Source organism: Nylanderia fulva, unplaced genomic scaffold (assembly GCF_048542155.1).
Source record: "Nylanderia fulva isolate GAGA-0341 unplaced genomic scaffold, ASM4854215v1 Scaffold347, whole genome shotgun sequence".
NCBI lineage: Eukaryota > Metazoa > Arthropoda > Insecta > Hymenoptera > Formicidae > Nylanderia > Nylanderia fulva.
This window is the reverse complement of record NW_028190419.1, coordinates 1-72,089: the sequence shown is the minus strand read 5'-3', so window position 1 is coordinate 72,089 and position 72,089 is coordinate 1. Positions and strand designations below refer to the sequence as shown.

The 72,089-nt window shown below is 33.9% G+C and overlaps 7 protein-coding genes, 1 long non-coding RNA gene and 1 pseudogene across 8 annotated transcripts in view; 5 read left to right on the top strand and 4 right to left on the bottom strand.

Moving 5' to 3' along the window:
- LOC146722225 (uncharacterized) overlaps window positions 1-2,561 on the bottom strand; it is a 5,037-nt gene extending 2,476 nt beyond the window's left edge. Inside the window, exons 1-5 of the mRNA XM_085485171.1 lie at window positions 2,259-2,561; window positions 1,488-2,042; window positions 1,113-1,388; window positions 496-769; window positions 73-321 (exon numbers count right to left, since the gene is read on the bottom strand). Of these exons, the coding sequence (XP_085341297.1) occupies window positions 73-321; window positions 496-769; window positions 1,113-1,388; window positions 1,488-2,042; window positions 2,259-2,561 (1,657 nt within the window). The remainder of the gene's footprint in view (window positions 1-72; window positions 322-495; window positions 770-1,112; window positions 1,389-1,487; window positions 2,043-2,258) is intronic.
- LOC114940764 (acyl-CoA Delta-9 desaturase-like) overlaps window positions 1-23,899 on the top strand; it is a 29,645-nt gene extending 5,746 nt beyond the window's left edge. The window contains exons 2-6 of the mRNA XM_085485163.1: window positions 20,645-20,850; window positions 20,970-21,100; window positions 21,229-21,432; window positions 21,531-21,715; window positions 23,448-23,899. Coding sequence (XP_085341289.1) covers window positions 20,661-20,850; window positions 20,970-21,100; window positions 21,229-21,432; window positions 21,531-21,715; window positions 23,448-23,691 — 954 coding nt within the window. The 5' untranslated portion in view covers window positions 20,645-20,660 and the 3' untranslated portion in view covers window positions 23,692-23,899. The remainder of the gene's footprint in view (window positions 1-20,644; window positions 20,851-20,969; window positions 21,101-21,228; window positions 21,433-21,530; window positions 21,716-23,447) is intronic.
- Window positions 23,900-30,753: 6,854 nt separating this feature from the next.
- Window positions 30,754-31,677, bottom strand: LOC114940766 (uncharacterized). The gene is made up of 3 exons (XR_003821535.2): window positions 31,615-31,677; window positions 31,353-31,461; window positions 30,754-30,924 (listed from the first exon to the last, which is right to left on the bottom strand). It is a non-coding gene; the product is annotated as an uncharacterized LOC114940766 (long non-coding RNA).
- A 1,940-nt stretch (window positions 31,678-33,617) lies between these two features.
- LOC114940765 (uncharacterized) lies at window positions 33,618-34,644 on the bottom strand. Its single transcript, XM_085485170.1, has 4 exons — window positions 34,443-34,644; window positions 34,046-34,348; window positions 33,728-33,963; window positions 33,618-33,659 (listed from the first exon to the last, which is right to left on the bottom strand). Exons 1-4 carry the CDS (start codon window positions 34,642-34,644, stop codon window positions 33,618-33,620), a joined length of 783 nt encoding a protein of 260 aa, XP_085341296.1.
- Window positions 34,645-45,211: 10,567 nt separating this feature from the next.
- Window positions 45,212-46,328, top strand: LOC146722224 (uncharacterized). Its single transcript, XM_085485164.1, is given in 2 exon segments — window positions 45,212-45,820; window positions 45,822-46,328. Coding segments are annotated over 2 exon segments (1,116 nt in total).
- A 2,044-nt stretch (window positions 46,329-48,372) lies between these two features.
- On the top strand, window positions 48,373-48,980 carry LOC146722223 (uncharacterized). Its single transcript, XM_085485166.1, has one exon. It carries the CDS (start codon window positions 48,378-48,380, stop codon window positions 48,951-48,953), a length of 576 nt encoding a protein of 191 aa, XP_085341292.1. The 5' UTR covers window positions 48,373-48,377; the 3' UTR covers window positions 48,954-48,980.
- A 2,227-nt stretch (window positions 48,981-51,207) lies between these two features.
- Window positions 51,208-52,283, bottom strand: LOC146722222 (uncharacterized). Its single transcript, XM_085485168.1, has 2 exons — window positions 52,048-52,283; window positions 51,208-51,811 (listed from the first exon to the last, which is right to left on the bottom strand). Exons 1-2 carry the CDS (start codon window positions 52,281-52,283, stop codon window positions 51,208-51,210), a joined length of 840 nt encoding a protein of 279 aa, XP_085341294.1.
- Window positions 52,284-57,270: 4,987 nt separating this feature from the next.
- LOC146722221 (uncharacterized) lies at window positions 57,271-58,040 on the top strand. Its single transcript, XM_085485165.1, has 2 exons — window positions 57,271-57,326; window positions 57,444-58,040. The coding sequence occupies exons 1-2, from the start codon at window positions 57,274-57,276 to the stop codon at window positions 58,009-58,011; spliced, it is 621 nt and encodes a 206-aa protein (XP_085341291.1). The 5' UTR covers window positions 57,271-57,273; the 3' UTR covers window positions 58,012-58,040.
- Window positions 58,041-69,984: 11,944 nt separating this feature from the next.
- Window positions 69,985-71,249, top strand: LOC146722220 (uncharacterized; annotated as a pseudogene).
- Window positions 71,250-72,089: the final 840 nt, after the last annotated feature.

Sequence of the window (72,089 nt, the reverse complement as noted above, 5' to 3'; positions counted from 1 at the left end):
GATCGAAGTCATGAACCAGAATTTGTCTATACATTTTATGTAAATCAGCTGTTATCACTATCGGCTGCTCACAAAATCGTAATACGATATTGAATAATGGATCTTGCAATGTCGCGCCTACCATCAAGGTATCATTTAACGATATGCCCGAATCTGTCTTAGACAAAGCATCGAAGACAACTCGAAGCCTCGTGCTAACAGCTGACTCACGCATCACTCCGTGGTGAGGTAAATAAATAGCTTGAGTATTTGTTGTCGCGGTCGCAGGAATGCTTGTCATATGGTTCAATTGTATATATTCTCGCATGAATTCCGTGTACGCTTTTCGAAATGATTCGTTACTTCTAAACTTTTGCTCCAAACACATCAGCCGCTTCTCCGCGATTGATCGCGACTCGCCGAGCTCGTGTTTATTATTTCAAAAGGGCAGACGAACAACGAATCTACCTTCCTTATTTCGAGTATGTGTTTCCGCAAACATTTTTTCGCACGCACATTCCTCGCTCGACATTGCTATGCTCCCGCGTCCCGAACAATCTTCGATTTCCCAAAATTTCTCTAATGATTTTTGCAAAGATATCTGTGTAGCCATGCACGCAACATAATTGACGTTTTCCTTCCTGACATATTGAGCGGGAATTGGTCCCGAAATGACCCATCCATATTTCGTGTTTTGCAATGTAGGTAATTCCGTTCCGAGTTCGATTTTTGCGGGTTCTAATAGCTTCATGAAAAACTTGCTGCCTATTAGCATATCAATTTGACTAGGCTGAAAATATTGAGGATCAGCCCAATTTCACTGTATCTGTGACCGAAAATGATTTAGCACTAATTGCAGCCGCAGGCAGCTCCCGTGTAATTTTTGGAACGACTAATTGTAAGCAAAACGCCGATACTTGATAACTCGTTACTCTCAATCTAATTGTGACTCGACAACCTCTCGTAATTGCACAAATTGTATTGTTTATTCCCGAAACCGCCTCATGAATATCGTCTGTCTTAATATTTAATCTGGCACACACGGTCTTTGTTATAAAATTCGCTTCGCTTGCACTGTCAAGAAGAACGCAAATCGGCTGTTCAAATCCTCGGGAATCCCTAATATATATCACCGCAGTTGCCATTAAAACTTGACCAAAATTTGCGCGTTTGACTACATGGTGCACGGATAAATTGATGCTATTGCTCTTTTCCGAATTTCCATCTACCGTTTTGCGATTTGATGTGATAACCTTTTGCGCGTGACCTTTTTCGTGATCTGTATGACACAGCGTATTGTGTCTTCCCGAGCATCGTCGACATGAACTCGCCTTACATGCGCTTACGAAATGATCGTTCTTCAAACAATTAAAACAAAGTCTCAACCGCTTGACTTTCTCGATTCGCTCCTGCTCGGAAAGATTTATGAATTTCTCGCACAAATATATTCGATGCGCTCCGCTACACACGAAACAGCGCCCAGCAACCGTTGACGTGGCCAAACTTACGGGTGTATTTCTTTGATTGCTCCCAGATGCTCTGGACTCGCCTTTTCTTAACGATCTCGAACTCTCGATAGCGTTGACCCTTCCAGACTTCGGTCCGGGTCCCTTTGATATAGACCTTTCCTCGCTAATTGAATTGCCCAATCGATTGAGCATCCAAACGCGTCGCTGCAAAAATTCAAATAGTAAATTGACTGACACCTCTTCTCTACCTTCTATACTCTCTTCCCAGCGACGGCGAGTGGACCCATCCAGCTTCTTCTCGATCATGAAGAGCATCAAGGATTCTGCCCAAGACTCGCTCTTGGATTCCATTGATTTCAAAATGCGCAAATGATTTTGGAAATGGTTGACCAGCTCCTCGATTTCGACTGCTGACTCTCGACCGACCTTGGGTGCTTCAAACAAACAATGAATATGTCGCCGCTTCAATGCCTTTGGATCTTCGTAACGGTTCTTCAAAAGATTCCAAGCTATTTCATAGTTTTGCACCGAAATCTCAATAAACTCGATGATTTTTGCCGCACTGCCCGTTACTGCACCGACTAGATATTGGTGCTTTTGAACAGCCGATAATTCACTGTTGTGAATTAATGTAACGAAATTGTCGGAGAATCATTTCCAATCTTCGATTTCTCCCGAGAACGTTGGCAACTTAATTGTCGGCAGCTTTACCTTGTTCTCATTGTGCGCACTTGCACTCAACGCTCGGATTACCTCTGTCTATTGTTCCAACACGTGCGCGAGCGACTCGTTGCTGCCACTCGCACTCACAGCAGGCTTGAGCGCAGCCTTCCATTTCGATAGCGTCGCCTTCAATTCTATATATCGATCCTCGAAAGTATCGTCCTCCTTCTGATCATCGTCTTGTAGATCTTCTTCTTCAATTGTGCATACTAGCTTTCGTTGTAACTCGTTAAAATCGTTGTACGCCTGTTCTAGCTTCTCCAGGTGTACAGTAATTGTCTTAATGTTCGCTGCTATTCTCTTATTAACGACATTCTCGACGTATTTCCATGTCTTTGTCACCTTGGCCTTGACATATCCTCGTTGTCGACGCAACTCCTGTGCACTCATTGTACTAGATTGATTGCTCACAAATCCGGCTCGAAGGACCAATGTACGGGTTTGTAATGGATAATTGAATCGTTTGCTCCAACAATACTTTAATAATCACAAATAATACATTGCTTTCGTTCTTCTTCGTCGTTTGAGTACGACGGCTGTCGCCTAACTATATATGTCTGTTCAAAAGACGATAGACAAATTGACTCTACATCTAATCGCTACGACGGTTACTAAAAAAACTCTTTCTACATCGTCTCGGTACGAACGCTAAACTGTGTCTGCCCGTGAGTCCCCAAATTTAGCATACGTTCCATGACCTCTCGCTTGGTCACGTTGTTGTCATGGCTGGCTCACGTGCTTTCTTATTGTGAGCCTCGACAATAGAATTGATTACAAAACAAAACAGTCAATACAATAATGCACTGAAAGTTTATTTAGATGCACAACGAAAACTTGAGATAATACAAGTAAAAGATAGAGAAAATCATGATAACGACTGAAAGCGCGATATTACTCGTACGAATGTTGATCGAAGACAAAGATTTTTAAACAAACACGATAAAGTCGAATTTATTCGGTACACACAGTAGGTCGACGATTTAAGTCAGATGATTTTCGCTATGAAGGTAGAGTAAGAAGCGCATGCGGTAAGACGCGTGAGACAAGAAAAACCGCTTAAATACAGCAAAAAGATACATCGGCGATGCGGTGATTTCGAATGAATGCTATATATAGAATACAATACCGAGAACATAAGAAAGATTACAATAAAAAACTTAGCGAAATGAGATAATAATTTTATCACTTAAAAGATTATATATGTATAATATTAAAGGAAATAATGAGAATCAAAAAAATAAAATTAAGAAATTGAAATTGAATTATTAACAAACAGAACTTTTTACATATATTTTTTTAGAATTATAATTATTATATATAACATCTTCATCTCCATCTCGGCCAATAGAGCCAAACGCGATGTTATTGTGAAAATTTAAGAAACTTAGGAATTCATATCTTATGGTTGAGATCTCAAAGTTCCCCTTGTTCCTATTTTAACCCCCCTGTAAAAAAATAGGCGATAAAAATATTGGTCCGAAAGTCGGCTGAATCGGAAATCAAACCCGAGATCTTTCGTTTGCTGGACTGCTGAGCTATTCAGACACTTACGAAACAATACTTTTCTCAATGCTTTCACCCCAAAGCGTCGTAATAATAGGCCCAGACGCAAAGAAACAATATTAAGAATATTTGAAGGAGCAGTCGCCCGGCAAGCGAAAGGTCTTGGATTCGATTCCCGATTCAGCCGACTTTTGTACCAATATTTTTCTTGCCAGGGTTAAAACACGAAGAAGGAAAATTTTGAGATCGAAACCATAAGATACGAATTCCTAAGTTTTTTAATTTTTTGCAATAACATTGCATTTGGCTCTATTGGCCAAGATGGAGCTGGAGATATTATGTATTTATTTCAGAGATCCGACTAAATATTCTTAATATTATAATTATTATATTATACAGTTAAATTATATTGTATAAAAAAAAAAATTTTTTTCGATCAGTTTTTTACAGTAATGTAAAAACACTGTTTTTATATAACATTTTTTCACATGGTGCGTGGACTTGGCGCCACTTTTTAATTCTTTTTAATAGGTAAAAACATGTGCTATTGAGTTGTTATCATATGCTAACGGGACCCTCCCAATTTCTTATACAAATCGATTTCGTACAACATTTATTATAAAAAGTTATAAAAGTAGCATGATCAACAAGAGAATGGTTTTTACGAAATATTTTATAAAGATATCAGGGAATCAATTGACCAATACTGGCTAAGGTGAATAATCTTTTATTGAAAAAGACGCAACGTTTCGACCCCGAATTGGATCCTCTTCAGGCTACAAATTAAATTATAAATCTCAGTAAAAAATGACAATACAAAACAAATACGGAAAATCATAAATATAAGTGTTAAAAAAATATCTGTTACAAGAAAGTGGTAAAAACTAAATGATCATAATGTCAATTTCCTGTCTACGATTAGAACATGACAAGATATCAATAATAAATTTGGGGTTGAAACGTTGCGTCTTTTTCAATAAAAGATTATTCACCTTAGCCAGTATTGGTCAATTGATTCTCTGATATCTTTATTTCAATATTTCAATTGGCAATCGGATTATTTTTTGGAAATATTTTATATTTAAATTTATACTTAAATAATAATTTAAGTTTGACATAATTTTACATAAACGAAATATCGTTTTTCATTGATCTTACATTAATAATTTTATGCACAAAAAAACAAAGGAATAAATGGATGTAAAGAAACATAATTGTTTGCAAGAAAAAGTATGAGCAGCTAATTATAAACTGTGTTGTCCAATAATATGAAAATAAAGTAATAACAAATAACTGCTAAAAATGAATTTGTTATATTATACATACGTTATTATACGGATATTTTATATAAATCTTTTATTACATATTTTACGCATAATTAATAAGAATGCAGAATTATTTTGCGATCTGGAGGCAATTTTTCGAGTATAAGAGTATCTTCTGCAGAGTGTATCTGACCGGTATTAATTCTATTTTAAATAAAATTAGTAATTAGCTCTGTTAAATTAATAATTGTAAACAAAGAAGGGCTATAAGAGCTATTAAACATAACAAGTTGTCAGTTAATATTAAAAAATATAACAAAACTTCATTTGAACGTAGCAAGAAATAAATAAGAAGTGATCATTTATTCGCATTTTAACGAAATAATATATACATAAGAAATACACATTAGAGCGAACGTTTCGGCTGACATTTCGAGCTTTCCTCAGCGCAATACAAATATTATATAAATTGAAATGTAATATTGAACATTAAAGACGGCAATCAACGATGTCAAGATAATAAAAAGTCAGTTTTTTGTCTCATTACATATGCTTCTAAATAAGTCATCGCGTGTGACAAGTGCAAATTTTTGATACATACTGAGATCGAGCGACAGTGCCATGTAATCACTGTGTATAGGCCTCCTGATTTATTGGTCAAGGGAGATATCTTGATTGAATCGTCATATTGAAATGTTGTTAGACATTAAATGGAGATCTAAATAAATAATATTCAATTATTCACTATACTTTTGAAAAATAACATGCACTGTACACTCACTCAAATAAAATTGGCGATTATTTAATAGAAGTTACAAGTATCAGACGCGAGATCTCATAGACACAATTTTTTCAAAAACAAAAGTTTACTAAAGACAGAACGTCTTTACCGTCTCAACTCCCAATCACAAATGAGGCAGTAACTCGGTGTTTCACCTTTATTATACATATCAAGGTCTGTTTGCAAACCCTGGCAATTTTGGTAAAGAATCTATAATATTATTGTATATATCAGGCAAAAATTCAGTGTCGTTTTGTAGATTCAATCCATTAGTTTGTCTTTTTATATATAACATTTCCGATATAAGTCTTTTATTGTAAAATGGTTCTTTATCTAAAATTATTACCTCATCCCAATCAAATTCATGAGAGAACTCTAATCTATGATCAGTAACAACTGATTTATTGGAACACTTTCTGTTAATATTTTTTTTATGTTCAGTTATCCTAGTATTCAGTTTTCTGCTAGTTTGACCCACATATGAGGCATCACAGTTTTTACAGTTAATTTTATAAACTACATTCGTATTCGCTCCTTTAGGTATTTTGTCTTTGTGTGTTTTAATAAATTTACCTAATTTATTCATGCTCATGTAGGAGAGTCTAGTATCGACTCTTTTTGTAATACCTATCAATTGTTCAGTAGCCTTTGGTAAGTAAGGCACAGTAAAAAACAAATGAAAATCCTTCGACTGATTTTGACTGTTGTTGTTAACATTACTTCTAGTATAAAAAAGAGTTTTGAGTCTATCGTTAATAGTGTCAAAAATGAATTTTACCAGGTAATTATTATTTATTAAGATGTTAATAATCAATTCTATATTATCCTGGTGAAATGAAGGATGAGATAATAAAATTACCCTATCAATCAGACCGATGATCGTTCCTCTTTTTTGACACATAGGGTGTTGTGAAAGAAAATTCAAGTATCTTCCAGAAAACGTCGGCTTTCTAAACCAATCACATGTAATTTTATTATCTTTTGATATTAACTTGATGTCCAAAAAACTCAAACTATGGTTTTTTTCTTTTTCCATTGTGAATTGAATACGCGGGTGTAGCGAATTGAAAGTGTTTAACGTATGTTCAATATATTTATTAGGTACTGACAAAATAAGGTCGTCGACATATCTGTGGAAAAAAACCGGTTTATAGTTAAGTAGGTTCAGAGCTTTAGATTCCAAATCTTGTAATACTATATCAGCGACTATGGGAGAAAGAGGGGAGCCCATCGGAGTTCCATAGGTTTGTTTGTATATGGTGTTATTAAAAGTAAAAAATGTAGAGTTTAATATTAAACTAATGCCATTTAGAAACTCTGATTTATTAAGACTGCAATTGTCAGAGATGAAATGCCATCTCTCAGATAAACCTTCCAATACTAAGTCTATCGGTATATTAGTAAAGAGTGACACAACATCCAATGAAATCAAACTCGAGTTATTTTCTAATTGTAATGTAGAAAATTTTTCTACCAATTTAAAGCTGTTTTCTGTATGGCTACTCGCTTTTGGAATACTTTTTATTAATATTTTGTGTAAAAAAACCGCTAAATTATATAATGGTGTATCAATAGACGAGACGATAATCCTATAGGGGCAATTGATTTTATGCACTTTTGGTAATCCGTAGGCTCTAGGAAGATTACCATCACTACATGATAAATATTTATAAGTATTAAATGATATAAAATCTTTCTTTTTCCATCTCACTAAGAGATCACGGAGATTGGAAACTATACTATTCGTAGGGTCTTTTTTTAACAAAATATAAGTATCTCTATCTTTAAAAATGTTTTCAACCTCCTCTATATATTTGTCCCTATCTAATGCCACCGTGATATTTCCCTTGTCAGCTTTTGTTATAAGAAGATTAGGGTTTTCGTCCAAGAATTTTTTAGTGTTTTCACTTAATTCTAATAATATTTTGTTAAAACCATTGTCCGGATATCGGTATAGATTAATCGAATTCACAACATTCCTAGATTTTTCTCTGACAAAAACTCTTTTATCAGAAGGAAGTTTTTTACTACGATACCGAACAATATAATTAGTCTGCTTCAATTAGGTGAAAACTTCAGTCTCCCTAATAATAACAAAGTACAATTAACCATGGATTTCATAAAATATTTTGAAAATAATATTAAAAAACTTCCTCCTGATAAAAGAGTTTTTGTCAGAGAAAAATCTAGGAATGTTGTGAATTCGATTAATCTATACCGATATCCGGACAATGGTTTTAACAAAATATTATTAGAATTAAGTGAAAACACTAAAAAATTCTTGGACGAAAACCCTAATCTTCTTATAACAAAAGCTGACAAGGGAAATATCACGGTGGCATTAGATAGGGACAAATATATAGAGGAGGTTGAAAACATTTTTAAAGATAGAGATACTTATATTTTGTTAAAAAAAGACCCTACGAATAGTATAGTTTCCAATCTCCGTGATCTCTTAGTGAGATGGAAAAAGAAAGATTTTATATCATTTAATACTTATAAATATTTATCATGTAGTGATGATAATCTTCCTAGAGCCTACGGATTACCAAAAGTGCATAAAATCAATTGCCCCTATAGGATTATCGTCTCGTCTATTGATACACCATTATATAATTTAGCGGTTTTTTTACACAAAATATTAATAAAAAGTATTCCAAAAGCGAGTAGCCATACAGAAAACAGCTTTAAATTGGTAGAAAAATTTTCTACATTACAATTAGAAAATAACTCGAGTTTGATTTCATTGGATGTTGTGTCACTCTTTACTAATATACCGATAGACTTAGTATTGGAAGGTTTATCTGAGAGATGGCATTTCATCTCTGACAATTGCAGTCTTAATAAATCAGAGTTTCTAAATGGCATTAGTTTAATATTAAACTCTACATTTTTTACTTTTAATAACACCATATACAAACAAACCTATGGAACTCCGATGGGCTCCCCTCTTTCTCCCATAGTCGCTGATATAGTATTACAAGATTTGGAATCTAAAGCTCTGAACCTACTTAACTATAAACCGGTTTTTTTCCACAGATATGTCGACGACCTTATTTTGTCAGTACCTAATAAATATATTGAACATACGTTAAACACTTTCAATTCGCTACACCCGCGTATTCAATTCACAATGGAAAAAGAAAAAAACCATAGTTTGAGTTTTTTGGACATCAAGTTAATATCAAAAGATAATAAAATTACATGTGATTGGTTTAGAAAGCCGACGTTTTCTGGAAGATACTTGAATTTTCTTTCACAACACCCTATGTGTCAAAAAAGAGGAACGATCATCGGTCTGATTGATAGGGTAATTTTATTATCTCATCCTTCATTTCACCAGGATAATATAGAATTGATTATTAACATCTTAATAAATAATAATTACCTGGTAAAATTCATTTTTGACACTATTAACGATAGACTCAAAACTCTTTTTTATACTAGAAGTAATGTTAACAACAACAGTCAAAATCAGTCGAAGGATTTTCATTTGTTTTTTACTGTGCCTTACTTACCAAAGGCTACTGAACAATTGATAGGTATTACAAAAAGAGTCGATACTAGACTCTCCTACATGAGCATGAATAAATTAGGTAAATTTATTAAAACACACAAAGACAAAATACCTAAAGGAGCGAATACGAATGTAGTTTATAAAATTAACTGTAAAAACTGTGATGCCTCATATGTGGGTCAAACTAGCAGAAAACTGAATACTAGGATAACTGAACATAAAAAACATATTAACAGAAAGTGTTCCAATAAATCAGTTGTTACTGATCATAGATTAGAGTTCTCTCATGAATTTGATTGGGTTGAGGTAATAATTTTAGATAAAGAACCATTTTACAATAAAAGACTTATATCAGAAATGTTATATATAAAAAGACAAACTAATGGATTGAATCTACAAAACGACACTAAATTTTTGCCTGATATATACAATAATATTATAGATTCTTTACCAAAATTGCCAGGGTTTGCAAACAGACCTTGATATGTATAATAAAGGTGAAACACCGAGTTACTGCCTCATTTGTGATTGGGAGTTGAGACGGTAAAGACGTTCTGTCTTTAGTAAACTTTTGTTTTTGAAAAAATTGTGTCTATGAGATCTCGCGTCTGATACTTGTAACTTCTATTAAATAATCGCCAATTTTATTTGAGTGAGTGTACAGTGCATGTTATTTTTCAAAAGTATAGTGAATAATTGAATATTATTTATTTAGATCTCCATTTAATGTCTAACAACATTTCAATATGACGATTCAATCAAGATATTTCCCTTGACCAATAAATCAGGAGGCCTATACACAGTGATTACATGGCACTGTCGCTCGATCTCAGTATGTATCAAAAATTTGCACTTGTCACACGCGATGACTTATTTAGAAACATATGTAATGAGACAAAAAACTGACTTTTTATTATCTTGACATCGTTGATTGCCGTCTTTAATGTTCAATATTACATTTCAATTTATATAATATTTGTATTGCGTTGAGGAAGGCTCGAAATGTCAGCCGAAACGTTCGCTCTAATGTGTATTTCTTATGTATATATTATTTCGTTAAAATGCGAATAAATGATCACTTCTTATTTATTTCTTGCTACGTTCAAATGAAGTTTTGTTATATTTTTTAATATTAACTGACAACTTGTTATGTTTAATAGCTCTTATAGCCCTTCTTTGTTTACAATTATTAATTCTATTTTGTGTGTAACTCTTAAAGAGAGACATGTGTAACAGTAGAAGTGGGAGAAATGATTTTTAACAAAACCAGAATGTTTTCAGGAATTTAAAAGACAATTTCTTAAGTATAAGAGATGTTTTCAGATTAATGTATCAAAATTTTATGTATTATATTCTATGCTATATTACATTGCTATATTATATTGCTATATTATTCTGCGTATTTATATTGTATTTATATGAATTTTTAATATTTGCTCCAGGAATGTCTCAAACTTTAATCAGCTTCAAGAGACATGGTAGTGTATCGTGCCAAACATTTCCACATGATTTTTTTATTTACACATGAGTTTGCAACTTTCCACGCGAAGCGAGATTCAATCCAAACTTGCGTTTAGTTTTTTGATAGTAGAACCTCCCACAGGGCGGTATCCACTGTGTTTACGCATACACCTTCCACACGCCGTAAGGTTCTACATTAGTCCATATAATTATGATAATAAAAGATCGATTTCTCTAAAACAATAAGCAACTTTGACCATTCTTACTTTTGTTCTAAATGATTCATTTAACAATAATTTATAGTCAAATCTGTGGGCCATAGACATCGTAGTCCTCTCCCGATCGGGGCTGAGTTGATCAACACTGTATCCGATTAGCTGTGTCTGATCGGGACTGTATCAGATTGAGATTGTGTCTGATAGCAATTGTATGCGTCCAATCAGTACCATGTTTGAAAGGATTGTGTCCAATCGGAACTATGTTCAATCGAAACTGTGTCATTTTGAGACTGTGTCCGATTGGGAAATATTATCGTGTTCAATTGATACTGTGACAGTCGGAACTCACTCAAATTTTGATCAGTTGAAACGTTTGCCACAAGATTGCACCAGTGACTAGTGATGCTTCGTGATTATCGTGTTCATGTCATACATGGTGCGTTCACAAAGTTTCAAGACTGATTTTTTCCTGAGTAGGAGAAGGCGCGCAGACCGGTTCCACCGACAGGGTAAAGTAGTTGGGGGTGTCAGCTAACCGACCGTTCAGCGGCAATTGCCTCCGAGACGCTGGAGTAAGCAGATCGCTAGTGGCGTAAGTGTGTGTCAGTGACCCCTGTCGAAAACTCAGAGAGTCGAAAATGCAGCGTCATTTAGAGCAGCGTTATTTGATAAAGTTCTGTGCGAAACTGAACAAAACCGCTACAGAGACTTTTGGTATGATTCAAGAGGCCTATAAAGAAGAAGCCATGTCACGTGCAATGGTTTTCATGTGGCACAACAGGCTCAAAGATGGCCGCGAGGACGTTGACGACGATGACCGCGCTGGGAGACTTTCAACAAGCCGCACTCATGAAAATTTGGTGAAAGTGCGTGAAAAACGACGGTCAGTATTTAAAAGTTCACGGACTTTCACCAAATTTTTATGAGTTCGGCTTGTTGAAGGTCTCCCAGCGCGGTCATCGTCGTCCACGTCCTCGCGGCCATCTTTGAGCCTCTTGTGCCCCATGAAAACCATTGCACGTGACATGGCTTCTTCTTTATAGGCACTAGCGATCTGCTTACTTCAGCGTCTCGGAGGCAATTGCCGCTGAACGGTCGGTTAGCTGACACCCCCAACTACTTTACCCTGTCGGTGGAACCGTTCTGCGCGCCTTCCCCTACTCAGGAAAAAATCAGTCTTAAAACTTTGTGAACGCACCATGTATGTCACATATAAGTAATATAAGTCAAAATAAGTAATATAAGTAATATAATTGTATTTGTATGTCATTATGTTGCGCGGGATTCGTTAGCACATGGTGCAATAGCGCACAGCCTGATAGCACACGTCAAATTAAAAATAATTCCCGATAGCCCACATCCCTTTAATACGCATCCCGATAACACACAAGAAAATTAAACATAGTCCCGATAGCGCACATTATATATTTTATTTTTCTCGATAATACGCCAATCGCGTTTTTTTTCCGCACGAGGAGCACTACCGGAACGTGTGCTGTCAAAAAAAGACGCGTTTCTTTTTCCGATAGCGCACGAGATGTGCTACCGAGACGTGTGCTAACGAGAAGAGACGCGTTTCTTTTCTCAATAGCACACGAGGTGCGCTACCAGGACGTGTGCTAACAAGGAAAGACGCGTTTCTTTTTGCACGAGGTGCGCTATCAATTTTAAAAATCGTAGTTAAACTTGCAAAACCATGTGGAACCTCGCTTCGCGTTAAAAAATAATCTTTAAAAACTGATCTTTAAAAAAAAGGTAAAAAAGTGCCTAGTATAGGCTCACCAGTAGTCAAAATTTATCCATTGCAAATTCATGTAGAATTCTATGAAAAATTAACCATTGCAAACTCATGTAGAATCCTATAATTAACCATTGCAAATCCATGTAGAATCGTACTACAAAAATAATGATATCAAAAAATAAAAATAATAAAAATTACAAGTAAAAGTAGAAACTTGTATTAGTGGAAAATTAAAATTGCAAATCTATATAGAGTCGTATAAAGAATCAATAAAAAATAAAAAAGTGTTAGTAAAAAATTTGGCGTGCTGCTATAGTATATTGTGTTACAAGTACGGAAAGTGGGCTATTGGTCACGAGTGCGCGTTTACCAGCACGAGTAGACAATAGTCAACTTCCGTACGTGCAACACATTGTATTTTATATTACACGTGCATGCAAAGTAGCACTTTTCATAAGCGATTTCTGTACGCAAAATAACGATTTGCCAACATCTACCTACAAAATATTCCATACGTCATATTCAAAGTCTTATCTCACGGAAAAACCGTGGGCAATAACTTATTGCCTACGAGTATCAAGCCTTGTTCAAGAATATCAACGTCATCTTGCAGCGCACATACAAAACAACTGGCAAAACTATCGCCACTCAGCGCTCTCCCAACACGCACCTAACCCTATCTGCTATTCATATATCAGTCTACTGCGTAAATCAGGTACAGAAATCAGGTACTCAAGTGCCACTTTGAATATACTTGTAATACAAAATAGTATGTGTGTCACGTACGGAAGTTGGCTATTGTCTACTCGTGACTAATAGCCAACTTTTCGTACTTGTAACACAAATAACTATTGTAGTACGATTCTACGTAAGTACAATTCTCCATGGGTTTACAATGGATAAATTTTGACTACTGGTGAACCCATACTAGGCGCCTTCTTTACCTTTTTTAAAGATCAGTTTTTAAAGATTATGTCATTTTTGTATTTATTATATACTTATGAAAGAAATAATAAGATAGTAGCGTTACAAGAAAATAATTATTATATATGTATGTATATACTATGTATAAATTAATATTTTTTTGTATTACACTACTATCCTACTATTTCTTTCATAAATATATATAATTGTAAATATACCCAAGTAACAAAATGACGTCATACTAACGGCCAATTTTAGTCACGAAACGATCAATGAGACGTCCTAGTTAGGTCCTATGAGACCCGAAAATGATGTCGAAATGTCACATTCATGAGACGTCATTTTCTGACGACTTATTGATGTCATTTTGACGTCTTTTGACATCATTTTGATGTCTTATTGACGGTATAATATGACGAATATAAGACTTAAATTCTAGTTTTGAGACTTTCGCGGCTATTGGAATCATCAATGCAGAAGGTTTTCGAATGGATGCCGTGTGGTTTAACAGCGTAATGCCAACATTTCGCAAACGTTGCAGTTTGCATCTTCAGGGCTGAGAGCTCCGATATTGAACTTTCTTGGGTTGTGATCCTTATATATATTGAATATGGGTTGTTAGTTTTATCTCTCTATATAATGATAAAGATTAAAAAGGAGGGAAAAAGAATTAAAAAAATATTAACAAACTATCACTATCAAAAAGAATGTTTGGGGAAAAAGAATTAAAAAGATATTAACAAACTATCACTATCAAAAAAAATGTTTGTTAATATCTTTTTAATTCTTTTTCCCTTCTTTTTAATCTTTATCATTATAGAAAGATGAAACTAACAAGCTATCACTATCAAAAAGATGATTTGTTAATATCTTTTTAATTCTTTTTCTCTTCTTTTTAATCTTTATCATTATAGAGAGATGAAACTAACAATCCATATTCAATATATATAAGGATCACAACCCAAGAAAGCTCAATATCGGAGCTCTCAGCCCTAGAGATGCAAACTGCAACGTTTGCGAAACGTCGGCATTACGCTGTTAAACCATGCGGCGGATGCCGGAGCGTTGGCCGAACTCCGACGGGTTAGCGCCCTCATCTAAACGGAACTAAAATTGTCGATAATTACCGACAATTTTAATTTTGCTATTATCGGCAGTTTCCATATATTAAAAATTTACATGGATGTAAAAAAAAAACAATTTTATTGTGTTTAACATATTATATTTTTTTAGACAACATAATATATTTTTACTGTTGAATCATCTCGCACACGCGTTTTTATCTAAGCGTGTCAATGACAGTAAAACATACATACATAATTGTGTCTATCTTTATCACATAGTTTGAACACAATAATATTATATATATATATATATTTTTGCTTATATATTTACATGCAATTCTTATATATATATAATATATATATCATTCACATGTGTATGTATGAATATAATTACTTAACATTTACATGTGTGTGTATGAATATATTTACTGAGCATGCACATGTGTGTGTATAAATATATTTACTGAGTGTCCTAAATAATACGTTATAATTTTTTATTTCTAAAAGTATAATTTTTAGAAAATAATGCTGCAAATAAAAGTTCCAGTATTTCAACAGAGATATACATACTTTGATGTTACAGAAATGTTTGTTGTAGAAGGCAATTTTCAATATCATTAGTCAACTTGATTATTTGATATTGATTAGTCTAATAATAAGTATTGATGTAAATTGATTCCTTGTAACATATTCTGCATACAGGGTAAAAATCAATACTTGAACGGTTTACGAGATATTTTACATAATCTAACATTATATATATATATATATATATATATATATATATATATATATAGGAAGAATAGAGATGTAATAAATATGTACCGGGTTTTTCAATAAGCGTTACAAATTTTTATCACTAAAAATGTTTGTAGAAAAAAATGTTTCAAATAAAAGTTTTAATATCTCAAGGGAGGCATAGTTGATGTCATAGAAATGTTTGTAAGAAGCAATTTTTAAGCTTATTTATTCAGTTAATTTAATTATTTTATATATAATTATTCTAACTGTTTATGTAAATAGATTTTTTGTAATATTCTGCATAAAAATATAAGAAAATGTAGCCAAGAATTGAACAGTTTCCGAGATATTTCACATAATCTGATATATTTTTAATATAAAATACAAAATATCTCGTAAAATATTTAGTTTTCAATAGTCTTGCTTTTATGTACGCTCCTGCGCTCCTGCATGTATAGAATAATTAGACGAAACAATTGGTATAAACAACAAAAATGTTGTTTTTACAAAAAAATATATTGTATATAGCTGCATGTAGCAAATTGTATATTTTTTTTACTGTGTATCTTTTTTTATTTGTCTATAATTATTTTATACATAAAAGTATTATCAAACACTAAATATTTTATTTACGAAATATTTTTTATTTTTTATATCAAAATATGTTAGATTATGTAAAATATCTCGTAAACCGTTCAATTATTGACTTCCCAAGTAGAACAAAAAGTCACGATAGTGTCAAAATGATGTCATTTTGACTTTAAAATGTCAAATTTATATCAAGCCTTTCTGCGATGACGTTAAAATGACGTCATTGTGGCCTGCATGGATATAGAGGGCGTTAAAAACTCTAGAAATCGAAAGTGACGCCATACAATTGTTATATTTATTTTGACACGTGTGCACGTATACTACGCACAAAGCAAGCGTGAACAAATCCAGAAGAGGACGAATGGTCTGTTTTCATTAGTGGTGTGATTGTTTGGCGGTTTAATTGTGCCTGGAAACACGAAGGAAATGAATTCATTAAAGATATTTATAATTGCTAATTAATATTAACCTCTTGATTTTTAAAGTTTTATAGTTAAAATATTAGAGAATTGTGTAGAACAAATTTATTATTTTTTAAGATTTTTAAAATAATATTTGTTAGATCTTACATACCTTATATTAACATCGTTGATGGAATAAAGTTCCTTGCGTTGGAATAATATATATGTGTCGGCTGACGCACTTTCTTTATAAAGATAGAGGAAAATGATCATATAGTTTGACATGAGAAAAATCCAACAAAGAGGTTAAAATAAAGCTGAGGAGTGAATATTTATGTTCATCTGAATAATATTTCTCTTTTTATATATGTATATGTATTGTTGTATTGTCATGTTGTGATAATATTTCTATTTATTTAAAATTTTTTTACTTTCATATTGTGTTTTGTTGTACTGTCATATTTATATTATATATAGTACTGTTGCGATATTATCTTATTTATTAAATTTGCAGACTTTTATGTTATCACATATACACATTTAGGTATATATAATATATTCTCTTAAATTTATTTATTGTATGTAAAGCAAAATATGAAACGCAAGCTGCATGCTTCATCTGTGAAAGAGGTCAGAAAGCGTCTTAAGACCGAAGAAGTAAGACAGACTTTGACACAAGTTAATGATGCGTTAGAAATTTTTGAACTAGAAGGTCATAATCAACATTCATGTGATAATTTATCAATTCATTCAGAAGAGAATCAAAACAACTTTTTTTTAAATATCGAGAATAAAATGGGCCCCTCCATCGCCCATTCGCGTGAGAACGCAGCCACAAAATGTTTTTTTTTTTTCGTTTCTCCGATTATAGCAAACATTTGCATTTAGGCGTCTTTTTGCAACAATATGTATTGGAATATAACAAACTGTGGCGATAAATGCCACAAACATATTAAAATATATATAAAATAGAATTTACACGAGATAAAAATATATTACAAGCGACGTGTGTTAAGAATATCGCGACCGGGGACACAAAATAATAAATAAACAAATAGGTGACTAACATGACGAAGGTAGATTTCGATTTCCGAACATAATAAAAAGCGAAAGTTCTTCAAAATAATAGATAGGCTAATCACCTAAAAATAAAAATAAGGTCGTGGAAAAATGGAGAGAAGCAAGACAATGCGCGGCCTCGAAAGGCAGATAGAATTTGACTCGCGTTCGCGATACACAATTTTCCTCGGTGGAGAGTAAAGAGTTTATATTCTTTGTGTGACTCGAATAAACGGAGTAAAAGACAATATACTGTATAACACCTAATAATTATTCCGTCTAAGATATTCTCTCCCGATTCGCGATATTGGCAGAACATTAATTATCGAACTAAGACACGCGCACCCAAAAAACTATTGATTTGATAATTTTTTATTATTTAGGAAAAGGTGACACTTTTTGAATACTAACTTTAGAATCCATCGTATCTAAGAATAATTCCACCGATTTTTTAAAATCGATAATAAAATATCTTTGTTTAAATAACCAGAACGCACATGCAAATTGTTCTGAAAGAAGATATTTTTAGAAGCAACTAGCAGACAAATATATCGTCTCTGGTAAATATATTTGTTTAAATAACCAGAACGCACATGCAAATCGTTTTGAGAGAAGATATTTTAGAAACAATTAGCAGGCAAATATATCGTCTCTGATATAAAATATCTTTTTCCAAAGCGCACATGCAAATCGTTCTGGGAGAAGATATTTTTAAAAGCAACTAGCAGACGAATATATCATCTCTGGTATAAAATACCTTTTTTTAAATAACGAAAACGCACATGCAAATCAGTTTTGGGAGAAGATATTTTAAAAGCAACTAGCAGACGAATGGATCGTCTTTGGTATGAAACATTTTTTTTTGTTACTACTGCAACTTTATAACTATTATTACTACTATTGTACTATTGTAACGACTATTTAATACTACTATAATATTTCTATTACTAATAACTATTTAAAATAAGCAAGTGACTGCTTTATGTTTCAGAAATTGTTATTTTTCAAAATTATATATATATATATATATATTTATTTATGTAAAAAAATTTTATAAAAATTGAACCCCATAAATTTTGAATAAGAATGAGGGGTGTATCATTAGAATATCGCAAAAAATGTATAGATGGAGAAAATCTTGAAAATTTCAAAATCATGTTTATTTTTAGAATGATCTCAAGAATACAAATATGTTTCATTGTAGACATCAGTTGCAGGACACCCTATAAATACATACATATATACATACATACATACATTTATATATACATATATATACAATATATATGTATGTATTATGTATGTACGTATATACAGGGTATAATGAATAATCGGATATTATTTATTTAGATCTTAATTTAATGTTTAACAACATTTCATTATGAGGATACAATCAAGATATCTCCCTTGACCAGTAAATCAGGAAGTCCATACTCATAAGTGATCGCATGGTACGGTCGCTCGAACTCAGTATGTATCAGTAATGGTGGTTGTCATACACGATGACTTGTTTAGCAACATATATAACAAGACAAAAAACTGACTTTATATATTTATTATTTTGACATTGTTAATTACCGTCTTTAATGTTTAAGTTAAGAGTTTAAACACGGCTCTGTAATATAAATATAAATTTAAAGTGTAAGACAGGCAATAAGAGCCAATCGCGGCAGACAGTGCGTTATCCCAACAAAACTAAATTTTTTTGTTAGAATTAAATATCTATGCACAAGGCACCAAATTTTACTTGGTCACGGCCAAGATTTAAAATATGGAATAATCGGGTTCGATTCCCGATTCAGCGACTTTCGGATCTATTATTTTCTCTTGCATTTTATTTATTTATTTCCGTAGGGGGGTTAAAGGATTATTGAAATTAAATTTCAAAAATGAGATTATTTCATATTTTAAATCTTGGCCGTGACCAAGTAAAATTTGGTGCCTTGTGCATAGATATTTAATTCTAACAAAAAAATTTAGTTTTGTTGGGATAACGCACTGTCTTCCGCCATTGGCTCTTATTGCCTGTCTTACACTTTAAATTTAATGTTTAATATTACAATTCAATTTATAATTAAATCATTTGCATTGCGCTGAAGAAGGCTTGAAATGTCAGCCGAAACGTTCGCATAAATGTTTATTTCTTATGTATTTATTATTTAATTTAAATGAATTTTATTAATAACATTTGACACTGTATTATGTTTAATAGCTCTTATAGCCCTTCTTTGTTTACAATTATTATATTTTTAGATTATAAATTTAATTATTTTTATTTATGTAATGCAGATTATTTTTAAAAAATTATATATACGTATGCATGTATAAGAGAATGCAATGTAGAAAAGAGAGAAGAGCCAGAGAGATAGAAACAGGAACACAGAGAGACAGATAGATCAATAGATAGATAAATAGATAGATAGATTGATCGATAAGTAGATCGATAGATAGTTCGATAGATAGGCAGATAGCTAAATAAATCGATAGGTATGTATATATATATATATATATATATATATATATATATTTCTTTATAAACATTTTCTACGCATACATACGCATACATATATACATACATATATGCATGGATATAAAGAAATATACTAATCTTTTCATTCAGCCTTTCTTGAAGGAAACTATGTTGACAAAGAGGCAGACGTTTTGCGTTATATTATTTTATGTATGAGAGAGACGAAGATAATATGACTATCTGTCCTTGTCTAACTGCACGATTGCAGTTTTCTCTATCGCGACATTGCGCAATTACTTTTCTGCTCTGTTTTATTCCTAAATGTCATTTCGCACATACACATGTAAATGAAATATTTCCCAATCGAGATCTTTTTTATTAGACTTTTAAACTTATTTCTGCAAGTTCACTAATATTCCTTTATGCAATTTTTTGGAGGAAGCGATCTTATTTTGTACGTATAAATTATGAAACTTTTATACAAGCAAATATTGTTATGACGTGACGCGAGAAGCAAAAAAAACTCGTATATAAAAATTTTTTGTCTTTTTATCACAAATTCAGACCGCTGCCTCCTTTATTATTGTATTAACTTTAATCGTAAATTATAATGCTAACGAGTAAAAATTATATGATAAAACATTATACAATGTTAAGAATTATTATGTGTTGCAGACTATTATTACGAAATTTATATAGAAGCTGCACTTTTTACTATTAAACACAATTTTTTACAGTTTGACATTCAATATAATGAAAAATTTTGTAATGAAATTTAAAGAGACTGTAAATAACGAAATATTGACAAAAGAATCACATAAGGTTAATTATGAAATGAAAATTGTTTGGAAAAATGTGATTATTTTCACTTATATTCATCTTTCCATCCTTTACGGATTATATCTGTTTGCCTTTTACGCCAAACTGTGGACGATTATCTGGTGTATGTTTTTTATTTATTTGTTATTATTCCATAAGATTTTAAACTACATTGCACATATTCAATACAATAATAAAAATAAAATACATATATGTTATCGAATAATTATTTGTAATTTATAGTTTATATTATTGCTGTTCTTTCGGGTTTTGGCATTACTGCTGGCGCTCATAGATTATGGTGTCATCGGTCTTATAAAGCGAAATGGCCACTGAGACTCATTCTTGTAATTCTCAATGCTGCTGCTCTCCAAGTAAGTTTATTGTTAATGTTTTTCTTCTCGTTCAAGTGTATTGTAAACTTTTGTTAGCTATTATTTAGAGTTCTACATTTTATTTCTGTTTTTGTGGTATTCAAATTTTATTAAGCTATAATTTTTAGGATAACATTTTCGTGTGGGTTAGAGATCATAGAACGCATCATAAATTCACTGACACTGATGCGGATCCGTATAATGCGCGTAGAGGATTTTTTTTCTCGCATATCGGATGGCTTATGGTTCATAAACATTCGGACGTCATTATCAAGGGTGCTACAATTGACATGAGTGATATAGAACAAGACCCCCTCGTGGTCTTTCAAAGAAAGTACGACAGGCATAACTTATTTTTACGGAACCAAATGAAGCATTGTTCGTTTGACTTTATATATTGATATTATTTTTTTTATTCATACTTTTTTTTAAATGGTATTCATATTTGGTAGTACTCTGTTGCTTTATCATACCAATATTGGTACCTTGGTTGGCATGGAATGAGAGTTTCTGGTATGCATGGCACATGTCCGTGTGCAGATATGGTTTAAATTTAAATTTTACTTGGGCGGTGAATTCTGTGGCTCACTTATGGGGTGAAAAACCATATAATAAGTATGCATTTGTGCAGTATATGTGACTTATTATGTACAAATATATATGTATATATATCTATTTATTTAAAATTAGTGAATCGTATTTATAATAATTCACATCATATCGATGCTTAAAAATTACATAGGCACACAAAAAAACAAAAGTGGTATGTCCGAAAAACTAGATTCCCTACGCCTTGGTTTTTTGGTCCTCTGAATCCAAATCCGTTTAACTCCATCAAGTCCCAGTTTTTTATAATCTCAAAAAATATGAAATTTTGGGGTAAATTCGACTTTATATGAAGAAATCATTTAACTTTTGGCTGAAATTTAATGGAAACGTTATGCCGATGATATATGTCGGTGTACTGAACTATCATGCCTATTTATACTAAAGATATTTTGCATACCTTCTTGAAATACGAGATCACAGCAAGAAGGAAGCTATATTTACCGTAAGTAGCGCTCTCTCTTGCTCTCAAACGTTCTGTGTAAAGGCATTCGTTTTTTTCACTTTCTCGCTCTTTGTAGTATATCTCTTTTCACTGTCCAGTAATAGTCAGCCATCATATTTACATTCCACCTTCCTTGATATCGACATTCCATTTTTCTGATATCTTGATGGAATCGTTTTTCTTGCTCTTCGCTATAATCACCGAGATTTTCTGAGAACCAATCGAGATGCGAATCCAAGAAATGTATCTTCAAATTCATCAGACATCCTAATTCCTTAAAGTTTTCAATCATTTTTCCCACCAATTCCTTATAATCTGGATTTCTGTGATTTCTTAAAAAATTTCCGACAACGTTTTTGAAATTAAACCATGCTTTTTTTTGACATCATTCATTTTTGTAGCAAAGATCCCATCTTTTAACAATGTATGAATCTGAGGGCCGTTGTATATTCCTTCCTTCAATTTAGCGTCAGAGATGTTAGGAAACGTTTGTCCTATGTAGCGAAAACAATCACCTTCTTTGTTTAAAGCATTTACGTATTGCTTCATTAAACCAAGTTTTATATGGAGAGGCGGAAGTAAAACTTTTGATTTGTCAATCAACGATTTCTTGATTATCTTCATGGATCCAGGTTTCATTGTGTTCCTTTCTGGCCATATTTTTATCCTCTTTTAGAGCAGTTGTCATCGCCCGTACTGTTCATCATGTCAGCAGATTCAGTACCCAAGTAGCAAACTAATGTCACCAAAAAAACGTCAAAATGATGTCATTTTGCTACCTGGGTAGTTTCTATCCGAACATGACTTCATCATGTAATGGATGCAAGAAGTATTCAACTTCTTATAGATCGGAAAAATAAGTAAACATAAACACAAGATCATTGTGTTTTTTACGGCACGAAGACAATCGATGGTCCATTTTTTATTCATCGCATCCAAATAAAGAGTGCACTATTTACAGTAAATATAGCTTCCTTCTTGCTGTGATCTCGTATTTCAAGAAGGTATGCAAAGTATCTCATAGTATAAATAGGTATGATAGTTCAATACACCAATATATATTATCGGCATAACGTTTCCATTAAATTTCAGCTGAGAGTTGAATGATTTTTCCATATAAAGTCGAATTTACCCCGAAATTTCATATATTTTGAGGTTATAAAAAATTGGGATCTGATGGAGTTAAACGGACCTCGGATTTTGATTCAGAGCACCAACAAACCAAGGAGTAGGGGGGTCTCTCGGACATACCACTTTTGTTTTTTTGTGTAACAGTGTTATTATTATATTATATAGATCAATCAGCTCTACCGACAATATTGCAGTTTCTATCATGGCTCTTGGCGAAGGCTGGCACAATTATCATCACATTTTCCCTTGGGATTACAAAACAGCGGAATTTGGAAATTATGGGTTAAATTTTACCACAGCATTTATCGACTTCTTTGTTTATTTAGGTTTAGCTTACGATTTAAAAACTGCATCCGCCGACATGATAAAAAAACGTTCTCTTCAAAGCAATGAAAATAAGAGTTACTAACTAATCGTGCAAAATTAAAGGATCCCTCGACTGTCTATATTAGTAACAAAATTACGATTTTCATATTTCTAGTCTTTTGTTGCATTAATTTGACAAAATTAAAAATCCTTCTTCAAGATTGCAATACATATCAACGATCCCAAGAAACTCCAATTTTATATGAAAAACGAGAAATGAATACGAAATTACAGTTTTTCTTATCTATTTATATCTTAGTATGGCGTTTCGAATTGCAAATAAACTGTCAACTCATAATGTGTTTTATGATTTCCACGTTAGATCCGCATTGATCCTCTTTTCTACCTCTTAGCTTCTTTTTCTTCTCCATCACCTTCCATTTTTGTTCCTCTTTCTCCAATTCTATCATCACTATCTCCCTTTCGCCATCTTTTTCTCCAGCCCTTCCGCTCTCCTCTTCATTCCTTTTATATTTTCTTTTAACTCCTTCTCTTCTCTCCATTTTTCCATTTGCTCTCTGTAGTCTCTTCTTAGCTTCTCCATCTCTCCTCTTATCCTTTCCTCCTGCTTTTTTATTTCCTTATTCAATTTCCCCATCATCTCTTTCACTTCCTGTCACATATCTTGAATTAGTCTCTTTATCTCCCTTTCCTCATCCCTTCCTTTCTCTGGTGATCTCACTATTTTATTATTTTTTTAAAAGCCTTCACGCCCTCCTTTCTGTGCTCTTTTCCTCCAGCTCCCTTTTTCTTTTCAATAAATTCTCTATACTTTCTAAGCTACCACTTCTTTCTTTTCTTTTTTTACCGTTCACTCCTTCCTCCCCACACAGCACATGTAGATTAGGAAAATGTTCTGAGAATATCGTTAATGTATATTGAGTATATTCTAAGAATATTCGAAATATGTACTACGATATCAAGTATATACTGAGAAAGTTCCTATGTCTCACTAGTTTGTTTCTCAGTACATACTGAAAATATCTTATAGTATATTCTGAGAATATTTTTAGTAAATTATAAGATATTACACATATAAAAAGCTAATAAGAACAGAAATAATATCACGGTTATAAAAACTAGTTTATTACATTTAATTAATATGTACTGATATAAACAATAAAGTTTAAATTAATCTAAAATTATAAAAATAAACTCGAAAGTTAAAACAAATGAGAAAGCAAACGTTTCAATCCAATTTTTCGGATCTTCTTCAGCGCAGTACAAAAAGCAAAATTAAAATCACCAAAGTCTAAATATTTTTAACGTATAAACGTCTAATAAACATATTTAAACGCGGTTACATCAGTAAACGAAATAAAACGTCGTAAGATTAACATTAATATGACTCTCACTGAGCCATCATATTTACGTTACTGTGAGAAGCGATCCTCTCTAGTTTTCTGACTACGAGGTTGGCAGGTGTTAAAATATAAAATATTAATCGCATCCTATTAATCAAAATAATTTTCTCATTACACCTCACTAATTATAATATCCAAAATCAAGTGCGTTATAAAACAATAATCTAACACATGGTATAAAAAATGCTAATAAAAACTTACATATATTTATGATGTGACAATATTTTAATTGTAACAGTAACAAAAGTGACGCTAGTGTAATCCTCATGTCAGTAGAACGGCTCAGAGGAAACTGAAGCTCAGTTGGAAACGAAAAGTGACAAACAATTATAATCATTTTGTATTTGTTATTTAATCTTAGAGTTTAGGTAGTCTCTCTATAGCTTCGATATAAATATCAGATAGATTTTCAGTATTAGTCTGTAGAGTGAGACTATTATTTTGTCTTTTTATGTATATCATTTCTGATACTGATCTTTTTCCGTAATATATTTCTTTATCTGAAATATTAATGTTCTCCCAATCAAATTCATGATTAAAATTAACGCGGTGGTCCGTTATTACTGATTTAGTATTAATATTTCTAACTATGTGTTTATTATGTTCAGAAATTCTTGTGGTCAGTCTTCTACTAGTCTGGCCCACGTAAGAAGCGTCGTAGTTTGAACAATTAATTTTGTAAACTAATGAATACAGACTTTAGCCGCACGTGTAAGAATAAGATTTTTATTTTCTTTTAAGAAATTTTTAGTAATGTGATTTAAATGTGAAAGCGTATTATTTGCTTCATTCGTAGGATAAGAATAAGTCAAAATAGATTTTATCACATTACTTGTTCGATTTCTTATAATTGTACGTTCTCTAACCGGTAATTTTCTAATATTATTTTCAATGTTCTTAACAAACTCAATCGTTAAATTAGTTCTGTTGTCAAAAAGTAAACTAAAATTACTCCCCAACTGTAAAAAACTTAGGATATCGTCCGGAATATTAATTGAAGATTTGTTGATAAACCATTTATCTTTCAACTGTTTTAAATCTTGACATGTATGATTGAAAGAAGCAGGATCTATTCTAACGTCCGTTATTTTATCCAAGGTGTTCCGCGTTACTTCGTTATGTACTCGTATATATTTATTTAATTTATTAAAATTAAAAAAAAATAATTTAAAATTTATGTTCCTAATAATATTTCTAAATTGTTCCGTCAAACCGGGTAAAAACGGTATAGTGAAAAAAGACGTTTTTTCACTATTATTATTATTATTATTGTTGTTACCGTTAATTGTGGTATTTTTTAATTTTTTAAATAAAATTACTAGACGTTGGTTAATAGTATTAAAGATCAAGTCAAGCGGATAACAATTTTCTAAAAGTATGTTGACAACGGTAACGAGATTCTTATAATGAAATCGTGGATGTGACAATAAAATTGTTCTATCCACTAGACCGTATATAGAGTCTGGCTATTAAATAACGAGATTGCGCGCGCAAAAGGCGTCCTAGAGGGGTAGGGTGGGAAACGAATGCAGCGTTGGATAGCTGGAAGTGTCTACTATTCCAGTACGAAAACACGTTTTTGTCGCTGTAGTAGTATTTTTTCTGTAGAGGTTAGAAACGAACGTGTTTTTTTCTCGTGCCGATAACAATGTGTGACGAAAAACACGAGCAACGGATCAATGTGAAATTTCTCGTTAAATTAAAAAAAACTTCGACTGAGTGCTATAAGTTGTTGAAAGAGGCCTATGGTGAGAATTCTCTATCTCGTGCGCGTGTTTTCGAATGGTATAAAAGATTGAAAAAAGCAAGGATGTCGAAATCAAAATTTAAAGCCATGCTAATCGTTTTTTTCGACATCAACGGCATCGTGATGACTGAATGAGTTCCAGAGGGTCAAACTGTAAACCAAACTTACTATTTGAAAGTTTTGGCAACGCTGCGAGAGCGAGTTCGTAAGAAACGGCCGGAGTTGTGGAAAAACAAATCGTGGATCTTGCACCAGGACAACGCACCTGCCCATAACGCGCTATCTGTGAAGCGTTATTTAGCCGCTAGAGGCACTCCAGTGCTCGAACACGCGCCGTACTCGCCTGATTTAACACCCTGTGACTTTTTCCTGTTTCCAAAGATCAAGTCTGCCTGAAAAGGAACCCGGTTCGAGTCGATGGAAGAGGTGAAGCGAAAATCGGCGGAGCTCCTAAATGCTCTTACAAAAGAAGACTTCCAGCATTGCTTTGACCAATGGAAAAAACGAATGGAACGGTGTGTGGCGAGGGAAGGGGAGTATATTGAAGGGGAGCATTCGATTGTAGAATAATTTTTAAAATAAAACTCTTTTTTATAAGCAGTCTCGTTATTTAATAGCCAGACCTTAGTTCCCCGCTTTTGACAAAATGGATGCTGAGACAAGAAATGTAAATATCTCCCCGAGAATGTCGGCTTGTGATACCAATCAGTAATTATCTTGTTGTTTTCTAAAATTATTGTCAAATCTAAAAAGTTTATTTTATTATTATCGTCAGTTTCCAGAGTGAATTGGAGTCTATTATGATAAGAATTAAAAATCATAAGTGTGTGGTCAATTAAAGTCAATGGAACAGTCAATACAATGTCGTCAACATATCTAAAGTAAATCGGGGGTGTGAATTTTAACAATTTTGTATTAAATAAAGACATTTAGAATTTGGTGATTTTAATTTTACTTTTTGTACTGCGCTGAAGAAGATCCAAAAAATTGGATCGAAACGTTCGCTTTCTCATTTGTTTTAACTTTCGAGTTTATTTTTATAATTTTAGATTAATTTAAACTTTATTGTTTATATCAGTACATATTGATTAAATGTAATAAACTAGTTTTTATAACCGTAATATTACTTCTGCTCTTATTAGCCTTTTATATGTGTAATACTTTATTTGAATTAAAGAGCATTTAATTAGTATATTGTTTATCACACGCAAACTGAAATAATGCGTTCGACATATTTTTCATTTTTTATGTATATTGAAATTTGGTTTGGTTTTGAAACGGTAAAGTTATTAAAACAATGGATTAAGATTCGGAAAATTATTATTACTAACAGACTTTAAATCAAATTTTATCGTAACTGTATGAATAATGGAATATTTCCTACACACATTAACAGCTTACTTAATAAATATAAGATCGACTTTACCAACCAAAAATCGAGACATAATTTTTTGCGTTAAAAATTATTATTTTTTCAAAGACTATTACCCAGACAACAAATATACATCCAAAATACGTCTATGGGACATCATACAAGTTATCCCGCAATCGTAATGGGATTGTCTCATGGGACGCCTATGAGACCGTAAATGTCCGCCTTATTTACCGCAATGGGATAATCTTGCAGACGTCTTAAAAGGGTCCTCACGATATCCCAAAATTTTCATAAGATATCGAGAGGATATTAAAATATACATCCAAAATACGTCTATGGAACATCATATAAGTTATTCCGCGATCGTAATAGGATTGTCTTATGGGACGCCCATAGGGCCGTAAATGTACGCTTTATTTACCGCAATGGGATAATCTTGCAGACGTCTTAAAAGGATCCTCACAATATCCCAAAATTTTCATAAGATATCGAGAGGATATTAAAATATACATCCAAAATACGTCTATGGGACATCATATAAGTTATCCCGCGATCGTAATAGGATTGTCTTATGGGACGCCCATAGGGCCGTAAATGTACGCTTTATTTACCGCAATGGGATAATCTTGCAGACGTCTTAAAAGGGTCCTTACGATGTCCCAAGATTTCTATAATAGGTATCGAGAAGAATGTACATCCAAAATACGTCTATGAGACATCATACAAGTTATCCCGCGATCGTAATAGGATCATCTCATGAAATGCCTATAGGACGTAAATGTCCGCTTTTTTATCACAATGGGACAATCTTGTCAAATTCAATAAAAGACATTATGCGGTCTGTATGAAGGCACATCCATCATCCACATTGTATCAAGACTAATAGGACAATCTAGATTCTATGAAAACGTCAATAGACACATTATCGAAGAAACGCGGAAGACTCTCCATGTATGTTACCGACGAAACCCGATTTCAGAATAAACTAATTTTTCCTAGGCTGAACTAGTCCATACAAAATGCGTTAAAATTAACCAGTTCAACTTCTATGCAGTACTATTAACCTTGATAGTTTCCTCGCTTTTAAGTTGTTTTTTTTTATGTGAGAATGCACAGAGCGATGGCGTTTTACAAAGCCCCGTCCCCCCGTGCACTCCTATCTAAATATCATTCTTATATACAAATTAGTTTTTCTTAGGCTAAACAGGAAAAATTAGTTTATCCTAAAATCAGGGTTTGGCCGGTAACATATACACTCTTCACCTGCAAATCGTCACAAGTATTCACATCACCTATATAAACGATTTTAACTTTCCGTGTGCATCAACTGTACGTTGTCTCCACTGTATGTGTGCTCAATATTGGATATCTTACTATTCAAAATGAACAGCGTACTATTAAGGAGATATACAGATAGTGCACAAAGAAAGTTGCGTTTGCATACAAATAAGATTTCCAGTTAAAATAATAAAATTAAAAAATAGACAGGTAAGGGCTTCCTAAAAAAGTAATATTGTATGATAATTATAGTTAGAATATGAATATATTATTGAAAAATACATAAGTACATATTATATTATTGTATATTACGTATATTGTACATACATATCAGTTCTACGTAATTTATAAACGTAAATGTACGTAATTTATAAACATGGGCATGAAATTCTTTTTTGCTTAAAAATTATTAAAATAAAGCTGTGCTATGAAAGCACGTATTAAAATTTGAAACTTTATAAAAAAAAACTACTCAACTTTATAAAAAAAACTAATCAAAAAAGAGACCACAAAATAAGGAAACAATTTGTAATAAGAACATATATTATTATAATGTAATACTATCTCTTTTATAGATTTGATGGTCCATAAAAATGATAATTAGTTAGAATATGAATATATTATTGAAAAATATATAAGTACTTATTATATTATTGCACATTACGTATATTGCATATCAGTTCTACTTAATTTATAAACGTAATTTATGTACATAATTTATAAACATGGGCATGACATCCTTCGCTTAAAAATTATTAAAATAAAGCTGTGCTATTGCACGTATGAAAATTTAAAACTTTATAAAAAAAAACTACTCAACTTTATAAAAAAAACTAATCAAAAAAGAGACCACAAAATAAGGAAACAATTTGTAATAAGAACATATATTATTATAATGTAATACTATCTCTTTTATAGATTTGATGGTCCATAAAAATGATAATTAGTTAGAATATGAATATATTATTGAAAAATATATAAGTACTTATTATATTATTGCACATTACGTATATTGCATATCAGTTCTACGTAATTTATAAACATAATTTATATACGCAACTTATAAACATGGGCATGACATCCTTTGCTTAAAAATTATTAAAATAAAGCTGTGCTATTGCACGTATGAAAATTTGAAACTTTATAAAAAAAAACTACTCAACTTTATAAAAAAAACTAATCAAAAAAGAGACCACAAAGTAAGGAAACAATTTGTAATAGAATATATATTAATATTATATATATATATATATATATATATATATATATATATAATGTAATACTATCTTTTTTATGGATCTGATGGTCCATAAAAATGATAGTAATTGCATAAAATCTAACTACCTTAGATTTTTTTCATCACTATTTAGAAGATTTTCATCAACTATTTTCTCATTAATATTTTTATCAGCTGCGTTATTAGCCACAGTATTAACTTGGTTTTCATTATCGACTTCATTGATTTCATCCTCGGCCACAATTTCCAAATCATTCGCAACATGTGTTATTTTCCTGAAAAACGTTTTGTATATGTAAATTATTATTTTCTCTAAAACTAATTTTTTTCTAGCTTACTTAACATGGTAATATTTCATATTATTCGGCTTTTACACATATAAAGTATTACGTCTTTTTATTTAGCATTTTTACAACAAATACTTTATAAAATCAAGCGTAGTAAATTACGAAATCGTTGTTTCGCAGAATTAAATAGATTGCTCTACAGCAATAAAACATAAAATTTTATGCAAAACAGAACTTCGTAATTTACTATGCTTGATTTCATTAAGCATTTGCTGCAAAAAAGCTAAATAAACGTCATTTTATATATATATATATATATATATATATAAAAGAATAATATAAATCTTTATCATGTTAAGTAGATTAAAAGAAAAATATAGTAAACTATATCTAAACATATGTTAAATAAAATTTACTTTTGTTCTCGTGAAAAGCGCGCAGGGGCATGACGCAGCCATGATTTAATTGGATCGCTTATATGTTTATTGGTAACAAGAGACTTTGTAAAACGGCAGCGGACAACACCTATATACAAATTAAAATTAATTTAATTTATAATTTATATAATTGCTATTTTAAATATGTCGTAATAGATAAAAAATAAGATACAAATAAAAGGTTACATAGTTAAACATCAGCATGAATTGGTTATATTTATTTTGATACGATTTGACTTACTTGATATGACATCAAGAAGCTTCAGTTTATCAAATGCTTTTTTTTTGTGGGCTCCGTGGAAACTATAATTCGAAGCTAATGCATTGCTTATTTCCTGCATTAGTTTTAATACAGTACTTTTGACGTCCGCTTGTACAAAAATACCCAAGTCCTTAATCTACAAAAATATTTAAAAATATATGAGGTGCACAGTTAATATAATATAATTTTGAAAATAATTATATAGTTGTATAGAAGAGATCGCTTAAAAATTATTAAAATAAAACCGTGTAGACGTAAAATTCTTCTAATTTGCTAGAGCAGAGAAAAAATATGGGGTCAGACGGATTCGAAACCGGGACCTACACCACAACAAGGAACCACTATGCCTGTTCCACCACGAACTCCTTGCCATAAGTCCTCTCTGCTCTCTTATTTAAACTATTTTCCCTAATTTCCTACAACTGTGGTGCTATTGCACGTATAAAAACTTAAAACCTTATAAAAAAAAACTAATCAAAGAAAGCCGCAATACGGAAACAATTTTATAATTGAAATATTTTTTTGCAGTCCAATTTATCTGTGCAAAAATTATTTTATTTTTAACTTGTCATAAAATTCAGCTTGTACTGATAAACCAAATTGACTTTACAATCTCTATCTTTTGTAAAATGGTTCTTTTGGATCCGAGTGGAATTTTCAATTTGAAGTAATGTACACAAGATGTATTTTTGTTATAATTTTTTGTTTGGGTTCAAAGGGCACGAGCTCTTGCAAAGTCAGTTTGGTTCATTTGTGCATTTTAAACCGTATGACAAATTGAAAAATAATAAAAAAAACATTTGCATTAATAAATTTGTGTGTAAATGCAAATAATATATTTCAGTTATGAAACTGTATCATTATTTTGTTTTTTAGTTTTGTTTAAAAAGTTTCAAGATTTCCTGAATATTTTATACTTGCATCAGTTTTATTTTTATTATTTATACGTATATAGGGCTCAATAGGGGGTTGAGTAGTAACTAGTTAAATAATTAAAAGTTAAATTTAACAATTAAAAAGTGAATAATTTTTTACTTACAATTAGTTAATTTTAAATGCAAAAACTTTACACTTAGTTAATTTTAACGTTTTATTAAATTTGTTTATACTATATAGTTAATAAATAATTTATTAATATTAAAGTCATATAAAAATAGATGATTGTAATGCATAAAAAATATTTGTATGTCAATTTATATGTAATTAGATAAAGAATTATTAGAGTGCTTAAGAAAAAAAAATGACAAACTGCAACTTTGAAATTATACATTTATTATTTAATAAGTATTTATAAATTTTAATAAAAATATTTATTTCAAAATTGCGGTCTATCTTTCTCTTGTATTTTATATCTTCTTTTTCGTGTATTTCTTATATATTTTAATAATGTATTTATTTATAAATTATAAATATTTTAATTTTTTATATATATTTAATAATATATTTTAATAATTAATAATATAATTTGCCAATTAATATAGAAAAATAAAGAAAAATTATTTCACAAATTAAATAAATAAATTCTTGGCTCGTCTATCAATTCATAGGGGGGTAAAGAGGGTTCCGCGTTCGTTTAATCGTGTTTATCTCACAAGTAATGAGATCACGAACCGCGTTTAAAAATCTTGGTATTAACTAAGTAATATTTGTGCCTCTGTGCACGTAATTTAAGTCTCGTAAAAATCTTAAATTTCTACAAGACTAACGCACCACTAACCGCGTATGGCTCGGAAACGCCTGTTTCATATTTGTAAAAATTATTTCTTTTTTTATAAATTATAAAAAACTATTTTTTATTATATTTTAAATAAAAGTACCAATTAAATACATAATTATGCAAAAAAGATAATTTTATATAATTAAGGTTAACTTTTTTAACTTTAATTTTTAATTTTTTAACTTAACTTTTAACTGAGTTAGTTCTTGTTTCGACTTTTAACGTTAACATATTTAATTTATGGTCTATTAATTTTCAACTTAACTTAGTTAACAAAATTAATTAACCTACCTAATCCTGAGCTCAACTAAATGATACAAGACTTTTGTGATGTTAACAAAATAAAGTATGCACAACACAAATATATATACTTACTAAGTTGTTTTTATGAAGTATGTCAGTCGATAAACGTCGTTCTTCTTTTATTAAATCATCTTCCGTTAATATACTAGGATAGGCCTTCAAAGTTTGACTTTCAGTATTTTCGATTTCTTTGTCCGTCGTTTTTGTCGTCATCAATTTTGTTACATTACGCATTTCAGCAATTAATGTGTCTATCTTCAAATCAATGTTAGCCATTGCTCGTAAAACTGTTCTGCTACAATTCTCATCTATAAAAACAATAAAAATATAGTTTAGAAAAAAGGATATAATTACAAATGTTTTGTTTTAGTAGATTTGTTTGTTTCTTACGATCATGCGTCAAACTTGACTGTTGAGTTAATGACAAATCGTCAGTAATAGGCTGGTCATTTACGGATAAATCTCGATTTTTTCTTTTTGCTTTTGTCTGAGCATTTGATGTATTTGAATCAGATTTTTCGGTCTCACTATTATTACCGCTGGAACCTGCGTCGTCAAAGTTAATCGGCGGAAAAGGATCAATAACTGCAGATGATTTTTTATTAAATTTATTTTTTTCAATGTCAGAATCAGTATTGATATCTGACATTATTAAAGCCTGTTTACACTTTTCTTGTCCACGTTTAAAAGTTTCTAAAAAAATAACAATAATTAAGATTAATATTTATAATTTTTTTGCAAATGCATTGACGCGTAGAATTTTGAAAAATATAAGAAATTATCGTACTTGTCGTAGTCAATATTTTTTTTATATTGTACAAACTCCAATTTTCGGCCGTATTTTCTTTGTCCTCAACAGCTCTTAATTGTCTTGATTTACTTTTATACGGAGGCCAATAACAATGAGTTTTGCGAGGTGTTAACCATTTTTCAGGAGCAAGACTGACGCCATCGTCAAATTCAATGACTGCATATCGATCAGATGTCATCTTGATAAGCTTAAAATTTAATAAACTTAAAATGAATATTAATTCTAAAATAAATATTAAGATGAACGATGTGGTTAATAACTGTGTATACGGTACATCATACCTAATCGCGCAATTAAAACTGCAATTTCCTCCGTTTACAACGCGTAACTACCCAGATAGCCACAGTAGTTATTATGATATCAAAATGATGTCATAATAATTACTGTGGCTATCTGGGTAAGAAACGTGACACTTCGTTTCATGAACGTCCGTATGTAAGAAGACGTCTTCTTATCGCCGACTCAATATCGTGCGAGCGATGAGTAAGAAGCAGTAGGTGTAAATCACAAGATCTGGCCAAAATGTGCAAGTAAATCCCAGCACTGGCTTATAAGTCAGTATTTAAAATTTAATTATCAGTATGTAAAAATGGGAAAACGACAAATCCTGATTTGTGTGGGAGTTTTACATATTTGTTGACAACATCACTGAGTGGTCATATAGATAATGTCTCGCTGCGTGTATATTGAACTTTATATATATCCAGCAATGATGATGAGCATGGAATCTTGAAAAAATCTTCCTTAGAAATAAGCTGTCGGCCTATTATCATCAATTCTTGGGTTTCACGACAGGAAGCTATATTTTGAATCTCAAATATGTCACCATTTTTCAGAATGCAGCAATTATCAGCATTTCCAGTAGTCTTGATAGTGAAATTTGATGATTTTATAACTTTATACTGTGGATTAATGCAATTCTCAGGCAGAGGACCTTTGACATGAAGAGAAGTTGTAACAAGTTCTAAATCATCGTTTGTGCTTTTATTGTAATTCAAACATGCACTTTTTATTTCTCCATAGCGCCGAGCTATTTGCTGCAGTGGTTTCTCTGGTTTACGTATCATATTTTTCAGTATCTGCATGAAATTCTCAAATTTAAATGCACTAAACTTCTCTATAGATCCATGTAACTTTGCATCTTCTACGAGGTGAATAATGCCATGAACGTTGTGCGTTACATGATGCACGCCGTATATTTTAGCGAATGACTTGATAAAATGTTTAGCAAGACTTTCTGCGTAGTTCAGTTTATTCTGATGCCGTTCCACGTCACATAATATTCTGATTAAAACATGAAGCGTCATAAAGTGATTGTACATTGCCTTTGGCAAGATCTTTCTTAAAACAATTGGCCCCGTATAAAGAAGGAATTGCCGAAATTCAGTAGCTTTCCGTAGCTTTAAAAACTCCAAGCTTTGAGGTCTTCGACCGAATTCTTTTGAAACAAATGGTTTCATATCACTTTCAAGTCGTTTCGAGATTTTAAGAATTTGTAGACGACCGAGTCTATAGGTATTTTCGCCGTGAATCCATAATGTTATCATTTTTTTAACGACGCCTAACAGTATTAGATGCATGTAATCTAAAGTTACATTAGATACCAATCCCAGTCCTGGTATAGAATCGAGAATCTTTCTCTTTTCGTGATATTTCTTATCACGATAGTCTAAAAAATCTCGATCTGTTCGTCTTTCGGCATTTAATTTGGGAAAACACCTGCGATTTTTTTTTGTTTTTCCTTTTGTTATACATTTCGTACAACTATTAAATCCGGAAAAACCTTTTACGCATAAAATAAACGATTTTGCAGGAGCATCGCAAATGATAAATCGAATCGAAAATTTGTACAGTTTTTCTCCAATAATAATGCCATTTTTGCATAACTCATTAGCTTCTTGAACAAATTGGTCTAAATAAATGTTAGCATCTTGAGGTTTTTGGTGTCCGTAATATACTCCAATCATAAAAACTTCTTTGTAGGGTATAATATTTCCCAAAATAGGCCAAAGCGCTGCCGTAGAAGAATTAAACAAGGGGACTCCATCAATGTTTATAGCAATAGCTATTTCGTCAATAGTGAAATTTTCAATTCTATTACAAGAGTCCCGAATACTCGAAGCAAGCCCAAAATGGTGATACTCTCCAGGAAAGACCTCTCGAATATCGGTCTGTTTTGCAGTCTGCAATAAAATACGAGAGTCGCATGGTAATACTGTGGATAAGCTTGGGACTGATTTTAATACGGTAAGCAATTTTTTCAAGCTGTTATGCGAAATTTTTTCAGTAACAGCCCATTCTCCCAGTTTTGCTTTCATATAATCCATATTCTGAGAACTGTCCACCGATGCTTCATCTATCACAGGAACTTCAACAATGGAAGTTACGTTTCGATCAATATCAATATTGTCGTCGCTGCTTGGATAAGTGTCCATTAAAAAAAAATTATTTTTATCTTGCGTAAAAATATAGCCTTCATCGGACGAGGTTTTAGTATCAGGCGAATTATTTGCATTTATTTCAATGTTTTCTGGTAATGAGTTGAAAACCAAATTTTGCGTAAGAAGCAAATCTGTTGGTGTATTCGCAAGTTCAGTCGATAAATCAGTAGATTCAATCGATGGATTAATAGATGCATTAGTGGGTTCAATGGATTCATTAATGGATTCAAATTTATCTTCCCACTATCGAAAGATTTCAACGGCACGCCGACGTCGTTGTCGGTTACAAATTTCAAAATCACTTTTTCGTTTACGTGATTCCATCTGTAGGAAATATTTTATTTTTTACAAATGTAACTAAGTCAAATTACACTGTTCGATAAAAAAAAGCATTTTCCTTTTCAAGAATTGTAACATATTTTTAACCTTTTCGATACACACATGGGTATTTCGTGTTCGATCGATTTCTATTTATTGAAATTTCTTACTAATGTGCGGATCGTGAATCGGCCGAGAGTGCGAAAGTTTGGCGCACGAGGCGAAGCCGAGTGTGACAATTCGCACGTATATATATATATATATATAAAAGTAAGAAAGGAAACGGCTCAAAATTTAGAAAAATCACAAAACACGTGTTCGATCATTTTAAAGGCTACTTTTTTAAGGAGATTGGAGAAGTCGCTCAAAGGGGCTCTCCAAGGAGTACAAAGGAGATTAGTTCCCTAACTTTAAAATTTTAAATGGGACCCTCTATTTTTTATTGCATATTTTTATAGCTTGTCTTAAAAGCTTTTGAAAATACTATAATAAATTATTTTTTTATTAAAAATATTTTGAATTATAAAGCTTGAAAGTTGCAGTATTTTGACATAAATATAAAATATCTTGTAAAATATTTATTTTTCGATAATCTTATCTTAATATTTTTTTTCAGAATAATAAAAAAAATCAGTTAGTGTAAAGAAAACTCTTAAAAAATACTATTTTTAAAAAAAGTCAAAAAAGTAAAAAAGGTGTTAAATTTGCGTTAAAAACTATATCTTTAAAATCTTACAAAAAGTAATATCTAAAAATTGCACTAAGCAAAAATAAATATTTATAAAAATATTTTAATTTAAAAATGTTGCACAAAATAGTTGTTTTAATTTCCTACAAAAATAATAATATTTAAAAAATTACAATATTAAAACTTAATGATATTAAAACTTGCGACAAAACAATTAAAAGATTTATTTAAAAAATTTAGCACTTGCTAAATTTCAATTAAAATTACAATTAAAACTTAAATTGTTGTTTAGTTTAATACAACAATTACAATTGTTAAATTGTTGTTTAATTTTATTAATATATTTATAAATTTTTATTTTTATGTAACGCAATTTTTAGATATCATTATTTTTTGTAAGATTTTAAAAATATAGTTTTTAACACGAACTTAGCGACTTCTCCGACCTCCTTAAAAAAGTAGTCCCTTGAAACAATCGAACACATGTTTTGTAATTTTTCCAAATTTTGAGCCGTTTCCGAAATAGAGGTAAGGCGAGACTTTATGGAAAATCTGTATACACACACACACAGACACACACACATATATATATATATATATATATACATATATATACATACATACATACATACATACATACTACATATACACACATCAATAAAAAAATTACAGACAAGCGTAAAAGATGATTATTAAAAGTTATGCTTATTTCAGATTTGACTCAAATATAAATATACAGAATATATAGACTTCAAAAATATTTATAGAAAACATGCGTAACAAATTTTATGTAAACAATTTTAATATCAAACAGCATGTATATACATCTGGAGATGTTCGGAAAACGTTTCGAGTCCTATCATCCCAAGAACTCTTCGAGATGTCTTCTAACCATCTTTTTGATGTGCATAATGCTTAATATGCGACACGTTGCAAAAATTAAAATTGTTATAACTTAAAAAAATAAGTTAACTAGTTTAGAAGTCAGAAGTTTATCGTGTATATATATATATACCTTCAGAATATCTTTTAGATACATATGTTGTATGAGAAAAAGATAATTTCCATTAATATTACAAGATTTTAACCTATTTTTATAAAAAGAAATAGCCTTGTTAATATACAGGGTGTCTTTTAATTGATGAAAAACCTGTTAATGGCAGATTCTTGAAATCATTCGGAAACGATTTTTCTTCAACGAAAATGTCGAGCGACATCATCATTTTTTATAAATTTCCAATTTTGTCATCAAATATGTTTGTAATTAAGCTTTAAATTATATAGTAAACTCTATTTAAAATTAATGAAAAAATATAGTTTTGATAATATTTTGAGTCCAAAAAGTTACCTTTGCGAAAAACACCTTTCTTCGCTTATGAATCTGAAATTAATATCTCGACATTTCTTTTCGCTGAGAAAAAGTTGTCTCCAAATGATCTCAAGAATTTATCAATAATAAGTTTTTCACAAATTACATTGTATATTAATAGTATATGATACATTATTTGACATTCTATGTCAAATTGGAATACAAAAATATACAAACATAAAAAAAATCAATTTTTTAAATTATCTATAAACTCTATGTCATATTTGAGTCAAATAACTCTTTCATATATTTTTAATAAGCATTTTTTTTGACAAACGTGTACATAATTTAAAAATTTTTTCTTAATTAAACATACCTCGATTTTCTGTATAACAATCGTTGATATCGATGAGCAGAGACACTCTTATATATATCCTCTTTCTCACTAATCGTCGTATTAAACCGGGAAAACTTCAATATTCCGCGATCTGTTAAGGTCAAGGTTATGCACACACGGGGCACGAGAATATTTCCTATAAAAAATCAATGTAATTAAACAAATAAAGTAATTGGATTTTTGTTAGCCGTACAAAAATTAATTAATTCAATGATTAACTGGCCCATAAAAATGTATTTCATTTATAATACCAACCCACACAACATGCATAGAAATGTGTGTGTGTGTTTCACTTGACATAGAATATTTCATATATACATGAAAAAAATTTCTTAGTAAAAACTGCTATGATATATGTAGCTGCAAAAATCATCAAGATTATTTTTTAAGGGCTATGTAAAGCTGTAAAAATTGCATAAATTAAGGTAATTTTTAGTTTTAAAAACTTTACTTTAAAAATAGTCCTGATGGTCCCCAACTACTGCACACCATAATAATTTTTATTATAAAATATTTTCCGTGTTGTAATATATATTAACAAGATTTGTTTTGTTTTTAAAAATAGTTTAAAATTTTTGCAATTTTAATGAGTCTTTGTCATATAATGTGCGTATTTAAAAGACATTTAAAGGACCTTTCAAAGATTTTATGTGGCTCACATATATCTTTGGGATTTTCTGAACATCTTTTGGATATGCATACTGTGTGAATTTTCATAAAAATAAATAATATATACATATATTTGAAAGCAAAATAATATATACATATACGCATATTAGAAAACAGGCAATTATACAAAAATCATAATATAATACAGAGAACAATATTCAAATAAATATTACTTGTTTCAAATATATCATAAGTTTTTATATCCACAAGTATATCACAAATTCATCACAAGCATTAAAATTCATAATATATTCTGAATTCTATTAAGCGTAATATTTTTATCAAAAATATTAAATTGAAACAAAAATATTTGGATGTCTTAGTACGTTAAGTAAATTTGATTTTTTTTATACAATTTTTTTTATTATTTTTGAAAAGAAAATAAATTCTTTAAAGTGATAATAAAAATTTCTATTTGTAACAATTTTAAAGCTATTGTCAAGATTAAATTTTTGTTAACCCTCTGTTAAACGCAATGTACAAATAAGTAATTATTTTAATATACTATTCCATATTACTAATACTTCTATTTTTTAAGAGTTTAACTAGGCTCTGTAATATATAAATATAAATTTAACATATATAAGATAGGCAATAAGAGCCAAATCGCGGATGACAGTGCGTTATTCTAAACGAAACTAAATTTTTTCGTTAGAATTAAATACCTGTGCACAAGGCACCAAATTTTTACTTGGACACGGCCAAGATATAAAATTGGAATAATCTCTACAAGAGATTTTTAATTCCATGTATCCCCTATTCCCCCTAAAGAAATAAAGTGCGAGAGAAAAATATAGATCCGAAAGTCGCAGAATCGGGAATCGAACCTTTCGCTTGCCGGGCGACTGCTCTTCCAACTGAGCTATTCTAAATTTATATTTATATATTACAGAGCCTAGTTAAACTCTTAATTTATACACGCTGGCTTAAAGGCGTTTATTTACCAACATTAATATATATAACAGAGAAAAGTATAGAATCGAAAGGATCTGAATAGCTCAGTTGGAAGAGCAGTCGCCCGGCAAGCGAAAGGTCTCGGGTTCGATTCCCGATTCTGCGACTTTCGGATCTATATTTTTCTCTCGCACTTTATTTCTTTAGGGGGAATAGGGGATACATGGAATTAAAAATCTCTTGTAGAGATTATTCCAATTTTATATCTTGGCCGTGTCCAAGTAAAAATTTGGTGCCTTGTGCACAGGTATTTAATTCTAACGAAAAAATTTAGTTTCGTTTAGAATAACGCACTGTCATCCGCGATTTGGCTCTTATTGCCTATCTTATATATGTTAAATTTATATTTATATATTACAGAGCCTAGTTAAACTCTTAATTTATACACGCTGGCTTAAAGGCGTTTATTTACCAACATTAATATATATAACAGAGAAAAGTATAGAATCGAAAGGATCTGAATAGCTCAGTTGGAAGAGCAGTCGCCCGGCAAGCGAAAGGTCTCGGGTTCGATTCCCGATTCTGCGACTTTCGGATCTATATTTTTCTCTCGCACTTTATTTCTTTAGGGGGAATAGGGGATACATGGAATTAAAAATCTCTTGTAGAGATTATTCCAATTTTATATCTTGGCCGTGTCCAAGTAAAAATTTGGTGCCTTGTGCACAGGTATTTAATTCTAACGAAAAAATTTAGTTTCGTTTAGAATAACGCACTGTCATCCGCGATTTGGCTCTTATTGCCTATCTTATATATGTTAAATTTATATTTATATATTACAGAGCCTAGTTAAACTCTTAATTTATACACGCTGGCTTAAAGGCGTTTATTTACCAACATTAATATATATAACAGAGAAAAGTATAGAATCGAAAGGATCTGAATAGCTCAGTTGGAAGAGCAGTCGCCCGGCAAGCGAAAGGTCTCGGGTTCGATTGCCGATTCTGCGACTTTCGGATCTATATTTTTCTCTCGCACTTTATTTCTTTAGGGGGAATAGGGGATACATGGAATTAAAAATCTCTTGTAGAGATTATTCCAATTTTATATCTTGGCCGTGTCCAAGTAAAAATTTGGTGCCTTGTGCACAGGTATTTAATTCTAACGAAAAAATTTAGTTTCGTTTAGAATAACGCACTGTCATCCGCGATTTGGCTCTTATTGCCTATCTTATATATGTTAAATTTATACTTCTATTTTTTATTTATTATAATATTTATTAATTTGTTTTTTGCTATTTTTTATATACTTTTATGCTAAGGTTAGCTAATAACGTTAAGGAAAATTGGAAAAAATTGATAATAAAGGACAAATATTGCTAATAAAGAGTTAAAGAAAACTATTATTTAAAAGAATTATTTATAAGAATGATATTAAACTGAGTAATCACATTTCTTGGCAAATAGTGTAATTTTTCTCTGTATATAGTGTGAAGATAGAAAATAGATTTAAGTTTTCTTTAATTGTACATACCTCGATTTTCTATATAACTATCGCTGATATTGATGAGCAGAGACTTTTTGTATTTATCCTTTTTCTCACTAATCGTCGTATTAAACCGGAAAAAATCCAATATTCCGCGGTTAAAATAAAGGTTATGTAGACACGTGGTATGAGGATTATTCCTATAAAAGAATAATATAATTAAATAAATAAAAAAACTGGATTTTCGTCAGCCGTACAAAAATTAATTAATTTAGCGATTGATTGGCCCATAAACTGAGTAATCACATTTCTTGGCAAATAGTGTAATTTTTCTCTGTATATAGTGTGAAGATAGAAAATAGTTTTAAGTTTTTGTTAATTGTACATACCTCGATTTTCTATATAACTATCGCTGATATTGATGAGCAGAGACTTTTTATATTTATCCTCTTTCTCACTAATCGTCGTATTAAACCGGGAAATATCCAATATTCCGCGGTTAAAATAAAGGTTATGTAGACACGTGGCACGAGGATTATTCCTATAAAAGAATAATATAATTAAATAAATAAAAAAACTGGATTTTCGTCGGCCGCACAAAAATTAATTAATTTAGCGATTGACTGATCCATAAAAACGCATTTCTTCCATAATACCAATCCACACAACATGCGTAACTCTAATCGAAAACCGTGAAAATATTTGCCACGTGTTATGCATGTCTTACAGACGTATTAGAGCCGTCTTTAATACGTCTTGAAGACATGCATAACACGTGGCATAAAATATTTCCACGGTTTTCGATTAGAGTTACGCATTTAATATACCACAAAAATATTTTTATACATGTATAATATAATAGATAATTATATGTATTGTTTGGAGTTACGTTCCAAAACGTACTCTCCAAGATAATTTTTTTCAATGCAATGCAAGAGAGAGTAACGTATATTATTGCATAAAATTTTCTTTGTTGAGTTGTGGAACGTAAACATAGTAAGAGAAAATACGTATTTTTTTCACAATGACTTACCTCAATTCAACGTGAATAAGCTATTATAATAATAGCCAAGTTTTTTCTTCTCCACTCTCCACTATGCACAAATAATATCGTTGATCACTTACAAAATCTGTACGAACCGTCCACCATGTATTCGTAAAAACAAGTGAACACGAGATCGGAAGATGAACAACACACTGCTAGAAGAAATGGCGCGACCGCGCTGGCGCCGGCGCCTGCGTCAGCGTCAGCGCCAGCGCCGATGCCAGCGCATACTACGAATGCTTTCGGAGACGCTAAACAGCGTCGGTCTATCTTCATTTAACTTTTAGTGAGTGACAAAGATAAAATGATGCTATCAGCGCTAATAGCGTCTCCCCGAACGCAGCCTACGGCAAGCGCCCGTGTCCGTGTTATCTCGGTGCTAGCCATAGACTTATATGAATAGAATTTTTTTCTTAAATATATATATTCGTAATATTAGTCGTACCAATTTCATCCCATTCACTTCAAAATAATATAAATAATAACAAATAAAAATAAGTAGTTATACTAGGCCGGTTCTAACCCGGGTCCTCTGAGGGGAGTGCGGGGCGGGGGGGTTTTTGGGGGCGAGGGGGTATGACGTCACGCGGGCGGGGGGTCTTATCAGCAGATAAGCTTATCTATGTTTATAAACAAAAGATAAACAATATCTATTACAAAGGGTTGCCGACAATCAGGGAAAGGGGGGTTGCGTTTCTTCTCCTCATACGTTTATGTTTATAAACAAAAGATAAACATTCCATCAATATCTATTACAAAGGGCTGCCGACAATCAGGGGGGGTGGTTGCGTTTCTTCTCCTCATACGTTTATGTTTATAAACAAAAGATAAACATTCCATCAATATCTATTACAAAGGGCTGCCGACAATCAGGGGAAGGGGGGGGGGGTTGCGTTTCTTCTCCTCATACGTTATCTGTATATTTCTAAGAAATATAATCAAATTTTAAGAAGGGCCACCGCTTGGCATGCGCCGACAATCAGTTCTCTGAAAATCTAAGATAATCAAATTTTAAGAAGGGTCACCGCTTGGCATACGCCGACAATCAAGGGGGTTGATACATGATCTATACGTATATTTCTAAGAAATATCAGCGGGTAAAGTTTCAGGGCGAACAAGTTGCTGCCTGCAACCTCATCGCTTGCGGCCTGCGACATGTTTTTGCATGGGATTGTATATCACCCTCGCGGTACCTCCCCAATAAGCGGCGGTTCTTTATTGTTTATCTTAGGAAGAAATACCAGCGCCGATAACCAGCGGCTGCAGGAATTTATAAACAAAACAAGCGCCGAAAATTTACGTCATCTAAATTTTTCTCGTTCGTACGTTGACGAACAAAGGGTTGATTGGGATATATAACGAGGACCGATGCCGCTGCCGGGCCATAGTACCACTGGCGAGCGCACGCTTTCCTCAAGGAAAAATAGCTGTGAGAAAAAAAGTTTAGTGTGCAATTAAAGTAGTTATTTCTGTGCAGTACAAGTAAATTTTTTACAAAAATGGAGAACATTGAGCGCGACCTGTTGGAGCGTTTCCACCAAGTCGCTAACTTGGGCGAATATTTCGGATGGCTGCAAGAGTGCGAAGAATTTATCGAAGAGCTGGAAGAACGCAGCCGTGCCAAGCGTCCGCGTCTCTCGATTGGACATAGGCAATCTCTCGTGGCGAGAATAGCGCGACTCGAGGGTGCGAAGGTGCGTCTACAGAGGCAGTATGTCGGTGAATCCATGCCTGGATTCAGCGGCGGTGGCGGATTTAGTGGTGGCGGCAATAACGCGCAAAGACTCGTTTGGCGCGAGATCGATACAGCGTTCGATAGCCGTATACTTACCGGTGCGGTAATTAACGCAGACTATATCGAACCGCGTCAGTTTTTGGAAAATGCCAAAGACATTGTAGTCGAGAACGTGGAGAATGTGCTGCAGAGACACATTAGTGTAAAAGTGAACACCGTTTTCAACGGCGAATTTGTGTTCGGTGACAAGCGTGCCAATAAAAGTATCAATACGAGAAACTTTGAACTCTTTCGCACGTCCGATGTACGCGAGTGGTACGAGCGCCGCGTAATCGAGCCCACTCTAGCATCGCTAGAAGAGTTCCAGGAACGCGGATAGCGGCTGGGCATTGTCGCGGATAATAGATTTGACTGTGAATATCAACAAGTATAATCCAATGCGCGCTGGATGCCATGTCAAATTACCGCAAAAAATTATGGTAAAAAGAGCGGTTGTTAATGTGCGATCAGCGGACAATGCGTGTTTCGCATGGTCAGTGGTAGCCGCTCTGTACCCCGCTGAAAGACATATGGAACGAGAATCCTCCTATCCGCATTACACCACAGTGCTGAATCTCCAAAACATTGAGTTTCCAGTGACTGTGAATCAAATTAAAAAATTCGAACTTGCAAACGACATCTCCGTAAACGTGTACATCATCAAGAACGAGAACATCGTCCCGCTACGTCTTTCGGAAAAAAAGAAAGACAGACACGTCAATCTGCTGTACGTGGAAGACGAAAACAGCGTCGGACATTTTGTTTTGATAAAAAATCTGTCTCGTCTCGTGAGCTCGCAACTGAGCAAAAAAGCTCATAAAAAATTTATCTGCGATCGGTAAGTATTTATTTATTAAACTTAAATTATATTTAAAATATTTCTAATTAAATTTTTTATTTTTTACAGATGTTTACACTATTTCGGAGCGGCGGATAAATTGCAAGCGCATACGGAAGATTGCGGGAAATTGAACGACTGTGCTATCCGGTTGCCGAGCGACAAGGACAAGTGGCTCAGCTTCGACAATTACACGAGGAAGGAGCGGCTGCCGTTTGTAGTGTACGCCGATCTCGAGTGTGTTTTGGCAAAGACCGAAGATGCCAAAAATTATCAACACCATCAAGTATTCAGCATCGCGTATTACGTACAGTGTTCGTACGACAGTTCGTTGTCCACATACAATTCCCGCCGTAGTGTCGATTGCGTCGCGTGGTTCGCCGAACAGCTTAAAAATTTAGCAATCCGCGTAAAAAATATTTTAACGACCAATGTCCCCATGGTAAATTTAACGCCTGACGAGTGGTTAAAATTTCGCACCGCGACGCATTGTCACATTTGTGAGAAAACCGTTTGACGAAGACGATACACGCGTCCGCGATCATTGCCACCTCACCGGGCGGTACAGAGGCCCCGCGCACTCAAATTGTAACTTAAATTACAAAGATTCATTTTGTATTCCTATAGTCTTTCACAATCTGTCCGGCTACGACGCGCATTTCATTATCGAGGACATAGCCACAGCGTTCGAAGGGGAAATCGAATTATTGCCGATAACAAAGGAAAAATATATATCATTCTCGAAGACTGTTAGATTGACACAAGACAATAATGCGAAAAAATTATATCAAATTACGCTTTATCGATTCGTATAAGTTTCTCAGTGCTAGTCTTGACAAATTAGCGTCATTTTTGGATAAAGAAAAACTAAAAATTTTACATTCGGAATATCAAAATTTAACTAGTGAAAAATTCAATTTATTGACACGAAAGGGTGTCTTTCCGTACGAATACATTGACTGCGTGGACAGATTACAAGACACACGTTTACCGCCGCGCGACTCATTTTACAGTTCCCTGACCGGCGACACAGTATCCGAGAGTGATTACGCGCACTGCCGAGACCGTCTGGAGCCGATTTTCCCTTCGAACGCTAGGCGAATATAGCGATTTATATTTAAAAATTGATGTCTTGTTATTGGCAGACATATTTGAAAATTTTCGCGACAGTTGTATAAAAAGTTATGGACTCGATCCCGCGTATTATTATACTCTCCCCGGATATACATGGGACGCCATGTTAAAACATACAAATATAAAATTTGAATTATCAACAGACATTGACATGGTAATGTTTGTCGAACGAGGTATACGCGGCGGCCTTAGTCAATGTTCAAGTCGATACGCACAGGCAAATAACAAGTACATGCAATCGTACGATCCATCGAAACCCTCATCGTACCTCATGTATTTTGATGTAAATAATTTGTACGGATGGGCAATGTGTCAACTATTGCTATATGCCGATTTTCGGTGGGTCGACGATATATCGAATTTTGACGTATCATCTATCGCGTTCGATTCACCTATAGGCTATGTTCTCGAAGTAGATTTAGAGTATCCGCAGCATCTTCATGACGCGCACATTGACCTACCGTTTTGCCCGACGCGCGATAAGCCGCCCGGCAAGCGGGAGTATAAACTCCTAGCAACGCTTTACGATAAGAAGCGCTACGTAATACACTATCGTAATCTGCAGCAGTGCACGCGCCACGGGCTACGCATAACAAAAATATATCGCATACTACAATTCACACAGTCAGCGTGGCTTCAAAAATACATCGAACTCAACACACAGTTTAGAACACGAGCGAAAAACGATTTTGAAAAAAATTTATATAAATTGATGAATAATGCGGTATTCGGCAAGACGATGGAAAATGTGCGCAATCATGTGGATGTAAAATTATTAACAAAATGGGACGGACGGTACGGTGCGGAGGCAATGATCGCGAAACCAAATTTTCATAGTACTAGCATATTTTCGGAAAAATTAGTTGCCATAGAATTACGCAAACTCGAAGTTAAATTCTACAAACTAATCTACGTCGGCATGTGCATACTCGACGTATCAAAAGTATGTCTTTATGAATTTCACCACGAATACATGTCACCGCTCTATCGTGACAATTGTAGAGTAATGTACACCGACACGGATAGTTTAATATATCAAATTAAATGTCAGGATGTCTATGAAAATTTGAAACGCGACATCGCTCGATTCGATACCAGCGATTACGCCGCGAATAATGCGTACGGTATACCGCTCGCGAATAAAAAGGTGCCGGGTCTGATGAAAGATGAGAATAACGGCGCGATAATGACCGAATTCGTCGGGCTTAGAGCAAAAATGTATGCTTTGCGGGTGGATGGTAAAAAGGACACTAAAAAGGCAAAAGGTGTCAAAAGTAACGTCGTAGCGCGTAGTATAACATTCGACGATTATACACGCTGTCTTAATGACGAGATTGAAATGACGCGTCAACAGTCATGTATAAGATCGAAATTGCATAAAGTGTATACCATCAGCGAGACGAAAATTGCTCTAAGTCCCTACGACGACAAGCGGTATGTCGTACCTGATTCGACCGACACCTTGCCGTGGGGACATTATCGAATACCATTGTAAATAAATTATATTGTAAGGACGTATTAATGAGAATTATATATATTTTGTTATATATTTCATATATTTCATATATGTTATACAATATATATTATGTTATACAATGATTGAATAAAATACATTAAATAACATTGTTTTTATGTATCCAAGAGTTGTGCAAACTGTCGAATCCCAGCCATTTCACATAAACCTCGTCACCCCTCCTGCGCAGTATTTTCTCCACGAGGTACATATCCGGATAATTTGCACGATGCAGCTCATGCTCGTAAAACGCTCCAGCGATAAATGTCTTGCGATAATCCTCGAGTAGATATGTTACGGGATTAGTATGCTGCACTTTAACAATCTTAAACACCTCGGTTGTCCAATTTGGCGTGTATCCCTTCTCGAAAAGTTGTTTGTACTTGCTGACGCGTACCTGATCACCTACTTTGAACTTTGCCGGGCCCGCGATTTTTACACGATTGTACACGGTAGCCAAGAGTCTTTCGGCGATCGCGGGGGTAACGTCGGCGGGTCGCATACCAATCGTTCGATGCTTGCGTCCGTTGTAATCTGATACGAGACGTGGCAGCATGTCGAACCACTTGTAAGTACCATTCAGCGTAAACATCTTCCACATATCGTTCTTTAGTGTGCGATTGAATCGCTCGACGACCGACGCCTTCAATATCGAATATGTAGAATAGTGATTAATGTCATGTCTTCGCATAAGTCGTTGCACATCAGCGTTGTAAAATTCCTTTCCGTTATCGGTTTGCATGTTTTTCGGGCATCTCTTGCTATCCCGAATTATCTTAGCGATTGCGTCAGCTGTCTCGCTTCCTCCTTTACTCTTGAGTGGTACAGCCCACGCATACTTGCTCAACACATCGATGATGGTGAGTATGTAGTGGTAACCTCTGTTGAAACGGGAGTATGGACGCATCTCGACAATGTCGGCTTGCCACAAATCATCGTATCCTCGCACTATGACGTGTCTTCGAGGGAAATTTTTTCTCGCTGACGCGTGCAACTCGTTTACCAACTGCCGTCTCTCCAAACTATGTTGCTCGTTGTTATTTTCACTATTCATTCTCGTTCTTTCGGGTTCTTTCGGGTTCGTGCCTCGTTGTTTCGGGTTCGTACCTCGTTGTTTCGGGTTTTTTCGGGTTCGTGCCTCGTTGTTTCGGGTTCGTGCCTCGTTGTTTCAGGGTTCTTTCGGGTTCTTTCGGGTTTGTGCCTTGTTCTTTTGGGTCCTTTCGGGTTCTTTCGGGTTTGTGCCTTGTTCTTTTGGGTTCTTTCGGGTTCGTGCCTCGTTGTTTCGGGTTCTTTCGGGTTCGTGCCTCGTTGTTTCGGGTTCTTTCGGGTTAAATTCTCGTTGTTTCGGTGTTCTTTCACGTTCGTACCACGTTGTTTCGGGTTCTTTCACGTTCGTTCACTCACGTCCTTGGCCCATTCGAAAATCGTTCCGGACTCGATCACAGCCTCGTCCCAAGTCGTTTCTGATCCGTTCGTAGCCCGCCTTGGCCCGTTCGCAGCCGTCCCTGACCTGTTCGCAACCCTTACTGAGTTGTTGATAGCCTTGTATGTAACCTTTAAGGACTTGTTCGTAGCCTCGTTCGCAACCCTGTTTGACATGATCGTAACCTCGATCGTAGCGGTCGCGTTCACCACCGTTTCCAGGTCGTTCACTGCTGCTTCCGGGTCGTTCACTGCTGCTTCCAGGTCGGTCACTGATGCCACTCATTGTTGTTTGGTAGCACGCTGATAATCCTTCGTAGCTGTTCAACAATTGTTTGCAACCACTCGAGAATCCTTTCTAGACGTTTCACAACTGTTTGATAGACGTTTCTGAGCCAACCGCTCATTAGATGCCTGTGTCTGAGGTAGTGTTTGGCGCACGCAGAAGCTCTTTTATCGCAGTTTCCAACGCTCGTACATCCTTCTCTAACGCAGCCAGCTTCTCATCTGACTCTTTCTGTTGGATCATCAATGTTTTAAAGCACTCTTCCAGGTACAATTTGTTGACGACATCGGTATCCGCCTCAGGTTGCGCTACACGGCGAATCTTGCGCGATCTCGCGTCATAATCTGTAGCGACGCGATGCAGAGCGTTTTTGCGCACGCATTTTCTAATCAATCTATATCATTGATCGTTTGTACCAGGGGTTGCATCATTTCTCCTCTCGAATATTCCAAATTTATTGATAGACATTTTTTTCAATGCTTTGTAAAGTGTCACACGATGAACTGAATAGATTGTCGGGACCCTTGTTTAATTTATAATAATGCCCGTTTCCCGCAGTTCCTCGATAATCGACAAGATCTCGTTGTCATGCGCGTTGTTGCCAGCTTGGTGCGAAGCATCGAGCAATCGTAGGCGATTCACTAGCTTGTTGGGGTCGTCCCAGTGCACGTAATCAATCTTATTGTTGGTTAGCGTCATAGCGCAAAGCATTCCCATGCCAGATTTTGGGTCGTCCGATTCCACCCGCGTCAACGGTGCGATTATATATTTGTACTTGTCCCCCTTGCTACTCTTCACACGGCCTTGCACATCAAAATTGCGTTTATGCGCATTTGTCGCCAATAATATATGTTTGTATTTTTGCAAATCATCCTCCTGGTAATCAGGTCTTTTCTTGAAGATCAACTCGTACAATCCGGGCGTTCCAATGTACCACGTGTCGCCTATGATTATATTGTCATCTTTGTCAATCGCGAATCGCTTGTTTCCGATGCGCATTTCATTCTCGTCGAAATAGACTCCGTATACATTATCAATTTCTTTCTTCTCATCAGCACCGAGGAGAGCGTCCATGTACTTTTGTCCTAATGGCCCCCAATCCTTTCGCATCATTTGTCGACCTTCCAACGATCTTAACCAGTGTCGAAGGGATATTTCGGGCGGGTTACGCGTAGTTTCGAAAACATTTTCGTCTACGAGTGTTTTGGGTATCACAGGTTGTGCGTTTTTCGATGTAGATGTTGTCGGCAATGAAGCGTCCAATGGCTTCGAAATATCATATTTTCTTTTTTTAATGTCTCCTCCTCCTCCTCTTTATATCGCTTGATGATTTTATGTTTACTCTTTTTCGGTGTTTCCCCCTCATACCGTGTCTCGATCTTCACACCGTCGTCGTCGTCGGTGTTAGGCTCGTTTTTCACCGAAATCGTCGCGTTGTCGACAATCTTTTGTAGCGGCTCGATAATAGGTTTAAAGTGAGTCTTGACGGTGATATCATCATCGATCTTTCCGGTCTTCAGAGCGCGGTGTTTCTTGCGGATCGATTCGGCCGTCTTCGCAATCTCCTTGGCAATCTTTTCACGCTTGCGAATATTATCAACCATGTCGGCAGCACTCTCTCTAGAGTTTCTCTCGACCGGGAGGATTGTTGGCGACGACTAATGGCTCTGCGGTATCGCGAACTCGTTAAATCCTTTTCTGTATCGCCCGTTCGAAAGCGAGCTGTCCTTGTCTATCACTAAAAATCCATACTTTTGTTGCCAACATGTACGACATAACTCACTGAAATCCTCATACGACATGTCGGTATTCACGTGATCGTTGTACACGTGCTTCAAATTGGTGGCGTCCTGTTTAAATAGGATTAGCAGGTTCGCGTTGTCGCGTATAAGATGTTTCGGTATTCTCGCGTATGTCTGACAGAGATAAAAGCAGTCGATGTTCGAGTGGCGCCCCATTGAGAAGTACTCTCTTATCGTATCTTGCTTGTCGCATGCCACGTCATCAAAGACAAAAATTGAATTTGGATAAGCCTCGCTCGGTGGAATGACGTCACTGTTATTGGAGAATGTAAAGTAGCCGATTTCGTCAATCGGCGTCAATAAATCTTCCAAATAGCGATATTTCGGCTGTTGCAGCGATTTAGAGTACACGTACACGTTCTCGAAACGCACACCGTGCGGACTTTCCAGCAGGCTTATCAACACGTTGGTTTTACCGCAGTTTGAGGGGCCGCAAACGATCGCGCGTATAGTTGTCGGTAGCATCGTACCGTGTTTGCGCACACCTTCGTTCACGCTGCAGCGTACTCTGTCGTCGTAATTCATCACTCGTATCGTCAGAGGTTGTTGCACGAATTTCATTTTCTCACTCCCGATTTGACCTCCAACGTCCGCCTATTTATAGCTGCGCGGACTCGCGCTTTGCTCAGTAATGTCTAGAGATTGCAACGGATGTCAACGAAAATAGGCACAGGTCTATTAAATCGTGCGATAAACGCACTTCCGGTCGAGCTTCATATTCCCGGCTATCAATTTTGCGGCCCGGGAACTCGTTTGGAAAAGCGATTGGCTAGAGGTGATCAAGGTGTCAACCCATTGGACGCGGCGTGCCGTGAACACGATATAGCGTACTTTCGGAGCAGCGAACTCACCGAGAGACACGCGGCGGATAAGGTACTCGCCGAGAAAGCGAAAACTCGCATCGTCGCGAAAGACTCGAGTCTCGGTGAGAGAGCCGCGGCCGCAGTTGTCTGGACAGCGATGAAGGCCAAGATGAAGCTCGGCATAGGGCTTGAAAACGAAAAAGAGGACGAAGAAGAGGAGGATACTTTCGGCAGCGAAACGAGGCGGATTTTTGCCGATTTTACCAATGCTGGGCGCGCTCGGATCCCTGGTTGGCGGAGCGGCTGGCGTAGCAAAAGCGGTAAACGACAGAAAAGCCGCGCAACGTCAGTTGCAAGAGATACTACGCCACAATCGCGCCATGGAAGGCCGCGGACTGTATCTCGCCCCTTACAAATATGGACGAGGAGCGAAGAAAAAAAAAAACGTCAAAAAAACGTTAAAAATGCCGAAAGGTGTAACTACAAATGTGCAATTGCTACAACTTGCAAAACGTATGCACATTCCATACTTTAGAGGTGTATTTATGCGCAATAATTTACCGATAAATGGCGCGCGAGAAAATGAGAGTGGTATCGTTAATCTAGACAGTACAGACGGTCCTGGCACTCATTGGGTGGCGTATGCTAAAAGAGGAAATTGCGCAATCTATTTTGACAGTTTTGGCAATCTTCGACCACCCGAGGAATTGGTGCGATATTTAAATGTGCCGAAATTGGAATACAATTACTCCTCTTATCAAACGTATGATCAGAGTATTTGTGGACAGTTGTGCTTGCAGTTTCTCCGAGAGATTGAATTTTAGTTCAACTTGCAGCGAATTTAAAGACTGACATTGCGCTATTTAACTCAGTTTTGTCAACATGTCGCTAACACTAACATTGACTGGGAAGAGTAGCGTCCTCGCGGCGACCTACTTTCCGCCCATAGATTTGAGCGACGCGGACTACGAGCTCGGTCTGACGGATTTTGAAACTTATCACACTATATCGAATGTGAATTCCTCGAATAATAAATTTTACTACGGCACCGACGACGCGGAAATTACGATTCCCGAGGGATCGTACAAGCTGCAAGCGACACATGAATTTTTGAAACGTGCACTTTCCCGAAAACATAATGCTGTTAGCGATAAAGGTGTCGACGATGAAGATTATCCAATCGTGCTCCGCGCTAATTACAATACGATGAGAAGCGAGATCAAGTGTGCCTACAGAATAATCTTTAGCATGCCCAACAACATTGGATCGCTGCTGGGATTCTCGAATCGTATACTGCAACCGCGAAAATGGCACAAATCGAACATGGCGATTAATATTATCAACGTGAACATTATCCGCATAGAGTGTAACGTGACCGCGGGTGCATACAGCAACGATAAACTCGTTCACACAATACACGAATTTTCACCGAGGGTACCACCAGGATATAAGATATCGGAAACGCCGGCGCAGATCATTTACCTGCCGGTCTTCGTACGGAGCATTACTGATTTAGTGTTACGCGTTACTGACCAGGAGGGACGATTGCTCGATTTTCGAGGTGAAGAGATAACAATTAGATTGCACGTACGACGGCGGGCCACCCTCGTGCGACGGGATGCTCGTGTTGAATAAAGACACGAAGAACACAATCAGACCAGCAGCAACATCATTCGCTAATATCAAATCAACTACGAAGAAGAGACTCACCTCGTCAAACGTTGCGTTTTTACAATCTTTGGGATTTGCGGTGCGCGCCATCTGAACAATGACTGAGATTCTCAACATCGAGGAAGAGCCAGTCTTTGATGATCGCATCGTCAAGATTGAGACTCACACATACAACCCGTTTGCCAACACAACATTTGGATACAGCGACGAGATAAGAATACCCATACAACAACAGGATTTATATACATTGCCGTATGAGAGTTTCCTCTACATCGAGGGTGAACTGCGGATAACTCATCCAGTTGAGGGATCCAATGTGATGCTGGGAAATAATTGCGTCGCATTCATGTTTGACGAAATTCGCTATGAGCTCGATGGTGTGGAGATTGATCGCAACAGGAATGTGGGAATAACAAGTCTGCTGAAAAACTATGTAACAATGTCATCCGATAGAAGCGTGATTATGCGAAATGCTGGCTGGGATAGCCCGATTACTGTGAATGGATACTTTAATTTTTGTGTGCCTCTGCACATGTTGCTGGGATTTTGCGAGGATTACAAACGCGTTGTTATTAATGCGCGTCATGAGTTGATCCTAATACGAGCGCGCAACGACAATAATTGCCTGTATGGAGATTCTGCACTGGAGCCTGTGATCAACATATTCAAGATACAATGGCGAATGCCACACGTGTTGTTGAGCGAGATTAAGAAGCTGTCGATGCTGCGCGCTCTGGAAAGCGGACGTTACCTCAGCATGGGTTTCCGCTCGTGGGATCTATACGAATTTCCGCTATTGCAGCGTACGACCAAGCATTTGTGGGCCATTAAGACCGCGACTCAACTGGAGAAGCCGCGATATGTAATTTTTGCTCTGCAGACAGGGCGTAAAAATGTCATGTCCGAGGATACGAGTCGATTCGACAACTGTAAATTAACCAACGTGAAACTCTATCTGAACTCGGAATGTTATCCGTACGACGATATGAATCTGGATTTCGATAGAAACAGATGGTCGATTCTGTATGACACGTATGCGCGTTTCTGCAAAAATTATTACGGATACGAGTATCTCGAGCCGAGCCTCACCATCACACGATTTTTACAAAACGGTCCGTTTGTGATTATCGATTGTTCTCGACAAAACGAATCGGTCAAGAGCGCAACGGTGGATGTGAGATTGAAATTTGAGTGTAAGGAGAATATACCTAATAATACCACTGCGTACTGCCTCATCATGCACGATCGCGTGATCCAGTACAACCCGTTGACCAACGTTGTGCGCAAAATCACCTAAAAAATGTTTATACAAATACGCGTGTGAAAGAGGGGGAGGAGGATACATAATCAAGATGATGTGAGATGTCTGATGTTAGTGAAGTAATACCTCTTAACTGACTCACATTGAAGAGATCATGTCCGCACCAACGTTTGTCGACCTGCAAGGATTTATCCTAAACAAGCGATTTATCGTGAAGGAAGCGGCAATCCTGAGAAGAGGATATATCCTGTCGCACTATTTCTTCGCATGCCCTGTGCCATGGAACGTGCTTATAAAGTCGGAAAGGCGTCAGGCCTCGTGGCTAACTCAACATCATCACAGCTTACAATGGGAGGATAGAAATGTTCCATACGGCATGGCTCAACGCTTGATTACGGCAGCTATCGTTGGCATAAATGAGCAAGAAGACGATGAAGAGTCCTCTCTCGTGTATGTAAAAGGACTCGAAAAGCGAGAATGGCTGGCCGAAATAATGGACGATGCGAGCAGCGGTTTTACCATTGAGACCTTGGATGCCATATATGAAGATGTACCTGCATTAAATAAGTTAGATCCCACATATACTCTACGGTGTAATAAACATGTAAAAAATTGCGCGTTACAAAATGTATTTAAATTATTTAATTGGTGGTCGGCCGCAAAATCCAGGCTTGGATCCGACGATCATCCGTTTTTTGAATAAACATATTATTTACATACTATTTTCTTTGTTATTTCTCTCCCTCACCAGATATATATATTTCTAAAAATTTGTTTTACCCCTTCTCCTAATATTTTAAATATTTCTTTTTGTTCCCCTCCAGATATATATTTCTAAGAATTCCTTTTTCCTAATATTTAATTTTTTATCCCCACTACTTTTAAATATTTCTCTTTATTCCCCCTCCAGATATATATTTCTAGGAATCCCCTTCTCCTAATATTTTAAAAATGACCGTTACTCGATTATTAGTACCTTATTATACAATCAGTCTTTTGCCGACCGTTCTAACTGACGGTTCACTTTTTAATACCCTCGGTTCAAAGAAGCAGCAGCATGAATTACTACATGCCGAGACGTGATGAAACGTGCGAGAAGAAATGCGACGAGTAAGTATAACTTTTTCTATTTTATATATTTTATATTTTTCTATTTTTCTATTTTTTTATGAGTTATAATTTCTTTTTTCCTAATTTAGTTTTAATTTCTTTTTCCTAATTTTACAGCGTTTCGCTGGAGTCTCGTGCAGTTCGTATACTAGGAAGACGATACGCATTGACGGCCACGGAATTCAAATTCCTCGAAATCGGCATCAGAGTAGATCCGCCGAGTTACGTGGAGATCGCCATAGGAGATCATCGGGGAAAACAGCTAATACTATCTCTCGAAACGTGGAAAGGACTCTACGAGCAACATCACGCTATTCACAATTATCTGAACAATGACTCTCCCAGCAACGATGTGTATAACTTCATAAGTGTCGGGCCGCTAACAGTACGTTTTCACAAGATAAACGACACCAAGCTCATAAGTCTCGAATCGGCGGACGTGCGCATGATGATGGTCGAATCGACGTTACGTCGTATGTTCGAGCTCGATTCATGCATCGAAATAATGTTCGATCGATTGACGAGGCTCATCGCAACGGTTGATATCAAACATACGCAATTCTCCAATATTGCATCCACTGTAACGAATGCGAGAGAATTGCCGAATGCGATACGCGCTAGCAACGCCTTTGACATGCACCAACTTGTCGATTGCGAGCTGGTGGCTTTAGTTTTTAATATGTAATAAAACTTTATATATAATTATGTATTAAATATAAGACGAATAAATACTTATATGTATATCATGGTGTACTTTATTTGCGCGCCACCCGTTACATACTTTGCGAGAGAGCAATCACTAGAAAAGAAAGAGACAGCGCGCGAGAGAGAGATCGGATGTGGCGGCGAGAGAGAGAGATTCGACGGCTCGCGGCGAGAGAGATTCGGCTCGGGCCTGCGGCGAGAGAGAGACGGCGAATTAAGACGCGAGAGAGAGAAAGAAGACGGGCTGCAGCGAGAGACGTACGCGAGAGAGAGAAAAAGAGAGAGCTTTTAAAATAATTTTTAATAATTTCTTTATATTTTCCTAATATTTAAAAGGGAACAAGAGGTAAGGACATTTTAATCTAAAATAAATACACTCATTTGATAATAATATTTTTTTTAATCTATAAAATATGTGTAAATTTACATTTGTGTGTGTGTGTGTGTGTGTATTTGTGCATGTGTTACAGAAGAGATAAGGACCCCACGGTTCGTCACTTCCGCGGTATTTATTGACTCCAAACCCTCTCTACTGTGTGTGTGTAAATATAAAAATAAAAAATAATATATGTAAAATACAAAATTAAAAAATATAAAAATATAAAAATATAAAAATAAGGATATAAATGAAAAATAAAAAAATAAAATAATTTATATTATGAACGATTGGGGTGGCGACGATGATTGCGACGGTGATTGCGACGGTGATTGCGGCGGTGATTGCGGCGGTGACGGCGGCGGTGACGGCGACGGCGTGACGGCGGTGTAGGCTGAGGCCTAACATCGTACAGGTCTGGTAGAGTGAAAAGCTGCACCAGACCCCAATCGAGCAGGTCGGCCTCGTCGTCGCCTCTTAAAAATGCGTCCCAATCGAACATCTCTGGAACCATTATTGGAACGTATGGTTCATCTGTGAACATAATAATTATTAATTTAAAAATATAACAATTATTAATTTAAATATATAATACAATATTATAAATCACACTTTTTCACACTTTTAACCTCAGCCTATTTTCGCTGACATTCGCTGCAATCCCTGATCATCGGTGCTGGACCGTCAATATGCGTTCGCATCCACGGCCGATTGTAATGTTCGAGGCAGCGACGATATGTCTGAACCTCCGGATCCGTCTTGATATGCTCTGGAAGTTTGTCCCACAAATGCTCTACGAAATATCCACACTTTTGCAGTAAAACAATCTTCGGAATATATTGTAACTGTTCGGCACTTAAACTGAGAATGTCGGAAGCACTTGATAGTATTACAAACATCTTGAATGAAAAGAGCGTGCGCTCGCCAGTGGTACTATGGCCCGGCAGCGGCATCGGTCCTCGTTATATATCCCAATCAACTCTTTGTTCGTCAACGTACGAACGAGAAAAATTTAGATGACGTAAATTTTCGGCGCTTGTTTTGTTTATAAATTCCTGCAGCCGCTGGTTATCGGCGCTGGTATTTTTTCCTAAGATAAACAATAAAGAACCGCCGCTTATTGGGGAGGTACCGCGAGGGTGATATACAATCCCATGCAAAAACATGTCGCAGGCCGCAAGCGGTGAGGTTGCAGGCAGCAACTTGTTCGCCCTGAAACTTTACCCGCTAATATTTCTTAGAAATATACGTATAGATCATGTATCAACCCCCTTGATTGTCGGCGTATGCCAAGCGGTGACCCTTCTTAAAATTTGATTATCTTAGATTTTCAGAGAACTGATTGTCGGCGCATGCCAAGCGGTGGCCCTTCTTAAAATTTGATTATATTTCTTAGAAATATACAGATAACGTATGAGGAGAAGAAACGCAACCCCCCCCCCCCTTCACCTGATTGTCGGCAGCCCTTTGTAATAGATATTGATGGATTTATCTTTTGTTTATAAACATAAACGTATGAGGAGAAGAAACGCAACCCCCCCCCCCCTGATTGTCGGCAGCCCTTTGTAATAGATATTGATGGAATGTTTATCTTTTGTTTATAAACATAAACGTATGAGGAGAAGAAACGCAACCCCCCCCTCCTGATTGTCGGCAACCCTTTGTAATAGATATTGTTTATCTTTTGTTTATAAACATAGATAAGCTTATCTGCTGATAAGACCCCCCGCCCGCGTGACGTCATACCCCCTCGCCCCCGAAACCCCCCCCCGCCCCGCACTCCCCTCAGAGGACCCGGGTTAGAACCGGCCTAGTATAACTACTAAAACAGGTGAGAGGTGAGAGGACAAGGATTTAAATTCGATAACTGAGTCGAGTCAAAAAGATGATATTACTAAAAATGTTTCTTTTATAAAATATTATAAAATATTATATTTAATACTTATTATATGGTTTAGACGTCTTATGGCTGTCTACAAGATATATCAATAAGACACCTTGATCTGCCCAAAAGTTAATACAGGATGATGAGTATCTTGTCATTGAGAATATCTTGTCAAAAATGCATAGGCGATCAAATCGCACTTTCTATAATAAGCCCATTTTACAATAACAATATAAGCAATACAGGTAAGGAATATAAGAAGTAATAAGATATATGATTCTTACTTATTTCTTACTTATTACTCTATACCGCTTACTGCCATTGTAAAAATAACTTAATATATTTTATAGATATATTAATGGACAAATTTGAAAGCAATATTATCTTTCATAAACGTCTCGTTAGGGTGCCGTCACATGCGGCGTAATTTGCGTAAGCGTAACTTGCGCCGACCAATTTAATCACATCGTCTCATTTAAATATTACTTTCCGCTTATATTAAAATGATACGATGCGATTGGTCAGCGCAAGTTATGTCGTATGTAATGATACTCTTACTTTTTCTTGTTCACATATTTCTTAGACGTCTTATGACTTTATCGTATGATTTAATTAGCATCAAGTTAAGTCGACGTCCATAATTAGGTTTCGCGGCTATTGCAACTGGCAACTGAACATTGGCAACGCATTGTAGAACCTCCTTAAAATATAATTTTCTTTTCAAACTTGTTCATTAATATATCTATAAAATATCTTATAGAAAGCGATTTGATCGTCTATGCACTATTATGACAGAATATTCTTAAATCATAAGTTGTCTTATATTAACGTTGAATAGATCAAAGTCTTACTGGTATCTCTTATGGACAGCTATAAGACGTCTAAAAAATATGTGAAAGGGAAAAAGTAACGAGACGTCTAAGAGAGATGATTTTGCTTTTGAATTTGTCGATTGGTACATCTATGGGACGCTTTTTAAAGAATGCGCTTTACTCGTCTATGCATTGTTATGACAGAATATCCTCAAATCATTTTACATTAACCTTAGATAGATTAAAGTATTACTGGTATCTCTTATGGACAGCCATAAGACGTCGAAAAAAATATCTGAAAAAAAGGAGTAACGAGACGTCAATAAGATATGATTTTACTTCCGAAATTGTCGATGGAGATATCTATGGGATCTCTTATAGAGAGTGCGCTTTGCTCGTCTATGCACTGTTATGACAGGATATCCTCAAATCATCCTACATTAACCTTGGATAGATCGAAGTCTTATTGGTTTCTCTTATGGACAGCCATAAGACGTCTGAAAAATATGTGAAAAGAAAGGAGTAACAAGACGTCTATAAGATATGATTTTACTTCCGAATTTGTCGATGGAGATATCTATGGGATGTCTTATAGAGAGTGCGCTTTGCTCGTCTATGCACTGTAATAACAGGACATCCTCAAATCATCCTATATTAATCTTGAGTAGATCAAAGTCTTACTGATAGCTCTTATGGACAGTCATAAGACGTCTTGTCCTGCCGAGACAGAAATTGGACAATATTAAGATGATCCCGGGATCAATTTTGCTGTGTGGGTAAGAATAGAACTTAGAGATGTATATATGTCTACTAGAACGGCTCAAAATCAAATTTATAGACTTTCAATAGATTTTTATAATAACATTCCGATTCACGTTTGCGACGAATTTTTTAATAGACAAAGTGGTCCGCTATATACTCATTTTTTAAAAGAAAATGAAAGATACAATAAAAAACCACTCCTCAACGTTTAAAGTCGACCAGACTGGCGATAATTTATTATAAATAATTATTTGAAATACAACGTTTCGGCTGTCATTGCAGCCCTTTTCAAGTACATCTATAAAAAGTTCAATCAAAATAATTATAATTTAATACACTTATTCGCAACAAATAATTATACATTTAAAAACAAAAATGTGTTACATACCAAATTTAAAACAGTAAATCAACTTCTATGCAAACAACCGACAATGTTAACGCTTGTTTTGATGAACAATGCAAGACTGACAGAAGTAAGCACATAATAAATAGATGTTAACTGTTCGCAAGAATCTTAGTCACTAAGCGTTAAGAAAATAGAGACGAAACTAAATGTGTCTTTTGTAATTTAAATCGTCATAATAAAGTCAAATAAATAAAAATAAATATGTGGATATAAAAATAAAAATAAAAGTAAAAATAAAAACGACTTAAATAACGTCAAGAACACGATCATAAATCCCACTAAAATTCTCCGTATCTTTCTGTAAATTAATACTTTTTCCTTGTTTTTTTTATGTAAAACATTTCTGCAATTTCTCTTTTTTTTGTTTGTTTTTCTTCATGCAGAATCACCGGAGAATCCCAACAGAACTCATGATCGTTGCAAGTCCGATGCAAACTAACGACAGAATGCAATGTCTTGTCCTTTTTTTATGTTATTTCTATGTTCTTTAATGCGCGTTTCTAAATGTCTCTTTGTCTGTCCAATATAAGCCGAATCGCAATTCGCACATTCAATTTTATAAACCACATCAGTTCTTTTTAAGTTCTCGATCCCATCTTTACCTCTTTTTATCAATGTGTCCAATTTTTTTGGGACAGTATATAAAGCATCAATTCCACTTTTATTAATGCAACGCGTAATATTCTCGCTCAGATCTTTAATATAAGGTAACACAATGCAATTTCGCGTATCAAATTTATTTCGATTGGGCGAGTTAAGATTACCGCCAAATTTAATCGCTCGAAGTCTTTTATTAATGTTTTTGTTTATAATTGTTAACGGGTAACAATTATTAATAAGAATTCTTTTGATTAAATTAATATATTCTTCATGAAAAATAGGGTCTGCGAGTAAAATAGCCCTATCAACTAGGCTTGTAATCACGCTGATTTTATATCTCATAGGACGATTTGACAGAAAATTAATATAGCGGCCTGAATACGTAGGCTTGCGTACCAATTGGTCGTTAATTAATCTACCACCAATACGTATAACGTTCGTATCTAAAAAACTCAGAGAACAATTTTTCTCTAGTTCGAACGTAAACTTAAGTCGAGTGTGGAAACCATTGAACACACTAAGCATATCCTCAATTTTTCCCTTCGGAATAATTGAAAAAATATCATCGACGTACCTAAAATAACAATAGGGTTCGAAATCCAATTGACGCAAACAATATGATTCCAAATCGTCCATAACAATGTCAGAAAGAATCGGAGACAATGGAGACCCCATCGGAGAACCGAAAACCTGTTCGTAAAATTTTCCGTCAAAAACGAAACTCGTTGAGCGCATAACCGTGTCAATGGCGTGTAAAAACTGCGCAAGGCTAAACGAAGTAAATTGTGAAATGTCATCCCATCGGTTTTCTATTGCTATTTTAATTAGTTCCCACGGGGTGTTAGTAAAAAGTGAAGTCACGTCCAACGAAATCATAACCTGGCTGTCGTCGATGTTTCTGTCTTTAATAATCTCCACAAAGGACCAACTATCCTTGACATGAGATCGAGGTTTATTGACTGCATTTTGTAGTATCTCACTCAAAAAAGATGCTATGTTGTAAATAGGACTTCCTACAGTTGAAATTATGACGCGGAGAGAGTAACCTACCTTATGAATCTTTGGTAAACCATAAGCACGAGGCAAATTACCATTCGTACACCTCAATTGTCTGTATGTGTTATCGTCTATTAATCTATTATCCAACCAAGATTTTAATAAATTAGCGACCCTCGTGCTCAGTGACTTCAGCGGAGTCCTATTAAGTGATCTATACGTAGAATCGTCTTTCAATAAAGAATTCATTTTCTCAACATAGTCTGTCCGGTCCATCAGTACAGTAACCTGGCCTTTATCAGCTTTAGTTGCAAAAATATTTTTGTTAGATTTCAAAAATTTTGAGCAATCGGAGTATCTATTACAAATGTAATTATCATACAATTTACTTCGTTTAGCCTTGCGCAGTTTTTACACGCCATTGACACGGTTATGCGCTCAACGAGTTTCGTTTTTGACGGAAAATTTTACGAACAGGTTTTCGGTTCTCCGATGGGGTCTCCATTGTCTCCGATTCTTTCTGACATTGTTATGGACGATTTGGAATCATATTGTTTGCGTCAATTGGATTTCGAACCCTATTGTTATTTTAGTTACGTCGATGATATTTTTTCAATTATTCCAAAGAGAAAAATTGAGGATATGCTTAGTGTGTTCAATGGTTTCCACACTCGACTTAAGTTTACGTTCGAACTAGAGAAAAATTGTTCTCTGAGTTTTTTAGATACGAACGTTATACGTATTGGTGGTAGATTAATTAACGACCAATTGGTACCGCAAGCCTACGTATTCAGGCCGCTATATTAATTTTCTGTCAAATCATCCTATGAGATATAAAATCAGCGTGATTACAAGCCTAGTTGATAGGGCTATTTTACTCGCTGACCCTATTTTTCATGAAGAAAATATTAATTTAATCAAAAGAATTCTTATTAATAATTGTTACCCGTTAACAATTATAAACAAAAACATTAATAAAAGACTTCGAGCGATTAAATTTGGCGGTAATCTTAACTCGTTCAATCGAAATAAATTTGATACGCGAAATTGCATTGTGTTACCTTATATTAAAGATCTGAGCGAGAATATTACGCGTTGCATTAATAAAAGTGGAATTGATGCTTTATATACTGTCCCAAAAAAATTGGACACATTGATAAAAAGAGGTAAAGATGGGATCGAAAACTTAAAAAGAACTGATGTGGTTTATAAAATTGAATGTGCGAATTGCGATTCGGCTTATATTGGACAGACAAAGAGACATTTAGAAACGCGCATTAAAGAACATAGAAATAACATAAAAAAAGGTCAAGACATTGCATTCTGTCGTTAGTTTGCATCGGACTTGCAACGATCATGAGTTCCGTTGGGATTCTCCGGTGATTCTGCATGAAGAAAAACAAACAAGAAAAAGAGAAATTGCAGAAATGTTTTACATAAAAAAAACCAGGAAAAAGTATTAATTTACAGAAAGATACGGAGAATTTTAGTGGGATTTATGATCGTGTTCTTGACGTTATTTAAGTCGTTTTTATTTTTACTTTTATTTTTATTTTTATATCCACATATTTATTTTTATTTATTTGACTTTATTATGACGATTTAAATTACGAAAGACACATTTAGTTTCGTCTCTATTTTCTTAACGCTTAGTGACTAAGATTCTTGCGAACAGTTAACATCTATTTATTATGTGCTTACTTCTGTCAGTCTTGCATTGTTCATCAAAACAAGCGTTAACATTGTCGGTTGTTTGCATAGAAGTTGATTTACTGTTTTAAATTTGGTATGTAACACATTTTTGTTTTTAAATGTATAATTATTTGTTGCGAATAAGTGTATTAAATTATAATTATTTTGATTGAACTTTTTATAGATGTACTTGAAAAGGGCTGCAATGACAGCCGAAACGTTGTATTTCAAATAATTATTTATAATAAATTATCGCCAGTCTGGTCGACTTTAAACGTTGAGGAGTGGTTTTTTATTAATTATTACTGGCAACCTTAAGGATTATTATTTATTTTATCACACCGTGACCTTACTATGGTGGTTTTACAAAGAGGATATTTTAATTACGTGACGGAGAAATTTAGTTTGCAAATGTCGTTGATGCTTAAATCTTGGATCAAGACGAAGAAGAACATATGTAAATCTTATCAACAACTTATATTTTTACTCCGGTGCAGACGGATGGATATTCTACCTTCGCATATTAACAACAACAATACAGCAAGTAAATCAACTATTTTTCACAGCAGAAATGTTACACTTAAATGGCTACGTCTCCAGCATCGTAGCAAAATTGCGTTATTAAACTTAGAGATTAAAGATATTAATTGTAAATTACGTGCGTTACGTGTCAATTTGAATCATATCAAAAAGCGATTATTTGATAATTTACCTTTTGAGTTTGTCGTTGGCTTTTTTGATCACAATGGGCATATCATTCATAAATATAATAATAGTGAGAAGTGGCGTCTAAGAAGCAAATTTGAATACATTTATCTCAAGTATTATGGGGTTCGGAATCCATTGATAAAAATAGATTACAGCAAATGGATTGTGAATATCAGCAATTGTCGCGTTCCGGATTCGGTGATGAGGTTTCTCAGTTTGGGTGATAAGTTTGGCGTACCCATTTGTAGAAGTAATAAAGATGATAGGAAAATCTCTGCATTAGAAAACATAAAGAATATTGAAGTTAATCATAGAAAGTTTCCCAGTGACAACCTGGATAATTTGAGATTTTCGATAGCGAGTTCGGTACACAAGTTTTTGAGTAAACAAAAACATGTAGGTTACATCGATAATTACATTTGTAATAGATACTCCGATTGCTCAAAATTTTTGAAATCTAACAAAAATATTTTTGCAACTAAAGCTGATAAAGGCCAGGTTACTGTACTGATGGACCGGACAGACTATGTTGAGAAAATGAATTTTTTATTGAAAGACGATTCTACGTTTAGATCACTTAATAGGACTCCGCTGAAGTCACTGAGCACGAGGGTCGCTAATTTATTAAAATCTTGGTTGGATAATAGATTAATAGACGATAACACATACAGTGTTTTGTATACTAGTGGATAGAACAATTTGTATACTAGTGGATAGAACAATTTTATTGTCACATCCACGATTTCATTATAAGAATCTCGTTACCGTTGTCAACATACTTTTAGAAAATTGTTATCCGCTTGACTTGATCTTTAATACTATTAACCAACGTCTAGTAATTTTATTTAAAAAATTAAAAAATACCACAATTAACGGTAACAACAATAATAATAATAATAATAGTGAAAAAACGTCTTTTTTCACTATACCGTTTTTACCCGGTTTGACGGAACAATTTAGAAATATTATTAGGAACATAAATTTTAAATTATTTTTTTTTAATTTTAATAAATTAAATAAATATATACGAGTACATAACGAAGTAACGCGGAACACCTTGGATAAAATAACGGACGTTAGAATAGATCCTGCTTCTTTCAATCATACATGTCAAGATTTAAAACAGTTGAAAGATAAATGGTTTATCAACAAATCTTCAATTAATATTCCGGACGATATCCTAAGTTTTTTACAGTTGGGGAGTAATTTTAGTTTACTTTTTGACAACAGAACTAATTTAACGATTGAGTTTGTTAAGAACATTGAAAATAATATTAGAAAATTACCGGTTAGAGAACGTACAATTATAAGAAATCGAACAAGTAATGTGATAAAATCTATTTTGACTTATTCTTATCCTACGAATGAAGCAAATAATACGCTTTTACAATTAAATCACATTACTAAAAATTTCTTAAAAGAAAATAAAAATCTTATTCTTACACGTGCGGCTAAAGTCTGTATTCATTAGTTTACAAAATTAATTGTTCAAACTACGACGCTTCTTACGTGGGCCAGACTAGTAGAAGACTGACCACAAGAATTTCTGAACATAATAAACACATAGTTAGAAATATTAATACTAAATCAGTAATAACGGACCACCGCGTTAATTTTAATCATGAATTTGATTGGGAGAACATTAATATTTCAGATAAAGAAATATATTACGGAAAAAGATCAGTATCAGAAATGATATACATAAAAAGACAAAATAATAGTCTCACTCTACAGACTAATACTGAAAATCTATCTGATATTTATATCGAAGCTATAGAGAGACTACCTAAACTCTAAGATTAAATAACAAATACAAAATGATTATAATTGTTTGTCACTTTTCGTTTCCAACTGAGCTTCAGTTTCCTCTGAGCCGTTCTACTGACATGAGGATTACACTAGCGTCACTTTTGTTACTGTTACAATTAAAATATTGTCACATCATAAATATATGTAAGTTTTTATTAGCATTTTTTATACCATGTGTTAGATTATTGTTTTATAACGCACTTGATTTTGGATATTATAAATAGTGAGGTGTAATGAGAAAATTATTTTGATTAATAGGATGCGATTAATATTTTATATTTTAACACCTGCCAACCTCGTAGTCAGAAAACTAGAGAGGATCGCTTCTCACAGTAACGTAAATATGATGGCTCAGTGAGAGTCATATTAATGTTAATCTTACGACGTTTTATTTCGTTTACTGATGTAACCGCGTTTAAATATGTTTATTAGACGTTTATACGTTAAAAATATTTAGACTTTGGTGATTTTAATTTTGCTTTTTGTACTGCGCTGAAGAAGATCCGAAAAATTGGATTGAAACGTTTGCTTTCTCATTTGTTTTAACTTTCGAGTTTATTTTTATAATTTTAGATTAATTTAAGTTTTATTCCCAGATAACACACAATATTGCATGAATATTCTATGTAGCATCAAAAATATTTTTTTGAGAATATTCTCAAAGAAATCATCTATACATCTCTATAGAATATCCTTGTTTATAAAGAATAATCTATAAATCTACTTAGAACATGTTAAAATCAGCTATAAGAATATATTGTTTATATTCCATAAATGTTCACAGAATATTCAAATGTATTTAAGATGTAGATGGCGTTCAGAAATTACAGAAGAAGGAGCAATTATTCATTATCTCTTTTCCGCTTTTATTATTAAGTACATACAGTCCGTTGAGTCCGTTCATAGTATATAGTGTACGATAAATAAAAAGTGTGTAAGCTTGTACAGAAAAAGAAGCTCTTATTGAGAAGGTAAGTAAATATTAATTGTTATTAAAAACAATAAATATTATTATCATTTCCTCACGTTGTATTATTTGTTACAGTGATAGATTTTCTAACCTTTGATTTCTTACAAGCTCTTTTAACAATTAATTTATCATTAAGAATCCCACATTAATTTTTCCAAGAACAAATATAATGAAACGTCGTAGTAAAGCGACTTTTTATAGAAATGTTAAAAGAGAAAGCGCAACATGTTTTACATTATCACAGGAGAATTGTAATAATTCTAAATATGATTGTATAAATGATGTTTTAATTACAAAAAATACAGATTTCCAATGTAATAGTACTTATAAAACAGAGGACTGTTTTAATACAGATTGCTTTAATGTTTTACATGACTTATATAGCTTATCTTCTGATAGCTCTGATAATGTTATTAAAAATGATACTCCAATATCACAACAAAATATAGAAAATCAAAATTTACATAATCAAAGTAATAATTTTATTAATAATTTACGATCATGGGCAATATCATATAATATTTCACATAACTCCTTACGAAGTTTATTAAATTTATTAAAATTAGAAACAAATATTTCTTTGCCTCAAGATCCCAGAACTTTACTTTGTACTCCTCGACATGTACCCTACAAATCTGTAGGTTCAGGCACTTATGTACACATGGAAATTCAATTTGCAGTTCAAAATTTAATTAATTTGTTAGAAAAACAGCCAGAAAAAATTAATTTGTTTATTAATATTGATGGTTTGCCTTTAAGCAAAAGTTCCAGTAGTCAGATATATCCAATATTATGCTCAATATCTGAATATCCACAATATATATCTGTGATAGGTATCTATCATGGTTATGAAAAACCTAATGATGTTAATTTGTTTTTACAAGATTTTACAGATGAAGCTATAAAGTTATCGGAAGATGGTTTTATTTATAATAATCATGCTATACCATTTGCAATTAAAGCATTTATATGTGATGCTCCAGCAAAATCACTCATTACTTCTTGCAAAGGTCACACTGGATTTTTTGCATGTACTAAATGTATGCAAAGAGGAAAATATTAATATAAAAGCCAGAGTGTGTTATCCTGAAATAAATTATTTTGAAAGAACGGATGAAAATTTCTGTAATAGAGTTCAATCTGAACATCATACAGGAACATCAATTTTAGAAACAATACCTTCGATTAACATGGTAAAAAGTTTCCCTCTTGAATACATGCATTTAGTATGCCTTGGCGTAGTAAAAAAACTAATAAATATATGGCTCTTTGGACCTATTTCACATAGATTATCAAAAACCAACATACAATCTATTTCAAGTTATCTCATTGAAATAAAATCTTGTATTCCTCCTGATTTTGTAAGAAAAACCCGGTCTTTAAATGAAGTTGCACGCTGGAAAGCAACTGAATTTAGATTTTTTTTATTGTATTGTGGTCCAGTTGTTTTAAAAAATATCCTTTCATCTGACAAATACTTACATTTTATATCTTTACATATTGCTGTTAGAATTTTAATTAATGCTAATTTATATACAAAGTATTTAGAATAAGCATGTTTATTATTAATATTTTTTGTGAAACAATTTAAAGTCATTTATGGAGCAGAATACACTTCACACAATGTACATGGATTAATTCATGTTGTTGATGATTGCAAAGTTTTTGGACCTTTAGATCTTTACAGTGCATTTCCTTTTGAAAATTACATGCAATATCTAAAACGATTAGTTAGAAAATCTCATTATCCATTAGCACAACTTGTAAAGCGTATTCATGAGTCACAAAATATATTGATAACTAAACTGTCAAAAAAAAATAAAATTGCAAATGGTACTAGAACATCATGAAGGTCCTTTACCTATAACACATTTTTCTGCTCAATTTAAAAAATTGATTATAAATAATGTGTCGTTTGGTACACGTTTTGGAGATAATTGCTGTTATTTAAAAGATAAGAGTATTATGTTAATAGAAAATTTTGCTATAAAAGATAATAAGTACTACTTAATTGGAAAAAAATTTATTAATATAACAAGTTTTATTTCTGAACCATTTCAATCTTCAAATTTTGATATATTTTCAGTACATGAACTCGGAGAATTATCTATGTCACTAGTGGAAGATATTTCCAACAAAATGATAATTTTCCCATATAATTATACTTATGTTGTGTTTCCTCTCCTTCATACATTATGTTAATAATATAAATGTGTAAATGTGTAATATATATATATATATATATATATATATATATATATATATACATATATATATGCTATATTATAAAAATATTATCATAACTTTAATTTACATATTTTTTAATCCGTCACAGGTTGTACACGAAATACATATTGGATCCAAAAATTGTCTCGCCTTTCCGCCAGCCAAACAAATATTTGTCGTACGTATGCGTATACGTGCTTTGCAGTATATATATATATGGAACAGTGGAAAAATTATTAAGTCGTCAATGAAGGTATATATATATATATACATATATATATATATATATATATATATATATTACTTTGATAGTAATTTAAGCAGGTAATATTTACATCAATATTTATCTATTTGTTATCCTTTTCTGTGAAAATGTATTATATTATTTTATTTTTTATATATGGACCCAGCAAATATGTAAGTAATCAAGCATGTTACATGTAACGTATATGTTATAGTTGTAATTTCCCATTCATAAATGTAACATTTTTAATATAACATATATATTACATTGTAGTTATATTGTAATTATATACCAAATAGCACATTCATGTATCGATAAGTCAGTGCTATCTGGGATATAATGACAATATACCTACAATGTATAATATATGTTATATTAAAAATGTTACATTTATGAGTGGGAAATTACAACTAACATATACGTTACATGTAACATATGCTTCATTACTTACATATATACATAACATTTTATATATATACCGTGTTTGCTGGGCGAGGAATTGTTAGAAGATATTTATTAATTAACATTTAACTAGACAGCTTGATATATTTCTCAAAAAGAATGAATTAAAG

Excerpts from the sequence above, each read along its gene's own strand:
- LOC146722222 (XM_085485168.1), bottom strand. The coding sequence starts at position 52,283 with ATGGTTGATAATATTCGCAAGCGTGAAAAGATTGCCAAGGAGATTGCG. Across the intron at positions 51,812-52,047 it reads GGTGTGAAGATCGAGACACG|ATCGTTGGAAGGTCGACAAA; the intron begins GTATGAGGGGGA and ends ACACTGGTTAAG.
- LOC146722221 (XM_085485165.1), top strand. The coding sequence starts at position 57,274 with ATGAATTACTACATGCCGAGACGTGATGAAACGTGCGAGAAGAAATGC. Across the intron at positions 57,327-57,443 it reads TGCGAGAAGAAATGCGACGA|CGTTTCGCTGGAGTCTCGTG; the intron begins GTAAGTATAACT and ends CTAATTTTACAG.
- LOC114940765 (XM_085485170.1), bottom strand. The coding sequence starts at position 34,644 with ATGACATCTGATCGATATGCAGTCATTGAATTTGACGATGGCGTCAGT. Across the intron at positions 34,349-34,442 it reads AAAAATATTGACTACGACAA|AAACTTTTAAACGTGGACAA; the intron begins GTACGATAATTT and ends TTATTTTTTTAG. Across the intron at positions 33,964-34,045 it reads GTCAAGTTTGACGCATGATC|ATGAGAATTGTAGCAGAACA; the intron begins GTAAGAAACAAA and ends TTGTTTTTATAG.
- LOC146722223 (XM_085485166.1), top strand. The coding sequence starts at position 48,378 with ATGTGCATACTCGACGTATCAAAAGTATGTCTTTATGAATTTCACCAC.